This window comes from Rattus norvegicus, chromosome 2, assembly GCF_021556685.1.
Source record: "Rattus norvegicus strain SHRSP/BbbUtx chromosome 2, alternate assembly SHRSP_T2T, whole genome shotgun sequence".
NCBI classification, from domain to species: domain Eukaryota; kingdom Metazoa; phylum Chordata; class Mammalia; order Rodentia; family Muridae; genus Rattus; species Rattus norvegicus.
The window spans coordinates 110504201-110576289 of record NC_141535.1 but is presented as its reverse complement, the minus strand read 5'-3'; the positions used below and the strand labels follow the sequence as shown (position 1 = coordinate 110576289).

The 72089-nt window shown below is 39.4% G+C and overlaps 1 pseudogene; it reads right to left on the bottom strand.

Annotated features, from left to right (window-relative positions):
• Window positions 1-21456: 21456 nt before the first annotated feature.
• Cul2-ps1 (cullin 2, pseudogene 1) lies at window positions 21457-67296 on the bottom strand (annotated as a pseudogene).
• Between the last annotated feature and the right edge of the window lie 4793 nt (window positions 67297-72089).

Genomic DNA, 72089 nt, shown 5'->3' with positions numbered 1-72089 from the left:
TGCTAAGAGGAAAACTCATAGCGCTCAGTGCCTGCAGAAAGAAACAGGAAAGAGCATATGTCAGCAGCTTGACAGCACACCTAAAAGCTCTAGAACAAAAAGAAGCAAATACAACCAGGAGGAGTAGAAGGCAGGAAATAATCAAACTCAGAGCTGAAATCAACCAAGTAGAAACAAAAAGGACCATAGAAAGAATCAACAGAACCAAAAGTTGGTTCTTTGAGAAAATCAACAAGATAGATAAACCCTTAGCCAGACTAATGAGAGGACACAGAGAGTATGTCCAAATTAACAAAATCAGAAATGAAAAGGGAGACATAACTACAGATTCAGAGGAAATTCAAAAAATCATCAGATCTTACTACAAAAACCTATATTCAACAAAACTTGAAAATCTGAAGGAAATGGACAATTTCCTAGACAGATACCAGGTATCGAAGTTAAATCAGGAACAGATAAACCAGTTAAACAACCCCATAACTCCTAAGGAAATAGAAGCAGTCATTAAAGGTCTCCCAATCAAAAAGAGCCCAGGTCCAGACGGGTTTAGTGCAGAATTCTATCAAACCTTCATAGAAGACCTCATACCAATATTATCCAAACTATTCCACAAAATTGAAACAGATGGAGCCCTACCGAATTCCTTCTACGAAGCCACAATTACTCTTATACCTAAACCACACAAAGACACAACAAAGAAAGAGAACTTCAAACCAATTTCCCTTATGAATATCGACGCAAAAATACTCAATAAAATTCTGGCAAATCGAATTCAAGAGCACATCAAAACAATCATCCACCATGACCAAGTAGGCTTCATCCCAGGCATGCAGGGATGGTTTAATATACGGAAAACCATCAACGTGATCCATTATATAAACAAACTGAAAGAACAGAACCACATGATCATTTCATTAGATGCTGAGAAAGCATTTGACAAAATTCAACACCCCTTCATGATAAAAGTCCTGGAAAGAATAGGAATTCGAGGCCCATACCTAAACATAGTAAAAGCCATATAGAGCAAACCAGTTGCTAACATTAAACTAAATGGAGAGAAACTTGAAGCAATCCCACTAAAATCAGGGACTAGACAAGGCTGCCCACTCTCTCCCTACTTATTCAATATAGTTCTTGAAGTTCTAGCCAGAGCAATCAGACAACAAAAGGAGATCAAGGGGATACAGATCGGAAAAGAAGAGGTCAAAATATCACTATTTGCAGATGACATGATAGTATATTTAAGTGATCCCAAAAGTTCCACCAGAGAACTACTAAAGCTGATAAACAACTTCAGCAAAGTGGCTGGGTATAAAATTAACTCAAATAAATCAGTTGCCTTCCTCTATAAAAAAGAGAAACAAGCCGAGAAAGAAATTAGGGAAACGACACCCTTCATAATAGACCCAAATAATATAAAGTACCTCGGTGTGACTTTAACCAAGCAAGTAAAAGATCTGTACAATAAGAACTTCAAGACACTGAGGAAAGAAATTGAAGAAGACCTCAGAAGATGGAAAGATCTCCCATGCTCATGGATTGGCAGGATTAATATAGTAAAAATGGCCATTTTACCAAAAGCAATCTACAGATTCAATGCAAACCCCATCAAAATACCAATCCAATTCTTCAAAGAGTTAGACAGAACAATTTGCAAATTCATCTGGAATAACAAAAAACGCAGGATAGCTAAAGCTATCCTCAACAATAAAAGGACTTCAGGGGGAATCACTATCCCTGAACTCAAGCAGTATTACAGAGCAATAGTGATAAAAACTGCATGGTATTGGTACAGAGACAGACAGATAGACCAATGGAATAGAATTGAAGACCCAGAAATGAACCCACACACCTATGGTCACTTGATTTTTGACAAAGGAGCCAAAACCATCCAATGGAAAAAAGATAGCATTTTCAGCAAATGGTGCTGGTTCTACTGGAGGTCAACATGTAGAAGAATGCAGATCGATTCATGCTTATCACCCTGTACAAAGCTTAAGTCCAAGTGGATCAAGGACCTCCACATCAAACCAGACACACTCAAACTAATAGAAGAAAAACTAGGGAAGCATCTGGAACACATCGCACTGGAAAAAATTTCCTGAACAAAACACCAATGGCTTATGCTCTAAGATCAAGAATCGACAAATGGGATCTCATAAAACTGCAAAGCTTCTGTAAGGCAAAGGACACTGTGGTTAGGACAAAACGGCAACCAACAGATTGGGAAAAGATCTTTACCAATCCTACAACAGATAGAGGCCTTATATCCAAAATATACAAAGAACTCAAGAAGTTAGACTGCAGGGAAACAAATAACCCTATTAAAAAATGGGGTTCAGAGCTAAACAAGAATTCACAGCTGAGGAATGCCGAATGGCTGAGAAACACCTAAAGAAATGTTCAACATCTTTAGTCATAAGGGAAATGCAAATCAAAACAACCCTGAGATTTCACCTCACACCAGTGAGAATGGCTAAGATCAAAAACTCACGTGACAGCAGATTCTGGCGAGGATGTGGAGAAAGAGGAACACTCCTCCATTGTTGGTGGTATTGCAGACTGGTACAACCATTCTGGAAATCAGTCTGGAGGTTCCTCAGAAAATTGGACATTGAACTGCCTGAGGATCCAGCTATACCTCTCTTGGGCATATACCCAAAAGATTCCTCAACATATAAAAGAGACACGTGCTCTACTATGTTCATCGCAGCCTTATTTATAATAGCCAGAAACTGGAAAGAACCCAGATGCCCTTCAACAGAGGAATGGATACAGAAAATGTGGTACATCTACACAATGGAATATTACTCAGCTATCAAAAACAACGAGTTTATGAAATTCATAGGCAAATGGTTGGAACTGGAAAATATCATCCTGAGTGAGCTAACCCAATCACAGAAAGACATCCATGGTATGCACTCATTGATAAGTGGCTATTAGCCCAAATGCTTGAATTACCCTAGATCCCTAGAACAAATCAAACTCAAGACGGATGATCAAAATGTGAATGCTTCACTCCTTCTTTAAATGAGGAAAAAGAATACCCTTGGCAGGGAAGGGAGAGGCAAAGATTAAAACAGAGACTGAAGGAACACCCATTCAGAGCCTGCCCCACATGTGGCCCATACATATACAGCCACCCAAGTAGACAAGATGGATGAAGCAAAGAAGTGCAGACCAACAGGAGCCGGATGTAGATCGCTCCTGAGAGACACAGCCAGAATACAGCAAATACAGAGGCGAATGCCAGCAGCAAACCACTGAACTGAGAATAGGACCCCCGTTGAAGGAATCAGAGAAAGAACTGGAAGAGCTTGAAGGGGCTCGAGACCACAAAAGTACAACAATGTCAAGCAACCAGAGCTTCCGGGACTAAGCCACTACCTAAAGACTATACATGGACTGACCCTGGACTCTGACCCCATAGGTAGCAATGAATATCCTAGTAAGAGCACCAGTGGAAGGGGAAGTCCTGGGTCCTGCTAAGACTGAACCCCCAGTGAACTAGACTATGGGGGGAGGGCGGCAATGCAGGAGGGGTGGGAGGGGAACACCCATAAGGAAGGGGAGGGGGGGGATGTTTGCCCGGAAACCGGGAAAGGGAATAACACTTGAAATGTATATAAGAAATACTCAAGTTAATAAAAAAAAAAGAAATTTTCAACATCCTTAGTCATCAGGGAAATGCAAATCAAAACAACCTTGAGAACCCACCTCACACCAGTCAGAATGGCTAAGATCAAAAACTCAGGTGACAAGAGATGCTGGTGAAGATGTGGAAAAAGTGGAACACCCCTGCATTGTTGGTGGGATTGGATGCTGGTTCAACTACTCTGGAAATCAGTCTGCTGCTTCCTCAAAAAATTCAGACATAGTAGTACCTGAGGACCCAGGTATACCACTCCTGGACATATATACATAGGATGCTCCAACATACAAAAATAACGCATGCTCCACTATGTTCATAGCAGCCTTATTCATAATAGCCAGAAGCTGGAAATAATCCACATGTCCCTCAACAGAGTAATGGATACAGAAATTGTGGCACATTTACATAATGAATACTATTCAGCCATTAAAAGCAATGACTTCATGAAATTCACAGGCAAATGGTTGGAACTAGAAAATATCCCGAGTGAGGTAACCCAATTACTAAAAGTACACTGGTATGTACTCACTGAGAAGTGGTAAAATCCAAAAGCCTAGATTACCCAAGATACAATACACAGTCTACATGATGCTCAAGAAGAAGGTCGACAAAAGTTTGGATGTTTCAGTCCTTCTTAGAAGGCAGAACAAAAATATTCATAGGAGGAAATACAGAGACAAAGTTTGGAGCAGAGACTGAAGGAAAGACCACCCAAAGAGTGTTCCACCTGGGAATCCAGACCATATACATACCACCACCAATCCCAGACAATAATGCTGATGCCAAGAAATGCATGCTGACAGGAGCCTGATATAGCTGTCTCCTGAGAGGATCAGCCAAAGCATGACAAATACAGAGGCAGAGGCTTGCAGCCAATCATTGAACTAAGAACAGGGTCCCCATTGGAGGAGTTAGAGAATAGATTGATAGGGCTCAAGGGGTTTGTGACTGCTTAAGAACAACAGCACCAATCATCCAGAACCCCCAGAACTTCCAGGGACTAAACCACCATCCAAAGAGCACACATGGATGGACCCATGGCTCCAGCTGTTTATGTAGCAGAGGATGGCCTTGTTGGGCTTCAATGGGAGGAAAAGCTCTTGGTCCTGCTAATGCTTGATCCCCCAGTGTAGGGGAATGACATGGAAGGGAGGTAGGAAGGGGTGGGTTGTTGGTTGGGAGAACACCCTCATAGAAGTAGGGGAAGGGGGAATGGGATAGGGGGTTAATGGAAAGGAAACCGGAAAAGGAGATAACATTTGAAATGTAAATAAAAAATATCCAATAAAACTTTGCAAAAAGAAAATTCCATTCTCTCCAATGGAAATTTTACTGGGTGTATTAACCATATGTTAAAGCAGCCCCCATCCCAGGTATTACTTGGTCAACATGAGAAACAATCAAGAGATTTTTATATAAGACCCAGGGCTCCAACTGCATACGTATCAGAGAATAGCCTTGTTGGGGGCACCATTGGAAGGGGAAACCCTTGGTCTTGCCTAGATTGGACCCCCAGTGCAGGGGAATATGGGGGGGCAATAAGGGGGATGTATAGGGGAAATACCCGTATGGGGGAAGGGGAGGGGAGGGAATGGAGGCTTATGGACAGAAAACTGGGAAGGGGAATAATCTTTGAAATGTAAGTCAAGAAATATATAATAAAAAATTAAAAAAAGAGCACATCTTGCTATTGTAGAACATCAAGGTTTGTTTTCTAGTACCCTCATACTGTTTCACAATTATCAGTAACTGAAGTTCAATGGAATCTGATTCCCTCTTCTGATATCCGTGGGCACCATGCACATATATACCTTTAGGCAAACACTTGTACACATAAAAATAAAATAAACCTCAAAATTGTATATAGCCATGTAATAGTATCACATTAAGTTTAAAAATATTTGTACCATTCTGTAAGATTTGATATGTATGTATGTATTTGGATATATATATATATATGTATATATATGTATATATATCTCCAAAGAAACTACCATTCTAATATTAGTAATTAGTTGATTATTTTTAAATCCATATAGGATGCAGTCATGCAATGTGCTGATTTTGAAATATGCCTTGTTGCTTTCTTTTTAATTTCTTGGATACTGGGGCTTTAACCTAGGGCTTCATGGTTCTGTTACAGATGCTACAGACAGGCCTAGAATTTGGCCTTTTTTATTCACTATAATATCTGTGAAATTCTTTGTTACTACAGTGTGATTCATGTGTTCCCTATTATTAATTTTGATTCTTCATTATGTAAAAGTACATTATACAAATAAATTACCATTTACTCATCAGGTTTGGGTAGATGCATATGTGTCCATGTTATATGTATGTGTGCACTGAGTCCGCATGTAGAGATCAGAGGTTGGCATGAGATATTTTCTATCACCCTTTATGTGCATTTCGAGATGCAAACTCTAAGCAAATATAATGGATTAAAAAAAAACAAGCCAGATACACCGAATCTAACAGAAGAATAAGGAATAAGTGGGAAGTCGTCTTGAACACATAGGCAAAGGAGACAAATTCTTGAACAGAATCAACAATTACTAACATACTTCTTGGAACTAAAAGTGTCTTTAAGGCAAAGGATATTGTCAATAGGACAAAACAGCAGCCTATATTGGGAAAGATCTTCACTAACCCTACATCTGATAGAGGGCTAATACCCAAAATACATAAAGGATTTTAGATGATAGATTCCAAAAAAGCAAATAACCAAATTAAAGGGGGGATACAAAGCTAAATAGAGAATTCTCAACAGGGGATTCTTGAATGGCCAAAAAGCACTTAAAGAAATGTTCAACATTCTTAACCATCAGGGAAATGTAAATCAAAAGGACCATGAGATTCCACCTTACATCAATCAGAATGGCTAAGATAAAAACTCAAGTGACAGCACATGCTGGTGAGGATGCAGAGACAGGGGAACTGTCCTCCATTGCTGGTGAGACTGTAAACATGTACAACCACTCTGGAAATCAATCTTGCTGTTCCTCAGAAAATTGGAAATAGTTCTACCTGAAGGCCCAGTTATATTTCTCCTGGACATATACCCAAAAGGTGGTCCAACATATAACAAGGACACATGCTCCACTATGTTCATAGCAGCATTACTCATACTATCCAGAAACTGGAATCAGTGAATGGATGGAACTAGAAATATCATCCTGTGAGTGGTAACCCAGGCCCAAAGGACATTCATGGTATGTACAATCTGATACGTGGTTATTAGCCAAAGAGTACAGAATGCCCATGATACAACCCACACATCCTAAGAAGTAAAACAATGTGAAAGGCCCAAGTGAAGATGCTTAAATCCTACTTAGAAGGGGAACCAAATAATCGTGGGAGAGAGAAGGAGGGAGCTATATGGGTAGGAGAGGGGAGAGTGAAGGGAAAAAGGGGACAGGATCAGGTGTGGAGGCAGACAGGAAAGCGGCCCAGAGGGCCAGAGGAATTAACGGAAATATGCAGCTGGCATGCAGGGCTGTTGGGAGAGACTTACAGAAAGTCCCAGACAACGCGGATAGGGAAGGCTCCCAGGACTCAATGTGAGTGACCTTAGCTAAAATGCCCAACAGCGGGACTACAGAAACTGAAGAGACCACTTCCAGTGCTAAGACAGGACCCCAGTAGAGGGGTGGGCACATCAACCCACCTACACAACTTTTGACCCAAAATTGCTCCTGCCTAAAAAATAATACAGAGACAAAAAACAGAGCAGAGACTGAACGAATGGCTCACAAGTGACTGGCTCAACTTTGGGTCCTTACCATGTGCAGGCACCAATCTCTGACACTATTCGTGATGCTATGTTTTGCTTGCAGACAGGAGGCTAGCATGGCTGTCCTATGAGAGAGTCTACCAGCAGCTGACTGAGACAGAGGCAGGCATTTAAAGCTAAACATTGGACTGAGGTTGGGATCCCCTAGGGAAGAGGTAGGAGGATTGAAGGAGCTGAAGGTGATGGTAACCCCATAGGAAGACCAACAATACCAACTAACCTGGACCCCTGGGGAGCATACGTGAGCTGGTTCAAGGCATCAGGCATATACATAGTAGAGGGCTGCCTTGTCTGGCATCCGTGTGAGAGGATGTGAGTAATAATGTGAAGATGTGATGGCCCAGGGTTGGGGGGTACCCCATGTGGGGGCACCCTCTCAGAGGTGAAGGAAAGAAGGAATGGAGGTAGAACTCTGTGAATGGGGACAAGGAGGGGGCAACATTTGGTATATAAATAAGTAAAATAATCTTAAAAAAAGAATGAAACCGTATTTCTCCCAATGAAAAGTTTGGGAAGCAATTTAATTTTTAGTGAAGATTTAATTTTTATTTCTGAATGGAGCTTTTCTAAGCCACGCTCGCACTCTCACTCTACATTGCTAATTGTTATGTTTACACAGTGTGCACATCAGATCACTAGACCATCTCATTTAGTAAGTACAGCATACATTTGGAACTTTGTTTTTCATGATAGATTTCAGTGATTCTAATTCACTGCTTACCAAATACTTAACGAAGTATAGCCATTGTTTTTATCTTTTCTTTGCTTTATCTATCTAAATGTTTGAGGACAAAAACTATAAGATCACTAATAATTTATTTGATATGTTTTGGGTGGCTTCCAATAGCAAACAAATTGAATGAATAAAATTGATAGTAAATGACATAGTGCAAATTGAAATGAATGGGTAGTGCCATATTAGCATTGGAGAGAGCAAAGCATTTCATAATTTGCCCTTTAGCAGAAAGTAAACTGACTGACATCTGCAAATCACAATTTAGTAATCATTTTCATGTGATGAAAACACCGAGATATAGTTCCTTGAGGTAAATGCGTGAATTTTAACAGATTAAATCACTAAGCTTCATGCATCTTAATGGTCAGAATTTTGTGGGTGCTTTTTGTTCTTTTCTTATTGTCTTCACATTTCCTAAACATATATTAATTATTGTTCATTTTAGGCATTGAAAAAGAAAATAGTTTTACTCAGGAAAAAGTTTTTAATAAGGGAACATTTTTACTACAGTTTTTTTAAAATTAACTTAAAAAAGATAGACCCGTTTTGTTTGTTTGCTTTTTCCCTTTTGCAATTAGGATTGAATGTCGCCAAGGCTATCCCTAATTCCTCATATTGCAAAGGATAGCCTTGAACTCGTGATCTTTCCTGCCTGTGTCTTGAACATACTAACATTACAAGTATATAGTACTACAACAGACTAAATTCAACATTAGTTATTAAAATATAATGACTGTTCAGGTTAATAGGTTCACATATGTTGCTTTGATAGGTTGTGCCCAGCTTAAATCAGGTCACACAGCTACCAACAGAGGTGGGGTTTGAGCCGACACTGCTTCAAATTCTTGCTAAGCCCTATATCTTACTTGTTAGACACTAGATCCTTTTTTGTTTCCATTTTTATTTGTTACTTTAAACTTTTACTTGTTTCTTTTTTAATTTTCAGTGTATGTTTGTATGTGTGGTGTATATATTCCTATGTGTGTGTATTTTGTATGGGGAGGGATAGTATGTGCCTGTATGTGTATGTGTGTCATGGGTATGTATGTGCTAAGTATATATTCATATGTATTTGTGTCCTGTATGGGTGGGTATGTGAATGTGTGTGTAGGCATGTATATGGTGTGTGTGTGAGTGTGTGTGTGTATTCATGTGTGTGTGAGTGTGTGTGTGAGTGTGTATGTGTGTATTCATGTGTGTGTAGGAGCCCAAGGAGGTCAGAAGAGTGGGGAAAAACCCTTGTACCAGAAGTAGATATGAGCTGTTTGACCTAGATGCGAAGAACTGAACTCCAGTCCTTGGGGAGAGTAGCAGGTGTTCTTCACCACTGAGCTCATCTACACTGACACCTATATTGAAAATGATTCTAGAAATGGAATTGATGCATTTATTTGAGCTGGATTTTAGCATAGCCATATTCTATATTGGGCTTTTATATGTTTTAGTTCACTTATTAATTTGACTGTTAGGCTTATAAAATCAAGCTATATTTTTGTGCTGTTCTAATTAAGCATTTATAGTCACATTTTGATCTCTTCCCAATATCTCTACATAAGAATTATATTCTGAGATCTAATGGTTAGCTCAATCTTCAGTATTTAAAACGGAATTGTTTTCCCAGTGTTCTCCATGAAGCCCGGATTCCAGCTCCCTTGGCTTTTCCTCTTACTGTCTCTCACCAGCCTCTCCCATCAGTGGTCTTTTAAAAACTATCATCTCTCTTGACGATAGCTTAAATTAATGATGCTCTCCATTGTACAGGATCTCATAACCTCACAACCCAGTGCCATATTTTTGTTAAGTGCATTTTTATTGGCCTGTTGCTGGGATCAGACGCTTTTGTCATCTGACATGATGTAGTTAAACATTTTTATTCATTAGTTAATGCTGGGAAGCAATTTGATAAGCTGCTCATTTTCTCTATTAAGCAAAATTAAAGCCTTCCACATTTTTAATGTATAAAATTAGTTACATCTAACAAAATTCAGATGGAATCCTTATATTAAAGAAAGAAAAGTTTAAAGGGTGGTGACTGAAACAGAAAATTGATGTATAAAATTAGTTACATGTAACAAAATCTACATTGACCCCTCCTATTAAAATAAGAAAAGTTTAAAACTGGTGCCTGAAATAGAAATTGCTCCTCTTTATGTTTTTTTTTAAATTATTCTTATTACTTTATTTTCTTTACAGTTTGATCATTAACCTCCTCCCAATCCACCTTCCTACAGTTCCTTATCCCATTCCTCCCACCAGGGCTCCCCACTCCCTGGGGCTTCAAGTCTCTCAAGGGTTAGGTGTCTGTCTCTTCTCCCATTGAGGCCAGACCAGGCAGTACATGTGAGGGGGCTTCAGACCAGCTGGTGTATGCTGCCTGGTTGGTGGCTCAGTGTGTGAGAGAACTCAGGGGTCCAGGTTAGTCGAAACTGCTAGTCTTCCTATGAGGTCGCCTTTCTCTTCAGCTTCTTCCAGTCTTTCCCTAATTCAACCACAGGGGTCCCTGATTTCAGTCCATTGGTTGGGTATAAGTATCAGCATTTGTCTCAGTCAGCTGCTTGTTGGGCCTCTCAGAGGACAGCCATGCTAGGCTCCTGTCTGTAAGCACACCATAGCATTAGTAATAGTGTCAGGCCTTGGAACCTTCCCTTAAGTTGGGTCCCAAGTTGGGCCAATCACTGGACTTCCTTTCCCTCAGTCTCTTCTCCATTTTTGTCCCTGCAGTTCTTTTAGACAGGAACAATTCTGGGTTAGAGTTTTTGACTGTGGGATAGCAATCCTATCCCTCCACTTGATGCCCTGTCTTTCTGTTGGAGTTAGACTTTATGAATTCCCTCTCCCCACTGTGAAGCATTTCATCTAAGGTTACCTCCCAGGTCTCTGGTACTTTCTACAGCCCACCCCTCATCTCCCACCCCTTGCATATTTCCATTCATTCTGCTGGCCCTCCAGGCTTCTTCCCCCCCCCCCCCCCCCCATACTTGATTAGTTTCCCTTTCCCCCCTCCCATTTCTTACCCAGGTTCCTCCCTCCCTTTGCCTCCTGTTTTTTTTTTTTTTTTTTTTTTGGTTTTTTTTTTTCGGAGCTGGGGACCGAACCCAGGGCCTTGCGCTTCCTAGGCAAGCGCTCTACCACTGAGCTAAATCCCCAACCCCTTTGCCTCCTGTTATTGCTTTCTTCTCCCTCCCAAGTGGGACTGAAGCATCCTCACTGGGACCCTTCTGTGTCTTAACCTTCTTGAGATCTGTGGATTGTATCCTAGGTATTTTTAACTTTATTTTGTCTAATATCCACTTATTAGTGAATACATACTATGCATGTCCTTTTGGGTTTGAGTTACTTTACTCAGGATGATATTTTCTAGTTCTATTCATTTGCCTGCAAAACTCATGTCTTCATTTTTAATAGCTGAATAATATTCTATTGTGTAAATTAACCACATTTTCTGTATTCATTCTAGTGTCTTAACTCTAAAAAGAAAGAGAAGAGATAAAAGAAGAAAGAAGAGAGAAAGTAGAGATAAGATAGAGAGTGAGAGAAAGGGCAAGGGAAAGGGAAAGAGAGAGATGTATACTGATTCGTCTTTGAAAAAATGTAATGTCCATGGCACTTCTCTCTGCGTATATCCAAACATCATTTACCAGCTTTCTTGTTACCATGGAAACATGTTAAATAAGATGAACAATGTGGTTTGAGGCTATCTGCACACATACAAAGAAATTCGGATGTCATTAATTATTTTAGCAGGACAACATGAACAACTTGGTTTTCTCCTTTCTCCCTTGACCCTCAATGTATGATAGAGGAATAAAAATACTAAACTGTATACAGCCACTAAGAGATACAAAAGAGTTTTTATAATATAATTGCAAAAAAGTCAGGAAAACAATATCATTTATAATAGGTTTTAAAACTTCCCATGAACGGAACCAAAGATATTAAAGACTCTGCAATAAAAACTGTAAAAGAGTAGGGGCCGAATTTAAAGACACTAGAAGAGGAAGATCATTCCATTTCTTTACTCATAGAATTGACAAAATGCACCTCCTTTTTAAACAAGAGATCTGCATATTCAGTGTAATCTCCATCAAAACACTAATGGCATTACTCTCACAAATAAAAAAGGCAATTCTAAAATTCTATGGAAACACAAAGTCACTAAACAGATAAAATAATCCTGTGTAAAACAGAAAGCAATTCTGGAAACATCTGCATCAAAATGTCAAACTGGGATGCAGAGCTATGACAAGGGAACAAAGTCAGACATATAGACAATGAGCAGAGTACTGAAACTAGAGATAAGTGTATACACCTACACATTCCTCAGGTTTGAAATGATGCTGAAACACATATTATTACAGAGAAAAGCCTCTTTAATGATCATGCTGGGAAAACTGGGTAGATACATGAAGAATAATTAAACTAGATCAATATATCTTAACCAGTATAAAAAAAGTACTGGAAATAATTCTATTCAATGAAAGAAACTTCAATATAAGACAGAAGAAAGCTGGGAGTCTTTGAGGAAAATATTTCAAGACATAGGCATTGGTAACAACTTTTTTCTAGGCTTCCAGTACCTCAAGAAATAATAAAAAATTGAAAATTGAAGTTGCATAAAGTAAATCTCTCCCCCACAGTAAAGGAATCAACTAAAAGTGATGTTCCAGTAGACTCCTACAGAAGGGGAGCAGAACTGTCAACTGTCCATCTGACAGTGGTTGATAACCTGAAGACATGAATAACTAAAGACATAAGCAACAAAATAACAAAACTATACTTAATAAATGGGCAAATGAAGTGTGCAGAGAGCTTTAAATGAAGAAATACAAATGGCCAATAGGTCCCTGAAACAGCATTCAATATTAGATATAATTGAGATGTAAATCAAAACTATGTCAAGATTTGTCAATATCAATGCAGTAGGCCACCATCTGGTAACAATCAATTGACACAGGTTAGGGGAGAGAGCAAAGGAACACTATATTTTGTTGGTGAGAATATAAATTAGCTCTGCTACAGGAAACAGGGTGGAGCTTCCTCAAAAAGAAAAGAAAGGTAAAGAAAAGAAAAAGAAAACGGAAAAGAAAAAGAGCTCTACAATTCCACCTACAACTTCTGAGTGTACACTCAAAAAAAAATCAATGTCACCTTATCACATAGATATTTGCATTTCTTATTGCTGCACTGTCCAGAAGAACAAAGATTTATAATCAGCGTATGTGACTTTCAGTGGAAAAATGGGTAAATAGACTTTGGTACATTCAAATAATGAATTTATTTTTGGTTAAAAAGAATATAAAGTGTACCACTTGAGAAGAAAGAGAGACCACTACATCTGGTGAAATATGGGAGCTTCAAAGACAAATATCATAGGTCTTCTCATAGTTTTGATTTAGGGGGAAACTATACAGAAATAAAACTGTTAATGACATGGAAGGGGAACGGGGAAGGGAGAAAGAGTGCTAACAGAGGGGCAACACAAGGGGGAAAAGTTTGCTATAGACATGAATTTCCATTCATGCCACAATGAATCTCATTACTTTGGATAGCCAATATATGCTAATAAAGTAAGATATTCCAAGTAAAATATTTATAATAAAGTCTGACAGTATCAATAAAGGCTTCTTAGAATATCAGCTATTATTCATGCGTATTTCTTTGTGTAGTTCAATTTATGATTTTTGTGGGCTATATATTAATTCTATGATACAGGAATCATAAAAATAAAGATTACATAGAAAGAAACCAAGAGAACTTTTAGGATATGTTACATTGATGCTTAAGATGGTGTATCCACAATGTCATCCCTTCTCAAAAGCTGAGGTTATGAAATGTGTTAGCTACAGTTATATGTTAATAAAGCATGAGAAATCACGAGTGTGCTTGGAATCTGCTTAGACATAGTACTTTGGCTTGGGGATGATTCATGAAAATTTCAGGGTTGTAGGATGTCTGCAAGCATGGCACAAGAAATAGAGGGAAGATGAATGGAAGTGGCCTAAGGCATTCTTCTTATCCTTCAGCACGAACAACGTCATTTTATTCTATTTCATGTAGTAGGATTCTGAAAGGAAAAAATGAAGTCTTGAAGCAACTAGAGGGGATTGAATAGAACATGGCATACTGTTGGAGTTTGTTAAGCTTGCCTTGATGGCTGGAGCAATGAGAAATATCTGTGTTAAGGAGACACCTTTCTTCAAGAGACGCTCCCTGCCAAATTTATGAGTGTGATTGATAGGATGCTTTGTTTATCACATAGCTTACCATGATGACCCACACATCCATTAATGATAATAGGAAATTTGTAAATTTGCAGTGGTTCTCATCGGTTTTCTGAGCAGACACACAAAAATCACTGTTGGTCACTATTCATGGTCTTAGTAATTTGAGATTCAAGAGAGAGAGGCACATTTCACAATATCCCTGCTTCAAAGGCCCTGCAGAACATGCTTTCTCCCACATGAGGAGATTCTCCTCATGTGCCTCCCTGAAAACTTCCTCAGGAGTTTCAGAATCCTGTTCTAATTCCGAGATTATTAGCTAAGCAACTTTATATTTTTCTTCCATTTTTATTAAATTGGGTATTTCTTATTTACATTTCAAATGTTATTCCCTTTCCCTATTTCCTGTCCATCAGTGCCCTAGCCCCTTCTCCCCCCTTCTATATGGGTATTCCCCTACCCATCCACCTCCCATTATCTCTCCCCCATCCAACAATCCCCTACAGCTAAGCAACTTTAAATCAAGGAAACTCTAGATTAGTTTACCTTCTTATAAAATGGTTGAAAATCGTGCTGGAGAAATGGATAAACATTTAAGAGCCCATTCTCCTTTTGAAGTTGACCATAGTTGGATTCTTAGCACCCATATTGAGCAGCCCACGACAGACTATAATTTAGGGGATCTGACAGACTCTTCTGCATGCATGCACACAAAAATATACATAATAAAAAGTAAAATTATAAAATTTTAAATGCTCAGAACTTTGTGGAATATGTATGTACACAGACACACATTCTCTCTGTCTCTCTTTGTCTCTCTCTCTCTCTCACACACACACACACACACACACACACACACACACACAAACACGCACGCAAGCACGCGCGCACACGCATCATTCTTGCTCAAATCAGTATATACATATAGGCTCGTGAATTTGAATGTTGGGTGACACTACTTGAAAGGATTAGTAAGTGTGGCCTTGAGTTTTTCAGCAGTATAGGTCAAAAAGGCACTCTCTTCCTGCTGCACATGAGTCCAGGTATGGAACTCTTAGCAACTTTTCCAGCACCATGTATACATGTGTACTACCATGCTTCCTGCCATGACAATGGACTATGAAAATGTAATCAAACCCAATTAAAGGTTTCCCATTATAAGGGTTGCCTTGGTCAAAATGTTTCTTTACATCAGTAGAACACCAACTCAGGAAGAATTGGGTACTACTGAGCAGGGCATTGCTATCAGTGGCTTGACCATGCTGATTTTGGGAGGATGTGGACTTTGAATTAGAAAAGCAGTCGAACACTTTAAATGGTGATGGACCAACCATACTAGTAGGGGCATTGAAGACAGTGGTGCTGAGGACAATGTGGATTATGATAGTTTGGCTCAAGTTGTTTCAGAGTAGAAGAGTATTAATAAGAAGCTTAGAGACTGCTCTTGGGATATTTTGGAAATATTTTTCTTCCAGCTCCTGTCTAAAAACATCTTTCAGAGATGAAATAGATTAGTTTTGGATTAATGAAGTAGACAGAGAAGATTTCAAGATTTGTTGCTGTTGTATGGTTACTTACTATTGGATACTTTTAGGCATATCTATAAAGAAAAGAAGCAAGCTGAGCAAATTAAAATATTAAATGTACAGTTTGAGCAGACAAGGCACACTGGGAATTGTAATGGAGCAAAGTTGAGTGTCAAGGAGATATAAAGTTTAAAGAAAAGGGTTATCCTAACTGGGATAAAGAAAGTTGTAACCTCAGACCCTGTCCAGGTGAGCTTGCAACTCATGAAGGGGAATTAAAAAGAAGCTTAAGCAGTAGAGCAAATTGTAGAAAACAGAAAGCTGATGAAATGTATGTGAACAAGGGGCCATGGACATGAACAGCCTCAGCAAGCAGAAGAACTTGGTAGCTTTGGTCACATGTCTCTGGCTTTACACTTTATACAAGAAAGAGGTTGGAGAATTTTCCTCTGTAGCTAAGGAAAGCTGCTGAGGCTTGGCATGTGTCAGGAGTGTCCCTGCATGGAGGCCCAGAGAGACCCTTGCAGGAAGCTGTGGAAGTTAAGCCTGAATCTTGTTGGAGACTCCAAGATGCTGGAGATGCCAGAGTTGTGGGATACCCATCAAGGAGAACCAGCTCAAGAGAAAGAAGTATGTTGCAGTCAATAAAGCTGAAGAGAATTGGAGATCTAAAGAGAGCTTTGGCATCAGACAGAGATAGAGAATTTGGAGCTTGTCCAGCTGGTTCTCAGTCTTACTTTGGTCCCATATTTCCTCACTATGCTCCCTTTTCTCCCTTTTCCAAATAATAATGTATATTTTGTGCCATTTTATGTTGGAAGTATTTGATCTACTTGCTAATTTTGATGTTACATCGGTGTTACAGGTAAGAGATTGTTGACTCTAAGAGGAGACTTGGAACTTTGGACTTCTAAACCACACTGAGTCTCATAGACTCATGAGAACTTTTGAAGTTGGACTAAATGCATTTGTGTTACGATATGGTTACAAGCTTATGGGGGCCAGGGAGTGAAATGTGGTTGTTTGAATGAGAATGCCTCCTCAACAAGGTCATAAATTTGAATCCTTGGTCACCAGGAAGTAGTGCTATTTGAAAGGATTAGAGAGTGTTGAGCTTACTGGAGGAAGTGTGTCACTGGAGGTGGGCTTTGAAGTTTTCAGGAGCCCAAGCCAAGACAAGCAGCCCTCTCTTCTCCTGCTGCATTTGAATCTGGAAGTAGAAATCTCAGCAACTTTTCCAGTACCATGTCTGCCTATGTGCTATCATGCCCTCGATCAGGACAATAGACTATGCTTCTGACACTATAAACAAGCCTCAATTAAATGCCTTCTTTCAATAAGAGTTGCATAGTATCTCTTAACAGTAATAGAATACTAAGATTATATGTATGTATGTATATGTACATATATAATATATACATATATATCATGTTAAGTTAAAAATAGAAGGAAAGATATAAATCTTTGGAAATCAATGTCCCTTTCCCCCAATTTCTTTGTAAAACCATGTGTTTATTTACCCAACGAGTATGAAGAAGAAAAAGTGGACTTGTCGAGGTTGTGATTTTGAACTCTGTGATTTCAGCCTGAACCAATGCTAAGTTTCCTGTCTTCTTAACTGTGTTTAACAGCATATGCTTAAAATGGTATCAGCACTATACAACCATCTTGTTTGTATATGTAATGACTTGTGTTTATTTGATTTAACCACTCTATTTACTTGTAACTCATCTATAACTGGCCTACAAATTTTCAAATAACTTTTTTTTATCTAAGTCCTTGTTTTAGAATTCTAACTAAAGTTGAAATTAGCTCCTCAACATTCCTCCTTGTTGCTAATAATAATGTTTCTCCTTATAATAGAAACAAAGGAATATAATTGGAGCTAATTTTGTCTACACTAAAATAGCTTCAGTCTACTGTTTTTCAGAAGATTCTCATATACCATCCTACAAGAAAACTAGAATGTTGTATGGGAAGTTTTTGTTTACCAATGTCTGTCATATATTCATCAAATACTAAATATTTGGTACTGGAATGCAAGACTGACTGAATTCTTAACTAGATTGAACTTTTTAAACTATGTACTGAAATCAGCATTATATACATTATTAAAAGAGTACTAGGTTTAAATAAAGTATTTCTGTTTTACTTCACTTAAAGTATTTCCATTTTAATTCTTACTAAGGTTCTACAATCCTTTATTTTTCTAAACACATATACACATATACCCCTTGTACGATCATCATTTAAGATTATTTATAAAATTTACTTAATTAAATGGGCCAGAAAATATTAACTGGTATTTGATCTAAGTTAACATAATATGTTTGGTTTTATAAAAGAAATTAATATAGTCAAAATAGCAAATCAGTTGCAAGCATAGAAAAACTAGCATGCTTAAGTTATGATCTCAAATTTGAAAAGTATTTAGAAAGAAAGATGGAAAAGCTGTTAGTTATACTTTGATAGTGTTTTAATTTGTGGACTAAGATTCTCTTTTTATTTAGAATAGAAAACAGCGTACTTTTTACTACATTGGCTATATGTGTAAGTTCAACACTAAACACAGCCTCCTGTGGTCACTGAGCAGTACATTCAGTTGACCCAAACCTTTCAGGATATCAATAAAACTGTTATTCTTAGAAGGTCAAAACCTGGGACGTGCCAAAGTCCAGTGCCCTTGATTTAGTCAACTCCAAGAGATGTCTACTTGCAATTTGGCTGTCCCTATAAGAGAGTCCGCAACTAGATTCCTATTGCTTTCCAGCCACCAACATGGTTCCCTGATCTTTTAATCTATACATGAGTACCTCTTAAAATAACTTAGCCTGTGTATTTCTTTATTCTTAGCAAACAAATTCGTCTATAACAACCATTAACCAGAGAGCCATTTTTGTACCCATCTCCAGTTGGCTTCCTACCCTTATTCACCCTGTCAAGTTTACAAGATATCCTTCTCAAATACCTTTATCATGTTTTTGACAATGTCTTCATCTGGAGCTAATGAAGGGCTTTGTAAAAATCCTATTGTTAATATGTTTCCAGCTCCAGCATTTATAGCTCTTCTAATTAAATGCGCATGTAGGTGTACAAAGCAAAATGCAAACTTATCCTATCAGAAAATATTGTGGTTCCTCCTGCCTAGTCCGTCCTATTTGTGGTCAGAACAAATTCTGATGTAGCCATATAACAAAATATTAATATTTAGGCAATACCAAATATGTTGGCATTGTGTAACAGTGTTAAAGCCAAAGATAATTAAAATCATATCGTTGTATAAACAGTTGGGAGATTCTGTATTAAATACTGAACTAGTTCCACAGAATAATATAAATCTAAATAGTTATACAAATAGCATTGTGTCTATAGTGTTGAATAGTCAGTACAGACTTGCTGCCATTTTTATTAAGTAAGCAGTTGTGAATCATCTCACGGATGTAACTTGTTTATAAAATATGAGTTCAATCTTACAAAAGATAAAATGAAGATTGGAATTGCCTTAAAAGTGGAGTGAGCGCTTACTGTGTACAAAGACTTGTGTTCTAGTCCCAGCAATGCAGAATATCAAAGGGAAAAAGTGATGAGCAAGGCATCTGAAGAGATGGCTCAGCATTTGAGAGAACATGCTGTTCTTATGGAGGGCAAGTTAGTTCTCAGCACATATGTACATTGGGGCAGCTTCCTATAAAGCCAGCTCCTGAGGAGGTGATTTCCTCTACTGGTCTCCACCTGAAAAGAATGTTTACTTTGCTGTGTTCGTATGCTGTGCGATCAAGATGGTTGATAGAGTTGTCCAGCTTTATTTTTTTCTATCTTATTGATTTTAATATCATATTAATTAATCTTGTAACTTACACTATGAGCATCATCTGTTTATTATTTTTCTTTTTCTATTTCTCTCTGAAAATGTTCTTAGTCAATGTCTTCTGAATCTGAGGCTCTGATGAAGCACATTTACGCTCTGGATGGTAAATCCTTCTTGATAAATGCCATTCTTTATTGCTGTCAATGAGGCTATGGTCTCCTGCTAGTTTGCTTTAAGATGCAGCTTGATGTTATTATAGCCACTTCAGACATTTTTGGTGAGTGTTAGCTGGGACACATTTTCTCATCTTTTTCATTTGAGCTTACTTTTATTGTATTGAAGGTCAGTATCATATAGGCAACATATATTGAGGAAATTACATACATTTAATCTGAAAATCTCTTTGTGTGTGTGTGTGTGTGTGTGTGTGTGTGTGTGTGTGTGTGTGTGTTTAAGCTATTTGCTGTTAAGTATCTGCCCTTACTTACTGGGGACCAAGCTCACCTAATAGGGCCTCTAGAAATGAACCTAGGCTAGTTGGGTGTTCCATATTAAAACATAAGCTGTGGCAATTTTATTGAGAGCAATTAGACTTTTTTCTTATATCTTATCAGAAACAGAATATAGTGGCAATTGTCAGGAGTGATACATTCGTAGTTGACATGATACAATGATGTTTGCCAACTTTACAGGGTACACAAGGTTAAGGTCTAAGAACAATAGTCCTGTCAAGCTTCCATGCTTTCTTGATTAACCAAGGATCATAAGAGAAACACAAAGTAGCAAGGATGCTTCACTGCCTGAGAGAACTGCAAGACACATTATCACCCAGGAGCCATGGAGTCTAATCTAAAACTACCTATGACACATGCTTCTCAAAGCAGCCAGACCAGGTCAACACCATGGTTCTCTGAAATTTGTCTGAAGTATAAATATTGATTTAGTGATGCCGGAGTTCAGCAGCCACTCTTCTTCGTTTCTAGATCCAGCGCTTTTTATGACTTTACTAAATATGTCTATGGTATGCTACTTGGTTTGTATCTCATTGCTCCATGTGGGGTTCCTCCTAAGCAGATGATGCATTGTAAACCTTCCACTGTGGTGGTGAAAACCGTTTTGTGTTAAAGGTGATAGTTTCACATTTTTGAAGAAGTTGAATAGTGTCCACAAATCTCAACCAAACCTTTCACTGTACATTTTTTGTTCTTTTTCTCTTTCTTCTACTTCTTAAACTATGAGAACTTCTGTCCCTATGACAATCTTTTTGTTTCTTTGACAAGCAGCAACATCATGCTTTTTATTTTCACATAGATATAATTATTAGGTTATCAGCCACAATACAATATTTAAGTTTTATTTTATGTTCTTTAAGATACAATGCATGTGCACACACACACACACACACACACACACACAAACTGTAAATGCATGGGGGGGTGGGGAATCGTGGCGCCGAAACAAATTCCACATTTCAGCAATTCTTCTGTCATTTTTTTAAATACAGTTTTAAGAAACGTTGTAATGGCATGAGCTTGAAATACCCATAGGGATTTTCTCTGATGCTCATGACATGGCACTGGTGATGTGGTAAACAATGGAAAAGTAGGGGCTGCTGGACTACTGAAGTATGGAGACATGGGCATGCTTTCTCCCACAGGAGCTCACCAAATGGGGATGGCAATGACCTGTGTGTGGTGTGAACCTGCATAGGGAGAAGGTGTCAAGTGATGTAAACTGTACACACATTTCTGTATTCATCTGTAGATGCTTGGCAGTGCTCAGTGTACTGCTCGTCTCTCAGAACTTCTTGCAGTTCTTAATCATGCTTTTACTGGGATTGAAATTGGCTCTTTCCTGTATTATTGAATGAGGGCATTCGGAAGAAGTACCTTGAGTGCTTTCACAATGCAAAGAATAGCAGTTTAAAAATATAGTTCCTGGTCCTCATCTATAGCACATCTAGTCTGTTCCAGTTCTGTGGTGTATCCTTCTGCATTGATGTAGTAATTTTAAATTATGTTCTCTTACTGCTGAAGCTTACATTTAATGGTAGGGAAGGCTCTGCATCAGTATCTTCCTTGTCTGAATCATGGTTAATCACTTCCACATCAAGTAATGATTTGATTGTTTTGGTCAGCCTTTTCATTCATCTGGGAGCTGCCTCGAAGTTCTTTATAGCTGACAGGTTTACTGTTGCTGAAGGCAAGAAGAACTGCATCTGGTAGGTCGTAACCATAGATACATACAGTTTTCCCAAATACTTCATTTTAACTTCACCTGCCAGGAGATAACGTAACTATGTCAGTTTCCTTCCCCTGAAATGCTGGCTGGAAAACAAATCAAACATCTGTACACCTTTTCCCAACTCTTGGGGGATTGCAAATGTGAATGAAGGTGCCTAAGTGAGAAGCTGTGCACCAGCCAGAGGGACGTATATCGGGAAATGAATCCTCAAATCTATCACTGTGTCTTGGTTTCTGATGAAACGATTGAACTTATTGTTGAGATCAGCACTGACTCTCATGCCTGTGCATATCTGATGTAGCTTGCTGGTAGATTCAAAACCACGGGCTTTGCTTCATCTATTGATCATGGCTTCTTAAGAAACTGTCTTTGTCACTGGTGTATTTGAGAACAGCCACAAAGCTGCTGAGATTGTCTTCCACCTCATTCTTTGGTCCTCCCCTTTGCTAACCTCTTGGGCATGTTATCATTGTACTTAGCAAGCACTTCAGATGCTTTGCAAACAAACTTGGGCTCTCTGTGATTTACAACAGATGTAAGGGCCTTATCAAAAGCACTCAGAAAATGCTGATCACCATTCAGAACAGTGTTGATAAATCGAAGAAATTTACCATGTACTGTCAAAACAGATTCCACAAACAGTTATGTTTGCATTTGTTTCTGAGTATGGTTAATGGTGTCTCTAAGGCCCTCATCCTGGATGTGATTCTGTGGTTTTTGATTCATATGAGGTAAACCAGTTGATATGGCACAGAGTAATGCATACACATTTGACATGCTACACCTCTCTAGCCAAATGACATGTGGTCCTCTGACTGTGAGAATTATCAGTGGTCTGCTAACATCCATGTGGCAGTCTGAGTGGGAGAATTGTCAGAGGTCTGCTACCATCCATTGCTGACACTCGTGGCTCATTTAATATATGACTGTGGTTGCAAATATTTTCAATGTTCTATTTTTTCATTTATTTATCTACCTAGAACCATTTCCACACAATGAGTAATTTGACTCTTATAATAAATCTGCAGCTTTTTGCTGGTAGTATTCTCCTGTTCCAGTCTGAAAGGGAGACACAAAGATTTCCTGGTAAAAATTAATGGAGCACTACTCAGTTATTAAAAATAATGACTTCATGAAATTCTTAGTCAAATGGATAGAACTAGAAAATATCATCCAGAGTGAGGTAACTCAGTTGCAAAAGAACACACATGGTATGTAATCACTGATAAGTGGATATTAGCCCAAAAGCTCAGAATAGCGAAGATACAATTTACAGACCACATGAAGCTCAAGAAAAAAGACCAAAGTGTGGATGCTTCAGTACTTCTTAGAAGGCAGAACAAAATAATCACAAGAAGAAATATGGAGACAGACTGTGGAGCAAAGACTGAAGGAAAGGCCATCCAGAGACTGCCACACAGGGGAACCATCACACATGGAGTCACCAAACCCAGTCACTATTGGGGATGTCAAGAGGTGCATGCTGACATAAGCCTGTATAGCTGTCTCCTGAAAGGCTCTGCCAGAGTGTGACAAATTCAGGAGGTGGATGTTCACAGCCAACCATTGAACTGAGAACAGGATCCCCAGTGAAGGAATTAGAGAAAGGGCCGAGGTAGTTGAAGGAATTTGCAACCCTATAGGAAGAACGACAATATCAACCAACCAGACACCCCAGAGCTCCCAGGGACCAAACCGAAGAGTACACATGGAGTGACCCATGGCTCCAGTCACATATGTAGCAGAGAATGGCCTTGTCATGCATCAGTGGGGGAAGAGGCCCTTGGTCCTGTGAAGGCTTGATGCCCCAGTGTAGGGGAATGAAAGGGCAGGAAGGCAGGAGGGAGTAGGTGGGTGGGGAGCAATCTCATGGAGGCAGGGGTTGGGGGATGGTATAGGGGATTTCAGAAGTGGAAACTGGGAAGGGGGATAATATTTGAAACATAGATGAAGAAAATATTCAATAAAAAATGAAAAAAGTTTAAGAGAATTTTTTTTCTTATACTGTTCAACATGAACAAAAGGAGTTAATAATTGCACAGATTACTTTTGGTTTGGGTCTTCTCAATATGATCCTTTTTAATTTCTTGGTGCGGACAAGATGAGGATGAGGATGCTTTGAAGGGATTCAATGATTAACTTTCTCCATATTACCTATGCTAGCTCTCCTGTTTTCATAAGGCATTCATTCATATCTATTCTACTATAGCCATAGAGATCAGCTTCCTTCAATTCATTCTTTTAAATAAACTGGGTAATGGTGTGTGTGTGTGTGTGTGTGTGTGTGTGTGTGTGTGTGTGTGTGTGTATGTATGTATGTATGTATGTATGTATGTATGTATGTATGTATGAGCAGTACACAGAGTTGGTGCCCTTGCTGTCTTCTTCCCAATACCTATGATACGTAACAAGCACTTGTTATTCAGAATCCAGAACTCTTTTGTACATTCTGAATGTGATTTTCCAAAAAGTTTGTTACTACATAAAGTTTTTCTCTAAGTAGCTCTGCATAAGCCACATATACATCATAGATATTGGAGACATGGTCTTTCCATGTTTCTCTCTCTACATATTCCAACATAACCACAGCTTTGATTGTAGGGAAGGACAAAGCTATCAGCTCAGAGGGTGGCCAGTGGCTGCCACCTCTCCTTCCAGCTCACAGCACTCCTTGTGATGATCTTACAGGAGCTCCAATGTATATGTGGTCCATTTTCATTTGAAACAGTACAATAGAGCTGTGACAAACTGTAATCCATATATATGATTGCAAATACTTTGGAAATAGGATTGTGTTTTCTCCAAGTTTGTGAATTTCCCTGAGGACAGTATTTTCTGTTCTTTGTTAGGTAGTTTTTCCATTTTTTTTTAGGTTGAATAAAAAGAACTATTTTATTCTTTGGGTGGTGTATGTATCCCTTGGCTTTTGTGTTTCTCACTGCTTTACACCAATACTTACACAGTCTTTATAAAAGCCACTTCTTTCAGACTTCATAGGGTACATTCTCTGCAGAAACACCTTTCCATGTGAGCAATATGTGCAAAGTTTCTAGCATCAATGAGGTGCAGGAGTTCTGGAGTTAATAAGGATCTTGTTTATAGTGATTGTATATCTCACAGCAAATATTAATGTTAATAGATTGATGGGATACTTTAATATACCTTGTGGCTATTATAGGTTTCCTACAGTCTTTCATGGAGGTGGCTATTATGATTTTGCTGCTGTTTCTTCCTCCACTCCAGTAGTTGTGCTGTGGAGAATCCTTTAGAAATTGAGCCTACCTGGTGGGGCTGCTGTGGTTATAAAGCAGAGGCTAACACATGGGCATCAATGGAAGAACTACGGTTTGGGATCTAATAAGCGATAGCATTCCTGCGTGAAGCACAGGCACGTCTGCCATCAAACTTTTAACAATATGCAAGCCCTAGCTATTCATAAGCAGCCATGGATGAGAGAACAAACATGCAGATGTTTACGGGATGAAAGGTATCTGGGCATCTTGTATCTGGGCAGGTTCTTGCTATTGATATGGCTGAACTGATGACAGAGTAGATGTGACCAGTGATGACTTGATGTCAGAGATGGGAATATATAACTTGCTATAGGAATGACCCTAGTTCTTGAGGCATAGGTGGGTCTGGCAGCGCCAGGGTACACTGGGGTGAGGAAGAATTCTTGGGACAGGCTTGTATTTGAAATTTAGCTTCTTTGTTGAAGAAGCTCAACAACAGCCACTTCTCAGGTAGTAAGGGATGTGGAACCCCATCCCATTTCACTGGGATTCTCTAGTACATGTGGGCATTTGTAGCCTTAGTCCTCAAAGAAGTCACTGCTTCTGGGAACCACAGTAGTTCCTGGCAGTATTTCTGATACCAATGGTCTCCATTTTGCTTCTTTGTTTCAATGAGCCCTGCTATCTCAGCTGTGCATTTTTTTTTCTGCAAAGATACTGCCTATTGTACTACTTCCTCTCTCAGCTGTAGATTCGTTAATGGGCTATTTAGCCCATTATAGCCTCTCATATGCACACATATGCACACATAGTCAGAAAGAGAAAAGAGACAAGGAGAATATAACAGCATGAAGGCTGATATTTCTTATTACATTCATACCGGGAAGTAGTTTCTCAAAAGCATGAAAAGATAAATACTGGAACTTAAGGTGTTTTTTTTTTAAGGTGTAAGGTAAGTGTTACAAAAACAGCACAAAAATAATTGCTAATCTAAGTAGTTACAGCAGTTCAAAATGCATGCACATGTACATGTTATAACTATGTTTTGCTGTCTCAGGTCAAATCCTTACAGTGATGTCATGAGAGAAAGATGAAGCCTCAGTGACAAAGGGGGAAAACACGTCACAGCAACGAACAGACTGAAATGCAGAAAAATCTTTCCTTTCAAGTGAACTATTAAAATATTTGTCAGGTGAGTCAAACAAAAATTTTGAAACTGTTCAGCATCTGTAGGACTTCTCTTTCTTCATTCTTTGCATGCCAGAGGTCAGGGTCAGCAGTCCAGCTGCAATGTAATACAACTGGGTGCTTGAAGATTACTCTTAAGCCATGCAACGTGTGTTCAATCTAACATAAAGATGTTTTGCTCATTCTGGGAAGAATGTCATAAATGATGCAAATGGATCAATGAACATATTCCTCCTGGCATAAATAAATGCTCAAATGACTTAGTGAAGTGAGGAACTGGCAAGAAAAGGGAAGAATGTGTTATCTTTTTAAAACAACAGCACATCCAGAGGTCAGAGAGAAAGACCTTTTCCTCTGCTACCTATTCCCCATATTGAACATTCAAAGGCAGTCCCCAGAAGAATTACAAATTGGCATCTTTTCTCTTATTTGTTCCTAGAGTTTGTAAACATGCATAATCATGCTTCTATTTATTAAATGGAGATAGAACTGAAATTGCCTAGAACAAAGCAGGAAGTGGGAGTCTCAGGGGTGATAAAACAGAGCACAGAGGAACAAAGATGGTGGCACTTACTGAAAACCCAATGTTGACAATGTATGGAGATTTTAAGTATGATACGATTTTGAAAAGATTTAATTTTTAAAGTAAAAATCAGCACATCATCTCATTATCCTTGCTTTTATCCTCAATACATGGTAAATCTATAAATACCCACATATCAAAGCATTATTTTCTTATAAATTCCTTTTTTCTTTAAATTTCATTTACTGATTTATTATCAGGAATGTTTTCTTTGCCCAATCATATAACTGGGGCCACTTAAAATTTTCCTCAGGAGTAAAAGAGCCACAAGTAGAAAATACCTTGGAAACACCTCTATAAATCCATGGTTTCATTTGAATTTATAACAGGGAAGGCCAAGATACAGCTGGTCTGTATTGCCAGTGTCTATACTATTCTTCAAAAAAACCCTTTCTGTTGATAATAAATGAATAAGGAGCAATGTGAGCATCTGTCAGTGCTCCCTGTTGGCACTGGGGCATCATTATGGGGGTTGGGCAAAAAGCTGAAATGTGGGCCAAGCCTGAGAAGAGCTGGCTGTTTCTCTGCTGTCCAGGTCATGAGAACATCTGGGGATGGGAAGGTACAGGGCCAGTTGAAGCAGTCGGTGAGGCTGGACCAGAACACTGCTTTGGAACTGTCCTGTATGCAGGTTCTATGGAAATATCTGGACTTAGCAGGATGCTAGAACGTGTGTGTGTGTGTGTGTGTGTGTGTGTGTGTGTGTGTGTGTGTGTGTGTGTGAGAGAGAGAGAGAGAGAGAGAGAGGGAGAGAGAAAGAGAGAGAGAGAGAGAGAGTGTGTGTGTGTGTGTGTGTGTGTGTGTGTGTATTAAAGGCAGAAGATAAAGTTAAGGAATTTAGGGAGATGCTCTTTTTTTCCTTGGGTATATATTTAAAACATTTAGACCTATGGTCTTGGTAGTTGCTGGAGGGATGGGGGACCCAGGACCAGGGAAAGAGGAATAAATTCAACCCTCAGGACAAGGAAGGTAGGATAGGGAAAAAACCTATTGATTGACAGTACTTCTCTGGAGTCCATTTTTTTTTCCTGTGGGAGGCAGATTTGAGTGGATTCCCTGAAGCTTACAAGAATCTTCTAAAGCATACAGCAATAGCATATTGAGGGGAAGAAATGTGAAACATTTTCTTTCCTCCCATGTATCTTAACTCACTTTTCTATCAACATTTTTTTTTAAATGCCTTGGCTAACTCAAAGGCTGGGCAGTTCTAATCCTCCTGCATTTTCCTCCTGCAATCCTGGCTTAATGCCCTCTAATTCTTTTTTTTTTTATACATAATCAACAATGGAATTTATTTCTTAGATGAAAAATCTGCCAATGAAACACACTACAAAATATTCAGGAATGTCAGACAGAAACTTCCAAAACAATATCCACAAAAATAGGGCTGGAGAGATGGCTCGGTGTATAATAAAGTACTTGCCCTATAAGCTTGAGGGTCTAAGTTCAAACCCCCAGATCTGTATAAGGCTGGACACAGTGGTACACATCTGTAATCACTCCTGGAGGGAGATAAAGGTAGGAGGAGAACCCCTGGAGGACCAGGGGCAGTTAGACTTTGATATGCAATGGGAAAGGACAGAGTTTGCCTTAAACTAGGTAGAGAGCGAGGAGTGACATACACGTTTGTCCTATGATCTCCACATACTCTCTGTGCTATACACTACACACACAAACACTCACACACATATATTTCTATCATCTATCTATCTATCTATCTATCTATCTATCTATCTATCTATACAGACACAGACACAGACACACAGACACACACACACAAACACACACACACACACACGCACACACACACACACACTTCATACACATAGAAAGGTAAAAAGAATCTCTACCAAAACAAAGAAAAGAAAAGCCAAGTGTCTGATCAAAGATTGAACACTTCCTCTCCGTGCTCAAGACCAAGGCAGAGTTGCTTTCTCACGTGCTTTTACCATTCCATCAGCCCAGCACTTCAAACCATTTAAGACAAAGGTAGGAAATAAAGGATGTAGAGGACAAAAAATAGGAAATAAAACTATATCTAAAAACAGTTCTAGAAAATATAAAGTATAGTATATAAGATAAATACAGAAAAGCCAATTCACTACCTATATATAAGGAATGGGAAAGTGAACACAAAATTGAAATCATAATGATCTGGCAAAATGATCTGGTAGAAATACAGAGACATCTTAGCCAAGGATGCTAGAATAGTTAGGCTTGTGAAGACAAAAACAGAGAGAAGAGACCAGAAGAAAGAGAAAGAAATAATGGAAGAAAGAAACATAGAGGAAAAAAGATAAATATGGTTCAACTGGAGGGCAACATGTAGAAGAATGCAGATCGATCCATGCTTATCACCCTGTACAAAGCTTAAGTCCAAGTGGATCAAGGACCTCCACATCAAACCAGACACACTTAAACTAATAGAAGAAAAACTAGGGAAGCATCTGGAACACATGGGCACTGGAAAAAATTTCCTGAACAAAACACCAATGGCTTACGCTCTAAGATCAAGAATCGACAAATGGGATCTCATAAAACTGCAAAGCTTCTGTAAGGCAAAGGACACTGTGGTTAGGACAAAACGGCAACCAACAGATTGGGAAAAGATCTTTACCAATCCTACAACAGATAGAGGCCTTATATCCAAAATATACAAAGAACTCAAGAAGTTAGACCGCAGGGAAACAAATAACCCTATTAAAAAATGGGGTTCAGAGCTAAACAAAGAATTCACAGCTGAGGAATGCCGAATGGCTGAGAAACACCTAAAGAAATGTTCAACATCTTTAGTCATAAGGGAAATGCAAATCAAAACAACCCTGAGATTTCACCTCACACCAGTGAGAATGGCTAAGATCAAAAACTCAGGTGACAGCAGATGCTGGCGAGGATGTGGAGAAAGAGGAACACTCCTCCATTGTTGGTGGGATTGCAGACTGGTACAACCATTCTGGAAATCAGTCTGGAGGTTCCTCAGAAAATTGGACATTGAACTGCCTGAGGATCCAGCTATACCTCTCTTGGGCATATACCCAAAAGATTCCTCAACATACAAAAGAGACACGTGCTCCACTATGTTCATCGCAGCCTTATTTATAATAGCCAGAAACTGGAAAGAACCCAGATGCCCTTCAACAGAGGAATGGATACAGAAAATGTGGTACATCTACACAATGGAATATTACTCAGCTATCAAAAACAACGAGTTTATGAAATTCGTAGGCAAATGGTTGGAACTGGAAAATATCATCCTGAGTGAGCTAACCCATTCACAGAAAGACATACATGGTATGCACTCATTGATAAGTGGCTATTAGCCCAAATGCTTGAATTACCCTAGATCCCTAGAACAAACGAAACTCAAGACGGATGATCAAAATGTGAACGCTTCACTCCTTCTTTAAATGAGGAAAAAGAATACCCTTGGCAGGGAAGGGAGAGGCAAAGATTAAAACAGAGACTGAAGGAACACCCATTCAGAGCCTGCCCCACATATGACCCATACATATACAGCCACCCAATTAGAGAAGATGGACGAAGCAAAGAAGTGCAGGCCTACAGGAACCGGATGTAGATCGCTCCTGAGAGACACAGCCAGAATACAGCAAATACAGAGGCGAATGCCAGCAGCAAACCACTGAACTGAGAATAGGCCCCCGTTGAAGGAATCAGAGAAAGAACTGGAAGAGCTTGAAGGGGCTCGAGACCCCAAAAGTACAACAATGTCAAGCAACCAGAGCTTCCAGGGACTAAGTCACTACCTAAAGACTATACATGGACTGACCCTGGACTCTGACCCCATAGGTAGCAATGAATATCCTAGTAAGAGCACCAGTGGAAGGGGAAGACCTGGGTCCTGCTAAGACTGAACCCCCAGTGAACTAGACTATGGGGGGAGGGCGGCAATGGGGGGAGGGTTGGGAGGGGAACACCCATAAGGAAAGGGAGGGGGGAGGGGGATGTTTGCCCGGAAACCGGGAAAGGGAATAACACTTGAAATGTATATAAGAAATACTCAAGTTAATAAAAAAAAAAAAGCACTAACAAGGGGCAGGATGATCTTCCATTCCTCAGATATGAAACTGATCCAGGACATGACATTTCATAGCCTCAATTAAACATTTCAGGGTTCAGTAATTCTTAAAATATCCTGTCAGGCACAAACACTAGACAGATCTTATAGAGATCTTAGGATCTGTGCCTCAGTCATGGACTTACATGAAGGTGCTCAATGGCAGTTCTATCTGCAGTCTTTTCACTAACTCTTGACCACAGCAGAGGGAAGGTTCTCTGGCTACAGTGGAAGGCAGAACTGATATATGGGTATATCACAGTTGTACAGAAGATAGCTTGAAGACATGTCTATTTAGTAAGACGACTACAGTAGTAGCTTCCTGGCCAGGGTGCAGTCCATTTTAAACGCCCTCTAATTCTATATTTTATCTTTGTTGCTCTGGATCCTTCTGGGTGGCTCCCTGATCTTTGCTGCCCAAGGGGCTATATTTCTTCTCACCTCATCTCAGAAGGATGATTTTCCTTCTGCAGCTCTAAATCTGATCAGTCTCCCTCCAAATTATGGCAATTTTCCTTCCTTTCTTCCAGTTTCTAGCCCACCCAAATCCAAAGGGCTTGCCTTAGTCTGCCTGCCCAGCCATTGGCCATTGGCTCTTTGTTGGTTGATCAAAAACCAATAGGGCACATGGATTTGCAGCGTTTAGACGTGCAGGTTCCTAATTTTGGAGGCTAGAATAATTCAAAGCGTTAGAACCAATCCAGAACAGGGACCAGGGAAGTTGCCATGGAAAGGGAGAAAGAGGGAGAGAGAAAAGGACTATATATCCAGAGAGAGCAAGAGAAGAGAGAAGTAAAGATAGAGAGAGAGAGGGAAAGAAAAAGTTCAGGGTTGCAGGCAGGGTATGCCAGGTAAGGACTGAGGGGATGCTGGAGAACCTGGAGACCAGATCTGTGCTGGTATGTAAAATATGCACTTTAGCTCCTTGTCCTGGTGTCTGAAACTAAACACTTAACAGGTTCTAAAGGGTTGTGAATGTGTGTGCATATATGTTTGGAATGTGTATGTGTCTGTATGTGTGTACATGTGTATGAGTGTTTATTCCTTATCTGCTGCAATCTGTTCAGCCTTCTGAAAAGTTTTCAACATCCTGAAAAATTTAAACTATAATCATAATAGATTTTATTTTAGTTTTTGTTCATAAATTACAGTATCACCTTTTTTTGAAAAGTCTGTTTCTATTGTATAATTATTCTCTCCTCATGTATTTTTCTGCTTTTGAATGCTTGACTAATGTGAAGAATACTTTGCTGCATGCTGCATAATCTTAGAGTATTTTTAACACATTTAAAACACAAAACACAAAACACATTGTTGTATGTTTCGTTTTGCTCTGTGGTCAGGATTACCCTTTCTAATCAAGACTCCCTTTGACTTTACTAACCTCCTACTTTAGCCTCCCAAATATTGTTATAACAGATACGAGGCATCATGCTGGGTCAATATTCTTGGATTTACACATATATATTCCCGTTTTTACTTTCAGACTCTATAGGAATGTAGTAGAATTCTCTACTAATTAACTGAATAATAAAGATCATAAGAGGCCAATCACTAGGCGACCAGGAGGCAAGTCTTCTGAGTCCTAGAGAAGAGAGAGAGAGAGAGAGAGAGAGAGAGAGAGAGAGAGAGAGAGAGAGAGAGAGAGAGGAGAGAGAGGGAGAGAGAGAAAGAGGAGAGAGAGAGAGGAGAGAGAGAGAGAGAGAGAGAGAGAGAGAGAGAGAGAGAGAGAGAGAGAGAGAGGAGAAGAAGGAATACAGGAGGTGGTCACTTCCTTTTGGACAGCTAGGGGAGCAAATGCAGGCAAAATGTAGGCCAGGGACTGTTAGATCTAATGGTGAAATTCACCAGAATCCACCACCAGAAGATTTCTAACAGAATAGTTAATGAGTTTAGGAGGATAGATCCCGCATTCAGAGATTGTGTTACCTGTTGATTCTAAACTAAGATTGGTGTTTTCCATTTCAGGCAACTCAACTGAGCTCCAAGGGAAAGGTAACTGAGGCAGAAAGTGTGTTGGCTAGAGTGCACCTCAGCTAGCCTCTAGCTGCTGACTTTGGGAGTGCTGGGCTATTTGGCAGCATCTAGCCACAGGGGATGGATGACCAAGAAAACAGCAGTTCAGTGGCAAGCAACCCTTGAGCAGTTATGTGGAACATCACAAGGGGATAGCCATGGTGGCGGGGAGGCCTGTGGCCAGAGAGTACCTGGCAATAGCACAGATTGTATTCATAATTGTTACATGCAACATAAGAAGGATGGTAAATAATTAGGATATAATTCTGCCCTTGTTTTTAAGCACTGTTGGTAAGACCAGAAGACCCCTTATTTAATATTTGTTTTATTTAACTCTTGTAACTGTGAATGCTTTATTAAGGGAATCATGAGTAATGAGGCATCGCTCTGTATGGGATCACAGTCTGGTACTCATATCCATTAGCCCCGATGACTGCCCTTTTCTATAAGCCCACCCACATCCACTCCACAAACCAAGGTCATTTGCTTACAAGTTCCTCCCACCATCTTCACCTCAGCAGATCCCAGAACCCTGTTCTGTGGGTCAGAAACTACTAAAGGCTGGAAAGTTAAGGTTTTTGTTTGTTTTCACACAAATTATCACTTTTCTTATGCTGAATCCCATTATATAATTTTCTAATGCATTGTATTTTCTTCAAGAAAAATTAGACTCATTATATATCTTCATCTTAACCAAAATTACAATTTCCTCTTTTTGTATGAATTTAAACTAAAGCTATTGGATGAAGAAAATGGTTAATGCCAGCATCGGTGGTCGAATTTTGGGAATATATATATATATATATATATATATATATATATATATATATATTCATGTGCAATAAATTAGATGCTGTTCCCTGAAACTGTCTCCAGAGCAATTCATCTCAGCACCTTTTACTGACCAGTAGGCACTGATTGCTGTTTTGTAGAGGGAAAACTGCAGTAACAATGGCCCCGACTGTTTTCACTGTTGGAATCCAGAAAAAAAAGGAGGAGAAAGAGGAGGAGGAGGAGGAGGAGGAGGAGGAGGAGGAGGAGGAGGAGGAGGAGGAGGAGGAGGAGGAGGAGAAAGGAGGAAGAAGGAAGAAGGAAGAAGGAAGGAGGAAGGAGAAACTGAAGAGGAAATCATTCTCTAAAGAACTAAAAGGTTCAGTGTGAGGGGTAGTTCTCATGTTCCTTTCAGCAGCTGCGCAAACTCTTTTCCTCAGCAACGCTTGCTTCTTTCCCTTGACATGCCTCTTCCTCTGAATGTTACATCTACTTCTAGACCTTCTCTGACAGGGGTAGAGAATGAAAGAAAGCATTGACTCTAAACCTTTCATTTAGTTACAGTCACTGATATATTTTTATGCATAAGATCTAAAAAATTTTTAAAAAGGTAGCTTGACATTTCAAAATGTACCATGTATGCAGAGTAAGATTGTGTGCTACTCAGATCTTCCTTAAGGAGAACGGATATGTCTCAAGGACTCTTTTGTATTTTTCAGCTGTAGGGCTTATACCTGTTTTCTAACAATGGATTACATTAAAAAGGACAATAAAAAAGTATGAATTCAGCTCTGACTGACCTTGTTATGTAGAGAGGGAATGAAGTCATCCCCTATCGTATGAATATCAGGCACATCTTCATTATCTGCTTATTGTTCCAAAATACTTTTTATTTATCTAGTGGGAGGAATTTGTGGTATGTGTGTAGGCATCAAGGATAGGTTTGACTGACAGGGTAGAAGATGAATTTCAGTACAAAAGAAGAAAGAGACACTTTTCATAATCTGTGATGAGGGAGAAGGAGAAAGCATTTTAATTGTGTTTATAGTACTTTCCATTATCATTGTCTGCAGATAATGTCAAAACAAATAGCTTAGATTGTTGCAGATCTCCATGCCAACAAACAGCCTTACAAAGGTCCCATAATGATCCCAACAGATTCTGTGTCTCCTGAGATGGCCTAGAGCAGTGGCTCTCAATCTCTTGGAGTTGAGTGACCCTTTCACAGGGGTTGTCTAAGACCATCTGCATATCAGATATTTACATAACCATAGTGAAATTACAGCTATGAAGTAGCAACGAAAAATAATTTTATGGTTGGGAGTTACCACAACACGAAGAATTATACTAAGATGAATGAGGAGATGACAAGAATTTGGAATAAATTTGGAATGATGGAAGGTGGTATAGGGTGAAGGTCTGGGAGTAGCTAGAAGGGGTACATGGTTGTTATAATTCAAAATACATTGTGTTCATGTATAACATTGTCAAACGATAAGTAAAAGCGCATAACACCTACATTATAAGTGAAAGTATTTAAAGATAGTTACATTTAATTCATCACTTTTCCATACGGAAACAGAGACTTAGAGATGTTTAAAGTTCTCCGAGCTGCTTAGTGCTGAGTATATTGTCAGCAGTATGGGTTTATTTCCATGTCCTCATCTTAATGCTCAAAGATAACCTGTTGGTCCAGTGTGCAGGAAAGGGCTGTGAAACTTACTGCTTTTTGTAACAGTACGTTAGATCAGCTTTTAATATTTTATGTGTTCTACTGCTTCATCAATATTGTAGATAAACTAACATGTTCTTCCAAGAAGCTGTATCAATATTGCTTTATACTTGCAATTTTGAGGCGGTCATATGGGCCGCGTGCTCTATATTTCTGACGTTTTGCATTTTTGTTTTAAAAAAGAAATGAAATATAATTTTCATGAAAAAAGCACTGGTTGACAGGAAATTATTAGTTAGCCTGGAAATGTAATAGCATGCATTATGAATAATATGCAAAGTTGGAGGATAAACGCTCTCATATTTCAGTTGATCGAACCAGTGATCACTAAGTAATGTCAACAAGAGATTTCAGAGCTCATTACCTTACAAACTTGGTTAACCAAAATAAGACTTGTTGACAAAGCATGATGATGCATGGGGGCTAAGAGGCCTTTTATTCATCTAACCCCCCCCTCTGTGTGTGTGTGTGTGTGTGTGTGTGTGTGTGTGCGCACGTGTGCATACACATCTGCCTGTGGATCCACATCTATATGTGATCTAATTTGTGGAGGCCAGGTATTTTTACATTGAGTATCTTCCTTTCCTTAATCACTTTCCACCCTATTTTCTGAGTCAGTGTCTCTCATTGAACCTGGAGTTTACACACTTATCTCAATAGGCTGTCTGGCAAACTCCAGGGATCTGTCTACCTCAGTACCCTCAGCAATGGTATTATAGATTGTGATGTCATGTCATTTATCATGTAGGTGCTGAGAATTCAAAGTCAGGTCCTCACAGCTGCATGGCAAACCCTTGTGGTCTGAGCCATCACCTCAGGCCTCTCCCTTTAAGAGAGCAGCGCTCTGCAGTCTACACAAATGAAAACCCATCCGGAATCTTCAGAGACACATGATCATCATCACCATATCTCCAGCTTCTAAAGCTGCTTCTTAACACAACCGAACACCTGGATAATTTCCACAACCAAGATCAACTGCCATCGTTATGTAGCATGTCTGTGTGCAACTTCCTGAAGTACCCTGTGGACCAGGAAAAGGAAAGGCTTGTGCTTCTGATTAGCCCACAGTAAACCCTTTTAGAGGAAAGTACACCTCATTTTTTCCATATATCTGTGGGCTGTTTCTGTCCTTCCACCACACAGTAGTTACTCCTGTATCTGTCCTCGGTTCTTTTCATAATTTGTCCATATTTCTTCACTTTTATCCTCTCAGATAAATCCATTTTTATCTTACTCCAAACAAAGAAGCATCATCTTTTACCTGAAGTTTCTCAGATGCCCTTGAGACCTTAAGTTAGTACTATCAATGGCATCTTACTGAGCCAACCAAAGAAGAGAATTTCTATAAATTCTGGAGTGTATTTAAAGTTATTAAACTGTTTGCCACATCTTTACTTTTCAAGTAAATCCGAGGAGGACACAGAAGGCCCAAGTATTACCCCAGAAAAGTCTGAAACCACTAAGATGTAATTCTGGAGGAGATTCTGTGACTCAAAATCAAGGGGGCAAGAAAAAGAAGAGTTCGCAAGTCTCCGTTTGCTTCCCTGGGAGTCATTCAAATTACAGTTTTGTTGAACTTCTTGTACTTTGGAATCTTCATTAATAATAAGGATAGTGGAACTTTACTTAAGGAAAGTGTTGTTGAAGTTCTTCTCACATCTCAAGAGTTTAAGCTCCTTTGGGCGGGTAGGTATGGAGGTAGCACTCGTTCGGCTTTGTAGATACCCAGGGGGCTGTTCATTTCAGGAATGGAAATTCACTCTCAGTTCTTTTGCATTTAGCTCTTTAAAGTTAGTTATTTTCCATCTATCACCACCTCTGGTGCCTCCATGGTGACTTTCATCACATAATGAATTATCCTAAATCAGTTTCCTTGCTGAAACCAAAGAGATCTTTAAGTCACTCACATTTGTTCACCTGTATTAATGCATCTCGGTGCCTTCTCATGGCCTGTTAGTGTGATGTCAAACTTTTTCATGGGACTTGTAGAGCCTTGCTCACTATGACTCTGATACTCTCTTCCTCTTGCTCTCTCCACACTTCTAAGTGCTCAAGTCGTTCAAAATGACTCTACAGTTACACCAATCCTTTTCTTTGTTTTTCTGGCCCATTTCACAGGTCTCCTCCTAGAAATAGTTCACCTGTCATTTTCCCCTATGCCAATATGAAGTTGGTTGATTGCCCTCTATTAATCATTGTATTGTAAATCCCCTTTCTTTGGAAGCATGGGTCAGGCGTCCCTACCATGAGAAGTTATACTACACAGAATGTACCAGTGTATGGCTGCCTTTTCACTCACTGCTTCCAAGCAGACCTAGAGTTTGGTGATGGCAATGCTTAAACATTTGATGGAGCTGACTCAGTAGCAAGTGACACTAGCAGGCAAGCTCTAGTTTATTGCTGTTTTTGTCCATCCCATAGTGAGGGTGTGGTACAGAGAGAACATGTTAAGAACAAGGATTAAGATGTGGAGAGAAAGGAGGAATGCCTTAGTGATATAGAACGTGCGCGGTCTTCAAAGACACAAAGTAATTTACTGCTGTCTCCATTCCAGAAATGCATTTGAGGATCTGGAGAGATGGTTCAGTGGATAAGAGATGATACAGCTCTTGTTGAGGATTGTAGTTCTATTTCCCCTGCACCCCACTGCAGACTGATTTTAGCTCTAGCTCCAGGGGCACCCAATGCCCTCTTCTTGCCTCTCTGGGCATGGCATTCATGTGCATGAGCCCCTTCTCGACGTATGTACATAATTAAAAATTAAAATAAACTATTTTCAAAAAAGAAATGCATTCAAGACTCTGAGCCAAACAAATGGAACAGTGACAATGTGTGGATTATAAAACTTGGCCCCTTCCAACAAACCAGGATTCGCTTCCAACATATTCGAAATATCTTTACTTTTTTATTATAGGGGAAAAGTTTTTTGCCTGTTTGTACACACACACACACACACACACACACACACACACACACACACACACACACACATTCCAAATGTCAGTTCCTCTCATTGATTAAGAGTAATAAGAAAATCACTTGATCTACATTGCCAGGTAACAGAGGCTTCTAGAAGTATTAATCATCTTTCTGAGACAATTTCAAAAAAAGGTTGCCTTGTCTCTGCCAAGAGAATGATAACTTTGGCAGACTACAAAACAAAGTAGAAGGAAACCATAACTTGGAGAGAAGGCACCCTGGTAATTTGGAGTCTCTTCTCTTTTGTATCCCAAAATATTTTATACATCAACTGAGAGCCTGTACGCAGAGGAGAATAGACAAAGCTTCCCTTCCTGTTGGCAGCACATCTACCGCTGTTAGAAGGAAAGTGTAGTCTAGGTGGTTTTCAAAGGAGGAAAACATTTTTTTTGTTGCTTTTTAATATGTTTTCAAAGCTGTTATTTGAATAGCTGGCATTGTCTAGGTTTGTTACACAGCCAACCATGTGCTGTCTCGTGTATTTTCCCTTAACAACTATAGCTTCTTTCCCGACTGAATTCAAATAAAGACATTTATGCAAAGGTTGCCACTTTTCCAGTTTTTCTTCCAACATGGCAAATTTCTGCATGTTTAGCTGTTGTCTAAACCATCTACTTGCAGGTAGGGTGATGAAATGAAATATATCCTTATTGGTAATTGATAACTCCATTCTGAAAATGCATTGGCCTCGGTGCTTTTTGAAAAATCGTGCATCAACATTCTCATGTACATAACCCCTTTATGACATGTTTTAATAGCTATTAGACCATAAATTATGAAGGTACTTTTTGTTAATTTTCTTTATGATGGTTATAAATTTACTTACATGAGTGATGTCAGGGGAAAACAATAACTCAAGGGTTTTATAATGCGATTACTGAAAAGTGTATGCTTTTGTTTACTGGCTGCTTATGGAAAGCCAATGTGCCTAACTTTTGATTTTATATTTCTTCTGATAAGCATTCAAACCATAGATATCAACACAGGGAAGTAGTAACTGTAAAGCTAGGTGGAGGGAATGTTTGCAGATGAAACAAAATGGACTTTCATGAGAATCATGTTAATATGTTGGTTATTGTGTACATAGATAAAATGTTGGTTGCCCATAGTCTTATCGCATATAATCAACAAATATAAAAAAGTTAGAATATGTGAGTTCAATGTTTGTCGAAATTTTCATGTATCACTCAAAACAAATGATCTGTATAGACTCAGGTTATTGTCAGTTCTAACTTTTTTTAAACCTTTTTTTTCTTTTATTGGCTTTGTCTATTTATATTGTTACCCCCTTTTCCAGTTTCACCTCTAGAAACTCTCAATCCCATCCCCCTCCCAATGCTTCTATGAGGGTGATCCCTTACCTACCCACCCACTCCCTCCAACCTCCCTGCCCTGACATTCCTCTCTCTATACTGGGGCATCCAGCCTTGAGAGTACCAAGGGCCTCTCTTTCCATGATTCCTATCTATGTTAATTGAGAGTTTTGGTGGATATAGTAACCTATATTGTATTCTCTTAGGATCTGTATGACATCTGTCTAGGATCTTCTGGCTTTCATAGTCTCTGGTGAGGAGTCTGGTGTAATTATGATAGGTCTGCCTTTATATGTCACTTGACCTTTTTCCCTTACTGCTTTTAATATTCTTTCTTTGTTTTGTTTATTTGGTGTTTTGACTAATATGTGACAGGAAGAAATTCTTTTCTGGTCCAATCTATTTGGAATTCTGTAGGTTTCTTGTATGTTTATGGGCATTTCTTTCTTTAGGTTAGAGAAGTTTTCTTCTACAATTTTGTTGAAGAAATTTACTGGCCCTTTAAGTTGGGAGTCTTCACTCTCTTCTATACCTATTATCCTTAGGCTTGATCTTCTCATTGTGTCTTGGATTTCCTGGATGTTTTAGGTTAGGAGCTTTTTGCATTTTCTTTGACTGTTGTGTCAATGTTTTCTATGGTATCATATGCCCTGGAGATTCTCTCTTCTATCTTTTGTATTATGTTGGTGATTCTTGTGTTTATGACTCCTCATCTGTTTCCAAGGTTTTCTATCTCCAGGGTTATCTCTCTATGTGATTTCTTTATTCTTTCTATTTCCATTTTTAGATCCTGGATGATTTTGTTCAATTCCTTCACCTGTTTGGTTGTGTTTTCCTGTAACTCTTAAGGGGATTTTTGTGTTTCCTGTTTAAGGGCTCCCACTTGTTTACCTGTGTTGTCCTGTATTTCTTTTTTTTTATTTATTTATTTTTTTTTATTAACTTGAGTATTTCTTATATACATTTCAAGTGTTATTCCCTTTCCCGGTTTCCGGGCAAAATCCCCCTCCCCCCTCCCCTTCCTTATGGGTGTTCCCCTCCCAACCCTCCCCCCATTGCCGCCCTCCCCCCATAGTCTAGTTCACTGGGGGTTCAGTCTTAGCAGGACCCAGGGCTTCCCCTTCCACTGGTGCTCTTACTAGGATATTCATTGCTACCTATGGGGTCAGAGTCCAGGGTCAGTCCATATATAGTCTTTAGGTAGTGGCTTAGTCCCTGGAAGCTCTGGTTGCTTGACATTGTTGTACTTTTGGGGTCTCGAGCCCCTTCAAGCTCTTCCAGTTCTTTCTCTGATTCCTTCAACGGGGGACCTATTCTCAGCTCAGTGGTTTGCTGCTGGCATTCGCCTCTGTATTTGCTGTATTCTGGCTGTGTCTCTCAGGAGTGATCTACATCCGGCTCCTGTCGGTCTGCACTTCTTTGCTTCATCCATCTTGTCCAATTGGGTGCCTGTATATGTATGGGCCACCTGTGGGGCAGGCTCTGAATGGGTGTTCCTTCAGTCTCTGTTTTAATCTTTGCCTCTCCCTTCCCAGCCAAGGGTATTCTTTTTCCTCATTTAAAGAAGGAGTGAAGCATTCACATTTTGATCATCTGTCTTGAGTTTCGTTTGTTCTAGGGATCTAGGGTAATTCAAGCATTTGGGCTAATAGCCACTTATCAATGAGTGCATACCATGTATGTAATTCTGTGATTGGGTTAGCTCACTCAGGATGATATTTTCCAGTTCCAACCATTTGCCTACGAATTTCATAGACTCGTTGTTTTTGATAGCTGAGTAATATTCCATTGTGTAGATGTACCACATTTTCTGTATCCATTCCTCTGTTGAAGGGCATCTCGGTTCTTTCCATTTTCTGGCTATTATAAATAAGGCTGCGATGAACATAGTGGAGCACGTGTCTCTTTTATATGTTGAGGCATCTTTTGGGTATATGCCCAAGAGAGGTATAGCTGGATCCTCAGGCAGTTCAATGTCCAATTTTCTGAGGAACCTCCAGACTGATTTCCAGAATGGTTTTACCAGTCTGCAATCCCACCAACAATGGAGGAGTGTTCCTCTTTCTCCACATCCTCGCCAGCATCTGCTGTCACCTGAGTTTTTGATCTTAGCCATTCTCACTGGTGTGAGGTGAAATCTCAGGGTTGTTTTGATTTGCATTTCCCTTATGACTAAAGATGTTGAACATTTCTTTAGGTGTTTCTCAGCCATTCGGCATTCCTCAGCTGTGAATTCTTTGTTTAGCTCTGAACCCCATTTTTTAATAGGGTTATTTGTTTCCCTGCGGTCTAACTTCTTGAGTTCTTTGTATATTTTGGATATAAGGCCTCTATCTGTTGTAGGATTGGTAAAGATCTTTTCCCAATCTGTTGGTTGCCGTTTTGTCCTAACCACCGTGTCCTTTGCCTTACAGAAGCTTTGCAGTTTTATGAGATCCCATTTGTCGATTCTTGATCTTAGAGCATAAGCCATTGGTGTTTTGTTCAGGAAATTTTTTCCAGTGCCCATGTGTTCCAGATGCTTCCCTAGTTTTTCTTCTATTCATTTGAGTGTGTCTGGTTTGATGTGGAGGTCCTTGATCCACTTGGACTTAAGCTTTGTACAGGGTGATAAGCATGGATCGATGTGCATTCTTCTACATGTTGCCCTCCAGTTGAACCAGCACCATTTGCTGAAAATGCTATCTTTTTTCCATTGGATGGTTTTGGCTCCTTTGTCAAAAATCAAGTGCCCTTACGTGTGTGGGTTCATTTCTGGGTCTTCAATTCTATTCCATTGGTCTATCTGTCTGTCTCTGTACCAATACTATGCAGTTTTTATCACTATTGCTCTGTAATACTGCTTGAGTTCAGGGATAGTGATTCCCCCTGAAGTCCTTTTATTGTTGAGGATAGCTTTAGCTATCCTGGGTTTTTTGTTATACCAGATGAATTTGCAAATTGTTCTGTCTAACTCTTTGAAGAATTGGATTGGTATTTTGATGGGGATTGCATTGAATCTGTAGATTGCTTTTGGTAAAATGGCCATTTTTACTATATTAATCCTGCCAATCCATGAGCATGGGAGATCTTTCCATCTTCTGAGGTCTTCTTCAATTTCTTTCCTCAGTGTCTTGAAGTTCTTATTGTACAGATCTTTTACTTGCTTGGTTAAAGTCACACCGAGGTACTTTATATTATTTGGGTCTATTATGAAGGGTGTCGTTTCCCTAATTTCTTTCTCGGCTTGTTTCTCTTTTGTATAGAGGAAGGCAACTGATTTATTTGAGTTAATTTTATACCCAGCCACTTTGCTGAAGTTGTTTATCAGCTTTAGTAGTTCTCTGGTGGAACTTTTGGGATCACTTAAATATACTATCATGTCATCTGCAAATAGTGATATTTTGACTTCTTCTTTTCCGATCTGTATCCCCTTGATCTCCTTTTGTTGTCTGATTGCTCTGGCTAGAATTTCAAGAACTATATTGAATAAGTAGGGAGAGAGTGGGCAGCCTTGTCTAGTCCCTGATTTTAGTGGGATTGCTTCGAGTTTCTCTCCATTTAGTTTAATGTTAGCAACTGGTTTGCTGTATATGGCTTTTACTATGTTTAGGTATGGGCCTTGAATTCCTATTCTTTCCAGGACTTTTATCATGAAGGGGTGTTGAATTTTGTCAAATGCTTTCTCAGCATCTAATGAAATGATCATGTGGTTTTGTTCTTTCAGTTTGTTTATATGATGGATCACGTTGATGGTTGTCCGTATATTAAACCATCCCTGCATGCCTGGGATGAAGCCTACTTGATCATGGTGGATGATTGTTTTGATGTGCTCTTGAATTCGGTTTGCCAGAATGTTATTGAGTATTTTTGCGTCGATATTCATAAGGGAAATTGGTCTGAAGTTCTCTTTCTTTGTTGTGTCTTTGTGTGGTTTAGGTATAAGAGTAATTGTGGCTTCGTACAAGGAATTCGGTAGTGCTCCATCTGTTTCAATTTTGTGGAATAGTTTGGATAATATTGGTATGAGGTCTTCTATGAAGGTTTGATAGAATTCTGCACTAAACCCGTCTGGACCTGGGCTCTTTTTGGTTGGAAGACCTTTAATGACTGCTTCTATTTCCTTAGGAGTTATGGGGTTGTTTAACTGGTTTATCTGTTCCTGATTTAACTTCGATACCTGGTATCTGTCTAGGAAATTGTCCATTTCCTGAAGATTTTCAAATTTTGTTGAATATAGGTTTTTATAGTAAGATCTGATGATTTTTTGAATTTCCTCTGAATCTGTAGTTATGTCTCCCTTTTCATTTCTAATTTTGTTAATTTGGACGCACTCTCTGTGTCCTCTCGTTAGTCTGGCTAACGGTTTATCTATCTTGTTGATTTTCTCAAAGAACCAACTTTTGGTTCTGTTGATTCTTTCTATGGTCCTTTTTGTTTCTACTTGGTTGATTTCAGCTCTGAGTTTGATTATTTCCTGCCTTCTACTCCTCCTGGGTGTATTTGCTTCTTTTTTTTCTAGAGCTTTTAGGTGTGCTGTCAAGCTGCTGACATATGCTCTTTCCTGTTTCTTTCTGCAGGCACTCAGCGCTATGACTTTTCCTCTTAGCACAGCTTTCATTGTGTCCCATAAGTTTGGGTATGTTGTATCTTCATTTTCATTAAATTCTAAAAAGTTTTTAATTTCTTTCTTTATTTCTTCCTTGACCAGGTTATCATTGAGTAGAGCATTGTTCAATTTCCACGTATATGTGGGCATTCTTCCCTTATTGTTATTGAAGACCAGTTTTAGGCCGTGGTGGTCCGATAGCATGCATGGGATTATCTCTATCTTTCTGTACCTGTTGAGGCCCGTTTTTTGACCAATTATATGGTCAATTTTGGAGAAAGTACCATGAGGAGCTGAGAAGAAGGTATATCCTTTTGCTTTAGGATAGAATGTTCTATAAATATCCGTTAAGTCCATTTGGCTCATGACTTCTCTTAGTCTGTCGACATCACTGTTTAATTTCTGTTTCCATGATCTGTCCATTGATGAGAGTGGGGTGTTGAAGTCTCCCACTATTATTGTGTGAGGTGCAATGTGTGTTTTGAGCTTTAGTAAGGTTTCTTTTACGTATGTAGGTGCCCTTGTATTTGGGGCATAGATATTTAGGATTGAGAGTTCATCTTGGTGGATTTTTCCTTTGATGAATATGAAGTGTCCTTCCTTATCTTTTTTGATGACTTTTAGTTGGAAATTGATTTTATTTGATATTAGAATGGCTACTCCAGCTTGCTTCTTCTGACCATTTGCTTGGAACGTTGTTTTCCAGCCTTTCACTCTGAGGTAGTGTCTGTCTTTGTCTCTGAGGTGTGTTTCCTGTAGGCAGCAGAATGCAGGGTCCTCATTGCGTATCCAGTTTGTTAATCTATGTCTTTTTATTGGGGAGTTGAGGCCATTGATATTGAGAGATATTAAGGAATAGTGATTATTGCTTCCCTTTATATTCATATTTGGATGTGAGGTTATGTTTGTGTGCTTTCATTCTCTTTGTTTTGTTGCCAAGACGATTAGTTTCTTGCTTCTTCTAGGGTATAGCTTGCCTCCTTATGTTGGGCTTTACCATTTATTATCCTTTGTAGTGCTGGATTTGTAGAAAGATATTGTGTAAATTTGGTTTTGTCATGGAATATCTTGGTATCTCCATCAATGTTAATTGAGAGTTTTGCTGGTACAGTAACCTGGGCTGGCATTTGTGTTCTCTTAGGGTCTGTATGACATCAGTCCAGGATCTTCTGGCCTTCATAGTTTCTGGCGAGAAGTCTGGTGTGATTCTGATAGGTCTGCCTTTATATGTTACTTGACCTTTTTCCCTTACTGCTTTTAATATTCTTTCTTTATTTTGTGCGTTTGGTGTTTTGACAATTATGTGACGGGAGGTGTTTCTTTTCTGGTCCAATCTATTTGGAGTTCTGTAGGCTTCTTGTATGTCTATGGGTATCTCTTTTTTTAGGTTAGGGAAGTTTTCTTCTATGATTTTGTTGAAGATATTTACTGGTCCTTTGAGCTGGGAGTCTTCACTCTCTTCTATACCTATTATCCTTAGGTTTGGTCTTCTCATTGAGTCCTGGATTTCCTGTATGTTTTGGACCAGTAGCTTTTTCCGCTTTACATTATCTTTGACAGTTGAGTCAATGATTTCTATGGAATCTTCTGCTCCTGAGATTCTCTCTTCCATCTCTTGAATTCTGTTGGTGAGGCTTGTATCTACAGCTCCTTGTCTCTTCTTTTGGTTTTCTATATCCAGGGTTGTTTCCATGTGTCCTTTCTTGATTGCTTCTATTTCCATTTTTAATTCCTTCAACTGTTTGATTGTGTTTTCCTGGAATTCTTTCAGGGATTTTTGCGATTCCTCTCTGTAGGCTTTTACTTGTTTATTAATGTTTTCCTGTGCTTCCCTAAGTGTGTTCATGTCTTTCTTGAAGTCCTCCAGCATCATGATCAAATATGATTTTGTAACTAGATCTTGCTTTTCTGGTGTGTTTGGATATTCCATGTTTGTTTTGGTGGGATAATTGGGCTCCGGTGATGGCATGTAGTCTTGGTTTCTGTTGCTTGGGTTCCTGCGCTTGCCTCTCGCCATCAGATTATCTCTAGTGTTACTTTGTTCTGCTATTTCTGACAGTGGCTAGACTGTCCTATAAGCCTGTGTGACAGGAGTGCTGTAGACCTGTTTTCCTCTCTTTCAGTCAGTTATGGGGACAGAGTGTTCTGCTTTCGGGCGTGTAGTTTTTCCTCTCTACAGGTCTTCAGCTGTTCCTGTGGGCCTGTGTCTTGAGTTCACCAGGCAGCTTTCTTGCAGCAGAAAATTTGGGCTTACCTGTGGTCCCGAGGCTCAGGTTCGCTCGTGGGGTGCTGCCCACGGGCTCTCTGCAGCGGCAGCAACCAGGAAGACCTGTGCCGCCCCTTCCGGGACCTTCAATGCACCAGGGTTCCAGATGGTCTTTGGCTTTTTCCTCTGGCGTCCGAGATGTGTGTGCAGGGAGCAGTCACTTCTGGTTTCCCAGGCTTGTCTGCCTCTCTGAAGGTTTAGCTCTCCCTCCTACGGGATATGGGTGCAGAGAACTGTTTATCCGGTCTGTTTCTTTCAGGTTCCGGCGGTGTCTCAGGCACAGGGGTCCTGCCGCTCCTGGGCCCTTCCCCACGGGAGCCCAGAGGCCTTATACAGTTTCCTCTTGGGCCAGGGATGTGGGCAGGGGTGAGCAGAGTTGGTGGTCTCTTCCGCTCTGCAGCCTCAGGAGTGCCCACCTGACCAGGCGGTTGGGTCTCTCTCTCACCGGGTCTGGGAGCAGAGAGCTGCTGCGGGCCGGGATCCGCGGGTGTGTGACTTCCGGTAAACACAGAACGTGCCCGGTCCCAGAGAAATTCTGCTTTCCTGTGTCCCAAGCTCACCAGGCAGCTTTCTTGCAGCAGAAAATTTGGTCTTACCTGTGGTCCCGAGGCTCAGGTTCGCTCGTGGGGTGCTCCCCACGGGCTCTCTGCAGCGGCAGCAACCAGGAAGACCTGTGCCGCCCCTTCCGGGAGCTTCAGTGCACCAGGGTTCCAGATGGTCTTTGGCTTTTTCCTCTGGCATCCGAGATGTGTGTGCAGGGAGCAGTCACTTCTGGTTTCCCAGGCTTGTCTGCCTCTCTGAAGGTTTAGCTCTCCCTCCCACGGGATTTGGGTGCAGAGAACTGTTTATCCGGTCTGTTTCTTTCAGGTTCCGGCGGTGTCTCAGGGACAGGGGTCCTGCCGCTCCTGGGCCCTCCCCCACGGGAGCCCAGAGGCCTTATACAGTTTCCTCTTGGGCCAGGGATGTGGGCAGGGGTGAGCAGAGTTGGTGGTCTCTTCCGCTCTGCAGCCTCAGGAGTGCCCACCTGACCAGGCGGTTGGGTCTCTCTCTCACCGGGTCTGGGAGCAGAGAGCTGCTGCGGGCCTGTGTTGTCCTATATTTCTTTAAGGGAGTTATTTATGTCATTCTTAAAGTCCTTTTTATCATCATGAGATGTGATTTTAAATCCAAATCTTGCTTTTCCATTGTGGTTGTTTTAGGATATCCAGAATTTGCTGTGGAAGAACTGGGCTCTGATGATGTTAAGTAGTCTTGGTTTCTATTGCTTAGGTTCTCGTTCTTGCCTCACCATCTGATTATCTCTCATGTTAGTTGGTCTTGTTCTCTCTGACTGGAGCTTGTTCTGCCTGTGGGCCTGTGAGCCTCTGAGCCTGTGATCTTAGGAGTGAGAGCATTCCTAGCAAACCAGCTCTCTGTGGGCAGGTTTTTGGTCCTAGAGCTGTGGGACAGTCCTAGCTCTGGGTGCAGATGGAGGCAGGAAGGGTCCTGTCCTAGGGCTCCTGCACCCTGAGAGCGCCCAGTGGGTCTCTCCTTGGATAGTCAGTGGAGAAAAAGTGGGGTCCTGCCTGTGGGCTTCGGAGGGAGAGCTCTTCTGGCAGACAGCTTGTTTTCCCTTCTAAGACAGACTGAAGCATCTGCATTTTGATCTTCCTTCTTTTTGAGCTTCATGTGGTCTGTGGATTATATCTTTAGTGTTCTGAACTTTTGGGCTAATATCTACTTATCAGTGAGTGCATACGATATGTATTCTTTTGTGATTGGGTTACCTCACTCAGGATGATATTTTCTAGTTCCATGCAATGGTCTAAGAATTTCCTGAAGTCATTGTTTTTAATAGCTGAGTAGTATTTCATTGTGTAAATGTACACAATTTCTGTATCCATTTCTCTGCTGAAGGGCATCTGGGTTCTTTCCAGCTTCTGACTATTATAAATGAGGCTGCTATGAACATAGTGGAGCATGTGTCCTTGCTATATTTCGGAGCAATTTTGTGTATATGCCCAGCAATGGTATAGCTGGGTCCTCAGGTAGTACTATGTCCACTCTTCTAAGGACCTCCAGATTGATTTCCAGAGTAGTTGTAACAGCTTGCAGTCCTACCAACAATGGAGGAGTGTTCCTTTTCCTCCACATTATGGCCAGCATCTGCTATCACCTGAGTCTTTGATCTTAGCCATTCTGACTAGTGCCAGGTGAAATTTCTGAGTTGTTATGATTTGCATTTCCCTGATTATTAATGATGTTGAATATTTGTTTAGGTACTACTTGGCCATTTGATATTCCTCAGCTGAGAATTCTTTATTTAGCTCAATAGCCCATTTTTAATAGCATTATTTGATTCTCTGGAGTCTAACTTCTTGAGTTCTTTGTATATATTGGATATTAGCCCTCTCTCAGATGTAGCAGTAGTAAAGATCTTTTCCTAACCTGTTGGTTTTGCCCTATTGACAGTGTCCTACGCCTTACAGAAGCTTTGCAATTTTCTAAGGTCCCATTTGCCGATTCTTTATCTTAGAGCATAAGCCATTGGTGTTCTGTTCAGGAAAATTTCCCCTATGCCCATGTGTTTGAGGCTCTTACCCACTCTCTCTTCTGTTAGTTTCAGTGTATCTGGCTTTATGTGGAGGTCTTTGGTCCACTTGGACTTGAGCTTTGTACAAGGAGATAAGGAAGGATGAAGGGATTTGCAATCCTATAAGAATAACAATACCAACCGATCAGAGATCCCAGAGAATAAACCACCATTCACCTGACTCTACCAGGGCTCTATCAGCATATTTAGCAGAGGATCACCATGTTGAGCACCAGTGGGAGGAGAAGGCCCTTGGTTCTGCCAATGCTGGAACTCCCAGTGCAGGGGAATGTCAGAGTGGGGAGGCTAGAAGGAGTAGGTGGATGGGTGGGGGAACACCCTCATAGAAAAAAGGGGGAGGGGGATGGGATAGGGGGGTTTATGGACAGAAAACCGGGAAAGGGGATAACATTTGAAATGTAAATTTTAAAAATCCAATAAAAATGTTTAAAAAGTTGGAATATGGGCAATAACTTAGAAAAATGTCAAATTTCTGACTTTGGTATTTGTGATGATAGAAGACATTCTATTCATAGAAAGTGAGCAATGATGCACTAGAGGTACAAGAAGCTTTGAGGGTATATACATGATTTAAAGTAATTATAGTGTGTGCACAATTGACCCTTAAAATCTGTGGGTTCCACATATGTGGATTCAGCCAATTACAAATCAAGAACAAATATTGAATGTTACATCTGTTTAAAAAAAGAGAATGAATCAATTTGCATTTTCTACATGCCGACCACTAATTGAACCAGCACCATTTGTTGAAAATGCTGTCTTTTATCCACTGGATTGTTTTAGCTCCTTTGTCAAAGATCAAGTAACCATAGGTGTATGGGTCCACTTCTTGGTCTTCAATTTTAGTCCATTGATCTCCCTGTCCGTCTCTGTATCAATACCATACAGTTTTTAATCACTATTCCTCTGTAATACAGCTGGAGCAGGTTTTTTATAGAGAGTTACAGAAAAGGTGGGATCAATTACTGGTTTAGTCAAGAAGGAAAAGATATCGTTCCATTATCCGGAAGCTATGTTTATATGATGGTTAATTTTAATGTCACTGTGCCACAAATTACAGGCATCTGAGTAGGAAACCTCAACAGAAAGAAGCATTGTCATGATTGCCTTAATTAATGTGGAAAGACCCACCTCACATGTAAGCAAGGCACCACCTTCTCGAAGCAGCTCAGTAGAACAGACATGGCAGAAGATTATCTTTATGTTGTTAGCCTGACCTTCCCTTCTTACCCCATTGCTGATAGTGGATCTATTCACTGATATCAGATCCAGAATTTCCAGGCTTCCATTGTTGACTGAGCACCACAGGCTTTTCAGGAAACCCCTAGGTTTTTGTGACAGATTTGGACTGCTGAGGCACACTGCCTGAATGGACTATGTGCCTATCATGTTCTTGGCATCACTATTGTGATGCAGATTGTTAATGAGGCACTTAGTGTCAAGGACTGAGAATGTGTAGATAAGAGCAAATATAAATAATATATACACACTCTTTTCTCTAAGGAACCCTGACTGGTGTGATTGGCTTAGATCATACCAATCAACATTTCGTAACCCCCATTTACTTCTCTAATCATATTGATTTTTAGGTAAGACATTTCATGAGAAACAAGATCAGAGTCTGCACTGGGAGCACACACAGTCTTGTAGGGGAGTACCAACCTATAATCTTCAGAAACCTGACTTCAAAACGAGAGTAGACAGGAAGTAAGATTGGTTGGTGGATTCCTGATGAGCCTCATATTGGTAAGTTACCAAGTGAATGTGATAAACAGACGAGAAGGAAAACAACATTGAGTCTTACAAGCACTTCATGAAGATTGAGGTTACTCCACTCTTGGCTGTTGCTGCTGCTCAACACCTGGCCAGCTCATTAGATTAAGGGAAATAAAATGTTGGCAGCATCCAGTTTTACAAAATGGAGTGTAAAAGCAGAGATCTCTTTATACATGTATCATGGAAGTCCTTATTCAGCCATTTACTCCAAGAATTCAGTTAACTTGTTAGTAACTTGTTCTCATCAGTGGCATAACCAATAATGTTAATATTATGTTTTTTTGAGTTTCATATTAAACACTGCTCAAAGCTTTAAATTTGACTCTATATTCAATGCTTCTAAAGATAATGTAATGAGTTGAATATGATTATCAGTGTTTCATATATATAAAACAAAACAAAAACTACAACAGTGTATTTTGCTAATATAACCCCATATGCACTGTAAGGCATTGGTGAATGTAGGTATAGAAGTAGAAATCCATGATTAGCTGACTTGTCAATGGACTTTGGGACTTTTTGTATTTTAACAATTGCATACATGGGTATACCGAGTTTTGGTCATTTTCAACCCCCATTACTGTCTCTCATTTTGCTTTCCACCAAAACCCTTCCTCTTCGCTGAAAACTCCCTCTTCCAGTGAAGTCTGGTTTTCTGTCTCACTGAGTTTGGTTACGTTTCCTGTCATGAACATGAGCGGGTGGTTATTTACAGGAACATGGAGAACTTTTCAGTGGCTACACCACTGGGGAAACTGACAGCCCATCCCACAGAAGCATCTAGCCATTGTCGTAAGTCCATCACTGAGGGATGAGATGTCATGGCTCCTCCCCTACTCAAGCTGAAGTGATATTGGTGTTGACTTGTGTATGTAAACACAGTTCTGAAGAGGTTCTGGGCTCAATGACCATGTCATATCTAGAGGACACCATTTTACAGCTTTCCTCTCCAACCTATGCTTTGATCATGTTTTTACATCTTTTTGCAGAAAGTCTCCTGAACTTGGGGCATTGGTGATATAGATTGGAAGATACACTTTTAATCACTGAATTTAATAAAGGCAGAAACAGTAAAGCTTACTGTGCTTACAATTAACAGTTAACATTGAGTAAGCCCAGACTCACCTGTTGATAATTTTTATACAAACATTTACACATTTGCTTAAAATTATAGATCTTTTGAGATTTTTGCCTGAGATTTTTTTTGTCTTGTGGAATTTGAAAGGTGCAATATTTCTTTGTCTAAAAATTCTTTTTGGGTCTGTGTCAGAGAAGATGAAATAGAATAGAAATATATTGCTGGAGACAAAGAAGATTGGCAATAATAGTTAAGAGGTGGGCATCAAATATTTGGTTGGTGGTTAGATTAGATTGTATTTTATATAAATATGCTTAGCAATAACCAGTCATTTCTGTTTATCTCAGAAATATTTGTATGATGTTGTTTTAGAGTAATAAACTTGAATGTATTGCAAAGTTTATGCTCCCTTTACTCTTCTCATGCTTGCCTCCCGTGCAGTTTCTTAGACATTTCTCAGACATCTCATGCATCTTCTTGGCATGTAGTCACTTGTAGCCTTGGGTTTTAGCCTTGACATCAGTGTGATCACTTTTGCATTTGCATTTCTCCTAGGCTCTTCCTGGACCTCAACACCTATTTCTACATCTTCATCTGCGACTGAAATTTGACTATCATACCTAAATTAGTTTCTTATGAGTTCTATAACATATTGCCACAATGATAGTTGCTTTAAATAGCACACATCTATTATCTTATACTTTCAGAAATAAGATATCTATGATGAGTTGCTAAAATAGAAGTTCTGGAAGACTTATCAGTCTAGGGAAGAGTGTGCTGTCTTTACCTGCTTCTGGAGCCCACTAATATTTCTTGGTCCAAGGTCAACCAATTCAACATTTTACTTCTATCTGCCTCTCTGTGGAATGATTCTCCAAACACCCTCTTTTTCATAAAAAGACTCTTCCATTGGAACCACCTGGAGAACACAGAATAATTTCTCCTTCATGAAGTTATTAGCTGAATTGCATCTAAAATGCTTTGTATACATGTAAAGTAATATAGACACAAGTTCTGGGGATGAGAGTGTGGGCATAGACTGGATGATATCATGTATCTCCAAAACCATGTACAACATTTGAAGCCTAGCATGGGTAAAGGCTTTGAAATTATATAGCACTACTACTATCAGTTGAGCACACCAGATCACAGACTAGCTTGGCCTTACTCATTCAAGATCTTATTTCCTTGTTTCAATGTTTGAAATAAATTAACTAAATATAAAAATCAATTTAATTCTGTGGTAATGCCATTTCTATCTCAGTGTTTTTTTTATTCACCAATGACAACCACTTTAGAGTACACTGAGGCCCTGTGGCTGTTTTCTTCATCTTATATCTCTATTATAGGTGCTTTGACTGTTCCAGGGATGATGGGAAATGAAAATCACATAACATCTGGATCAAGGCATCTGGTCTTGCTTTCACGACTTAGGCATAGCTTTCTATTATTAGCTCATAAGAGTTCATGTAATGGAAACTTGATTTTCAGTGCAACAGAACAGAGAGTTGTGAGCTGGTTAGGTCATGAGAGCTCTCGCAAGGATAGATTATTGCAGTCATCACAAGGGTGGATTTATTATTGCAAGCATGGGTTTTCTAAAAATGGGGTTTAGCTTCTTCCCATTCTTTCTCTCTTGTTTCCTTGTGAGAGCATAGCATGACGAACCACAGCAGACACTCTTAGATTTCTCTGGCTCCAAATGGTGAACTGAAGGCCAGTTCTTTCTAATTAGTTAGGGTCAGGTATTCTGGTATAGTAGTACAAAATGAACTAAGAAGGGACTTGAATAAAAACTTCATCTATTTTTAAACATGATACCTCAACAGTCATTTGTTCCTCCCTGTCCAGGCTCTTGGATGGATGCTGCCTCTCTGACATTTTTGGATCTACTCAGTTCTTGACCATAGGTAGCTTCAGTTCTTGACCAGATGGTGTGCAAAGGAAGATTAATGGACTCACTTTCTGCGGTGATAATGCTCCCGAATTCTGCAAGAGGAGGAAAACCAGAAGATTTTGAAAGTACAAGTTACCAGAATCCTAAAAACTGTGGTGAGGAACAGCATGCAAGTTATGAATTCTCTCCTGCCTTGAGGAAAGGCCTTTATCTGAATGAACAACGTAAGAAAATAGTACATATCAGTTCTTAATCTTATAACATTTGCTTCAGGTAAATCTTATAAAATGTCCTTTCATTAATTTCTATTTTCAATAAATTATAAGAGAAAATCAGTGACATAGAAAAACCATTTTCGTTATTATAGAAACAAGTAAAATGAGTTTTTTTTAAAAAAGAGGCTGCAAGAAGTATATTTTTATTTATGTCTTTCTAATTATGAAAATGAAATGATAGACATCTGTTCCTACTTTAAAAATTAAGATAAAACAGCCTCATGGAGTGTTTGTGGTCTATTGTGCTAATGAGCTCTTCATTCTCTGAATACTATAAATCTGCAAATCTTGAAACTGTCTAGATTCAGCACAACAACCTCAAGATTCATCTAATCATGTTTAATTAGCATAGTGTGAATTAGACATTACCCTACACTAGCACTCGTGCTACAGATACATTGACACAAAACTTCCCTGCAAGGAGCTTATGCTCCAGTAAAACATTCAAGTGTTATTCCAATGCATGCGTAGTAGTTCTGACCATCAGTGACACTACCACATGTAAGTTTGGCTCCTGTCCCAAAGAAGCTCAGACTCTAATATGGAGGTCAACTAAACAGAGACATGTGATGCCATGTACATGTGTAGGGAATAGGAGAGAATCAGTTGGAGGTGAGTGAGCAGGCAGGTAGCACTGTGTGATTGAATGGCATGGTTCAGTGCTCAGTCTAGAGAGTATCTGCCAATCATGTAAGTCTAGAAACTGACCAAGCTCAATGCAGCAGCAGCTGATGATCAATCCTCAGCCAGAAATAACAGCTAAGTTCTGGGCACACATGGACAAATCATAGAGGGCCACATTCCTTTTTCCTGTCGTTTTTCTTTCTCAGGGTCAAAAATTATTTCATAGCTACATATAGAATGCATTGTGGTCCTGTACTTACTCAGACATGGGAAATATTACTCTTGGCTTACTAGGAGCCAAAGGAGGCTTCTGCTGTTAATACAGTGGCCAGAAAATTAAAAAGCCAGAATTTGTGTCAGCCGAGTCTGCAGCTGACACATGTAACTTCTTTGGTGTGTGCTTAAAGAAATGTCAGAGGAAGCTGATAAAAGAAAAACATTGTTTTTTTCAAATATATGTTATTATTACTGACAGAACTACCAGCTGCTGTCTTAGGGAGACACTTAAACATAGTAAATATTCAGCAACAGACTTTACTCCTACAGAACTTGTTTCTTACCTGTGTAGATTGGCATTGGGAAAAAAGCAGAAATGTAATGGTGTGAATTAAGTGGAAATTAAGTGGAAACAATACAAAATGTTGCTGTATGTTAGTATATATCTCATTCTTATTATTCTAACTTAGAGAGTGGCAGCATACCCCCCATATGATGGGAACTAAAACGTGATGACAAAAGTAGCCTGAATTATTTTTCGTCTCAGCATTTGTCCCAACAATGGCAGTGCTATACATCTCTGAAAATGATTCTGATTCCAAGAAGAAGCCTTCCATGTCTTTGTTTATGCAAACTTTTGTCTTAATTGCAAAGTTAAATGTTGTTTCCCGTTGTAGCTATTAGCGTTAATCTCTGTGTACAATTTGCTTATGGCAATAAAGCTTGGCTGTCTGGAGACCAGGCCTCCCCAAAACACAGGCTTCCATCCAGATCTGAAGACAAGCAGACAAAGTAAGCACATACAACCTAATCATCCCTGCTTCCCTCTCACCACACAGGCTTGTTTCCTGTAGCCCTTTGATATAATAAACAAAGCAAGATGGCTAGGTGAAGGGCTCCAGGCATTTACAAGTTACAGGTGGAGGTGTTTATGTGACAGGTTCTCTCACAGGTAGAAAGGATAAACTCTAGATGAAATGAGATTTTTGTGGGTGTATGAGGAAAGGTAGCAAGAATTCAATAACAGCAAACCAAGAACCAAAATGAAGAAAACCAGAAAGAGGAAACAGAAAGCTAAGGCCTTTTATTTCTCTTCCTGTGTTAGAGGAATGAAGGAAAACAAAGGGTAGATGTGGATCAGGGAGTCTTAATTAAAGATACTGTAATAAGGCCAGCTATTGAAGAATGTCTGTAATAGAAAAAGATCTAAAATAATGGAGATGAATGAATTGTTTAAGAAAGCAATCCATGGTTCCCAATGTTAAAGTGATCAGAGACCAATAGCAAACCCAAGAATTGTTGACCCAATGCAGGAGACAATCACATGATCAGTAACTTCTGCTTCAGGCCACTGCTCTGTTAGCTGTGAAGGGCTGCAGGCTTGTCCTAATTTGTCAACTTCCATTTGACTCTACTTGACCTCTAATTATTGGTATTGAGTCCTTGCTTAATCCTTATACTACAACCTTGTGTAAATTCTTGACTCTTATTATCCTCTTCCATTACTGTAAGTACCTGACAAAACTAACTTCTGCTTAAATCTGACTCTGATGACTCCTCAAATCTTTTATGTAGTTACTAAGTGAGGTCTGACAATATTGTCAGAACAGCATGGTAGGCTTGGTAAGATATAGTTTTACCAAGCTGTGCTAAGACGGGCAATGAGGAAAATCCTAACTCACACAGAGGCCAAGAATAATCATCAAAGGACTTCACGTAAGTGAGGACCATGTCTCTGGTGTCAAGCTTAGCAATGACATAATAGTATGCTCTTACCAAATACTCTATGCAAAAAGAGATGTAACCTCAATTCCCTAGAAAACCTAAAGAGCTAACATGCTATTGTTGTATTCTTGAAACACATGCAAAACAAAGACAAGTAGAAAACTTGTATAAACATTTAAAACAGTATCTGTAAAAAGATGTTGACAAGGAGACCCTCATCAGATATGTCACAGAAGAAGTGTAAAGTAGCCTCTCAGCTGATAGAACTGGTTCTATTCCAACCCTCACAGGTTCCTTAGATTCTATAAGCTATCTGTTGAAAAATAACATCAACCACAACTGGTTAACAATCAGATCAATCTCATGGAGTCATTGAAGGATCAAATAGCATACTACCCTGGAATATTTGCTTCACAAATAACTTCATTCATACTAGCTATTATTAATAATCAAGATAATATTTATATTGCCAATACAGATATCCCTTTTTCTGAGGAATCATTTGGAAGTTTCAGTTTAAGAGAATTTGAGTCAGTATAGGATCAGGTGGAGTACATGTGTTTCTTCCTCTAAAGCTTTACAGGTAATGCTGTTGATCAATCAAGGCAGTTGTGATAGCCTTTCTGGGTACAGCTATTGAGGTCAAGATCATAATTTTGTCAAGACTAAATTTATTTTATAATAACTGTTTTCTGGGAGAACATTAAAAGGTCTATCCTGAACTCACTGAGAAGGCAAAAAATTTCTATGAGAAAATGTTGTTCACAGCATATGAGCTTTTGAAAATATTCTTTAGGTATTAAACAACTCAGAAGGCATAGCTTTGTTTTCCTAAAATCTCTACAACTCATGACTCTAATTCATGGCATTTGCCTGTTCTTTGCATAGTCATTTTGGCCTATATTATGCCAAAAGCTTATGGAAATAGCAAAGCTTCGATCAACCGAGGTTGGAAACAGAGATGTTACAGTCATATAATATGGAGTGGTGTGTGTGTGTGTGTGTGTGTGTGTGTGTTATGTGTTTGTGTATGTGTGTGCCTATGTGTTTGTGTATGTGTGTGTGTATGTGTGTGCCTATGTGTTTGTGTATACACATCCATACACACACATGCACATGCAAACAGTGTACTTTGAGCCTTTGTGAGACTGGACTTAGCTTAGAAGCTCCATTAAACTTTTATTGGTTAGAAATGGACCAAACTGCTGTGTTACAGCCAGAAAGTTTAACAAGCTGCCTTCTTCCAGTGAGGAAGAGTTACTGGGGCGTAGAAAGAGTCAGAAGTCACTGACTAAAGCAAATGCAGAGCAGAAAGGTCACTCACAGCCAGTAAGTGGCTGAGCCCCGCATGTTTTAGAGCTTTTAGAAGGAGGGAGAACCTAAAATCCCCGAGGACAGACCTGGTTCGGCTGCACATAGCAGAAATGCCTCTGATAAGCCCCCAGGGGATGTGAACCTAAGGGAGCTCTACTCAGGAAGTCTGAGAAATCTCTTTAGTGATGAGAATAAGGTATAGTCATCATGGATGAATTCCTCAGATTTAAAAATAAATAAACACCTAAAGAGTAAGCCGATCCCAGCTCCTTTGGTAGGAGCAATGTGAAATGTGGAAGGGTCAGCAGATGGCAGCACTAGATGATGCAGAGAGGATGAGAAGCCAAAGGACGAGAGAGCCTGTTTTCTCTCAGCTTCTTGGTGAAGGCTTCCCAGAGGAATGTACACACAAAAGTGTTATTGTTCATTTTTTTTGAAATAACAGTCTAATGTAACTCTGGTTAAGCTAGGGCTCACTATGCACCCAAGCATGAACTTGAACTTCCGGTCCTCTTGACAGTTTTCCAGGGCGGGGATTAGAGGCAAGTTCCACTCCACACCGTTTCCTGATCAGCTGAGTATGCAGACCTCTGTGCCTAGGAAGCAAGCACTCAGTCAGCTGAGCTGTATCACACTCTGCTGGAACTTACTGTGCAGCATGGGTTGGGTTGCATCATAGAGATCTGCCAACCACAGCCTCTTACAGGGAATGACAGGTGTTGTCACACATTAGGTAGCTTGGGGTTTTATTAGGTTTTATAGTAGGATATAAAGTCATGGCTTTATTTTGGTGTTTTCCTATAGATGTGTCATTAGACTTTGTTCTAATTTGCTCGCCTCCCCCAAATTACTTGCTTATTTTCGTATACATCCCTAGATTGAAAACTCTGAACATGTCCTATGATTTCAATAACCTAGACATTGTTGTTCTATAAGAACCCTTTGTTTCTTCATGTCTTTCTTTCAAAAATTTCATGTATTAGGTGGTATGCTGGATTGTATTTCTAGAGGTTGGAGGACAACTCAATGCAATTATGTTTCTCGTCTCGCTCTGGGGATTATGGGAATCAAGTTCAGATCTTCGGGCTTGTTGGCAGCTGCCCGTCCTCTCCGAGCCTTCTCTCCAGTCCATATGCTTCTCTACAGATGATTCCCTTTACCCAGCTTCTTCCTTATTGCACGTCCTATGGTTTGTGCAGGCACTGAGCCATTTTATAGTGCTGACTATAGATGTTTCTTTATTTGAAAAGAAAAAGTAGAACTTGAATATCTTTGGATGAAAAATGCTATAAAAAACTATAAGTTTGTCAGTAGTTTTAAGAAAATATTATCATCCTGGCACTTTAAATTATGGTAAATACTATTAAGAATTTTAATGGTTTATTCACCACAATGAGTGTTTTCCTCTTATGGGTTATAATATAGAGGAGGACAATTTTATAAAAATGTTCAAATAAAGGGAAAGTGACCAGAAGGATCATGGAGATAGGGTTTCAGGGAGGGAGTTGGGGGTAGGGGAACTTCATTCAAGTAACAAGGTGGATTTCTCTGGAAGCAGCAACTGGGAGCTCAGATAGCTCCGTCTGTCTGCATAGTAAAGAACTTCAGTGACAAAGACCCCTGACTGGAGTGGAAAGTCCTTCAGGGCTGCCGAGCCATAACTTTATTTTGGTTGATATAAAAATCAAAGAAGACATGGAACAGGAATGTTTAGGTCATCTGTGGCAAGCATTATCAAAGGCTAGTAATTGGTAGGACATGGGATGACAGAAATAATAATATGAAAAAGAAAGAAACTGGCCAAGTGAAGACATTAAAACATTGTGTATGATAGACATACATCCATGTATCTCATGTGTATGTATAAGATAACTTTCTTATCTGGTGACACAGAAGGAAAGAGGTGAGGACAGCTACGCCGAGTCTGTGAGATTGCTATCTTACTCAGGGTAGAAGATGCATGTAGCATATTTTTTAATTATGTTCTTGATTAGCTTGTGTTTGGATGTATTTTCAAAGCAGCACCCTTTAGCATGTAATCTTAACTGCTTAACACTGGGCAAGCTATTGAGCTAAAACAACCTTCACTTAAAGATCTTTGCAGTAGTTTTCAACATCAAACTCTTACCTAGTGTTTCGCATAGCCGTTAAATAATCTATCAGTTCACACATTGTCGCCCATTTAATAATGACACGAAACTATCAGTTTCAGCAAGAGAAGGCCCCAGATGTTTTAATTTATTTCTCATGTGTTAAAACACTACTGTGAGGTGGCCATTATGTTGGAGGGATGCCCAGAGTGAAATCTGGGGTGAGTTTGGAGAAAAATATGTCTGTTGTTATACCAACGATAGGATGCCACATCTTTGGAGAATGATCAGGACTGTGATAGTTCAGAGTTACTTCAAACATTCTGATGCTAGCATTTTAAATAATTAAGAATATTTTGTTTTCCTACTCATGAAAGAGCATATATACTTAGAAAGTACAGTGGTCGATGAGCTCTATGGACATTAAATCATTGACAATAAAATTATTAATAATTCAAAAGGAACATCAATGAAAGTAGGGCAAAAGGGAAGTAGAGAATTTTCCAAACTATAAATCAATGTCATGTGGAAAATAGTAATATTTTTGTTTGATATTGAATTTAAGTTATGTAATGGAAGAAGCCATTTTATACATTAAGAAGTCTTAATAAAAAAAGGTGCATAGAATCTGATAACACAGAGAGAAATCTAAGGGTTCCTTTAGGCTTAGACCTGGGAATTTCTTAAGTATAAGGAAGGAGTTGCTCTACCCATGTTGCAGATTCATTTTCAGCTGCACTGGGGGAGGGTAGAACGCCCTTCTGGCAGATAACAATTTTCATTCCATAAGACTGAGAGTTTGAACAAGGGGACCCCAATTGAGGAGTTAGAGAAAAGGCTGCAGGAGTTGAAGGGGTTTGCAACCCCATAGGAAGAACAACAATATCAATCAAACAGACCCCCTCAGAGCTCCTGGGGACTACACCACCAACCAATAAATATACATGGAGGAACCCATGGCTCCAGTCATGAATCAATTGATGAAAGAAGTTTCATCAATTGATTTTCTCAATCAGAATTTGAATGTATGTTTTGGAAATAATTTTACAGCCTTTTCTGATTATTTTATATTCTCCCTCTTTCTTTCCCACTGTCCCTGCCCCCACCCCCACCCCTGGCGTCTGTCTGTCATCACATCACATCATTATCTCTCTGCTATGGGTGGTGATATTCCATGTCTTTTATTTCAGAAACAGTAAGGCACATGGGCATGTTCACAGTGTCTTGCAGCATCTTACTATCTCATAGAAGATCGATGTCTACACCATTTTAGATGTCCTAGATTATGTGGCATTGGGGTCTCATTCTGGTCCTTGGATATGTGTGGAGTGCTTTCACGCTCAAAACCCCTCATCCTCTTCTTGGAAGTTAACTTTTCTTGGTACAGTATGTTTCTGTTCTATTGCGAAGAGTCTTCCAAAGATGTTAATCCAGTAGAATATGCACATTCATGTTAATAGTATATGCAAGAGATTATTGAAAAACTGAGTCATACAATTATGAAGCCAAAGTTCCCAAGATTTGCCATTATCTTATCTAGCACAGTTACATTTCAGAACTTAGATGGAGGTGCTGAAAAAGCAGGAGAAAGAATGGTCTGAGTTCCAGGTCAAGCCTAGATCTGAAAGCAAGAGGCCAGTGTTCCATCACAAAGATGGTTGAAAGGTCAGAGTTCTGATGCTCCACATGTTTGTGAAGTTAATATCACCAGAAAACTGGACCAGACAATGCTTGCTCACACTGTGGGGGTTGAGGGAGTGTGTGTCAAACTTCTGTACTTAGTCTGCAGATTCAAAACCTGACCTCAAACTTAAACGCTATCACAGACATATCCTGAATGATGTTCAATCAAATATCAGAGCACTTTCTTACTCAGCTGAATTGACACATACAATGAATAATGACCCTTGGGCTGCCTCATCTCACTTGAAAAGAGTTTTCACCTATCATCACTGGTATGGAGAAAATGTGTTGCTACTGTGCCTGAGATCCAGACCAACTATCTTTTCAAAGTTTCATTTAGGGATACAATATAGATCACTACTCATAACAAATAGTTATTAATATATAGAATTTTACTGAAAATTCATGAGTGGATGCATTATTTGTAGTTATATAGCCTATATATTCAGAATAGTAGCTATTCCTCATAGTTTTTTCAAATTATTCACCATTAATATAACCCGTGAAAACTTAGCTTCCTTATTTGTAAGGGGGCATAGTACATAGTAGCCTTACTGTATCTATTTCATCATTGGAGGCCTAATAAATAAAATGCCTTACTACTCTGAAAGCTCTTAATGAATATTATTTATTGTTGGTATTTTGTTATTGCTATGTGTTTCAATAAATAATAAATGGAAAAATAAATGGAATAGATACTTGTGTTTGCGCTTATTTTTTATTTCTGGAAAAAAAGATTATACTTAGGCCCAAGGAACCATCCTTTTTATGTAGTTTGGCCCGTATTCACCAACTCTTCTGGTCACCATCATTTTACACTTAGGGTCTTTATCACTAGTCTTGGACACCCAAAGTCATGATATGATAAACTACACACACACACACACACACACAAACACACACACACACACACCACACACACACCACACACACACATACAAGACTCACTCACTCACGCACTCCATACCACACACACACATACACACACACACACATACACACACAACATACACACACACACACACACACACACACTCAAAGAGAGGGAGAGAGAGAGATACAGAGACAGAGAGACAGAGACAGAGAGAGAGAGAACTTTAAGAAATTTAAATGTGCTTTCTTAGTTGCTTTACTTTCTGTTTCAGGAAAAATACCTAATGAAGGGAAGGTTTATCTTAATGTATTGCACAGGGGGTACAGTCCATCCTGACATTGAGGTCATGGCTGCTGGTGACTGAAGAGCTGGTCCCATTGCATCACAGTGAGTAAGAGTGACCTTTGGTGCTCAGCTGGCTTTTTCCTCTGTGCTCAGCCCAGGGACCCTGCCCACCAGTAGTGCTGTTTTCGGTGTTTATTTTTTTTTCACTTCCACTGATATAATCTAGAAGCTTCCTCATAGACATTCTCAGAAGATTGTTACCATGATGGTTTGAAATCCCAGCAAGTTAACAATGAAGATTATTTGTTACAGTGCTTATCCACCAGGGTATATTTTGCTGCAGATTTAATAACTGATAAGCACTCAGGCATACACGCAAATTCATATATAACTTCTCTGTTCAGCATTGATCAATCACCCTTGACATCTTCAGTGTGAATTGCACAGTATGTGTACACATGAACATGGCTCCTGTAGCTGATTCACTTCCAGATATACTCAATTTTCACTTGTTCTCCTTCTGCTCATTCATTTAAAACATATTCTGAAACATTCACCTCTGTTAAATAACCCAGGTACCATGTGAGCTAATGAAGTCACTGCAAAACAACAAACAATTTTCACATGTGGTAGATGAGAAATTCACACATAAGATTATCCTGAGTGAGATACTCAGGCCTGCAGCAAGATAATGGTAAAAGTATCAGAAGAAATCCGAGGTCATTTAGAACAGAGGCAGAAGGAACACCCATTCAGAGCCTGCCCCACATGTGGCCCATACATATACAGCCACCCAATTAAACAAGATGGATGAAGCAAAGAAGTGCAGACCGACAGGAGCCGGATGTAGATCGCTCCTGAGAGACACAGCCAGAATACAGCAAATACAGAGGTGAATGCCAGCAGCAAACCACTGAACTGAGAATAGGACCCCCGTTGAAGGAATCAGAGAAAGAACTGGAAGAGCTTGAAGGGGCTCGAGACCCCATAGGTACAACAATGCCAAGCAACCAGAGCTTCCAGGGACTAAGCCACTACCCAAAGACTATACATGGACTGACCCTGGACTCCAACTGCATAGGTAGCAATGAACAGCCTAGTAAGAGCACCAGTGGAAGGGGAAGCCCTTGGTCCTGCCAAGACTGAACCCCCAGTGAACGTGATTGTTGTGGGGAGGGTGGTAATGGGGGGAGGATAGGGAGGGGAACACCCATATAGAAGTGGAGGGGGGAGGGGTTAGGAGGATATTGGCCCAGAAACCGGGAAGGGGAATAGCAATCGAAATGTAAATAAGAAATACTCAAGTTAATAAAGATGGAAAAATATGAAAATTAAAAAAAAAAAAAGAAATCCGAGGTCAGAGCACAGCTCTGATCTTACCGAAGAATGGATGCTGCTTTGTGGAGAGTAGAAGACATGTTCAGAAACAGAATGCTGCAGGAAGAAACACAGGAGCATGGCTATAATAAGAAGACAAGGTTAGTGGGGTAAATGGATCTTTCGTTCTGGTCCAGTAGAAATGAGTATCCTTTAGTCTGACCTACACTCTGGCATGCCGCATCTAATTGGGAGTATATCCAGATAGAAAGGGCCATTTTTGAATTTCATTTAATTTTGTGTATGGTATTTTCCCGCACATATGTCGTGTGTGTGTGTGTGTGTGTGTGTGTGTGTGTGTCTGTGTGTGTGTGTGTGTGTCTGTGTGTGTGTGTGTGTGTCTGTGTGTGTGTGTGTGTTCTGTTTTTCCTGAACATATGTCTATGTACCACATCTGTTCCTGGTATCAGCAGAGAGCAGAAGTCGGTTCTGGATCCCTAAGAACTGGAGTTACAGACAGTTGTCAACCACCATCCGGGTGCTGGGAATAAAACACTGGACCTCTGAAAGAACAGGCAGTGATCGTGCCTGCTGAGCCTTCTCTCCGGGATCATTTTTGAATTTTTCAATACATTACAGGAAAAAAAGCGATTGCTTAGTCCTCTCTGACAATGACACGTGACCCCCAAATAATGAAGCAACTCTGTGTATGCGTTACTTATCAGAGTTACTGTCTTGTTACTGTCAGTTTCTATGGAGCAAATGTTTCTGCCCATACACATTTCTTGGGGTATTCCTGTACCACAAGAATAAATACTTAAAATCTCACAGTGAACAAAAATGTCAGTGATCTAAGCTGGCCTAATGATCTAAGGGCTCTTAACTAGGGATGTTGTCCACAAGAGCATGGGCTTGGAGTGAGGTCTAAAAGGCTCCTTTTCATAATTATATCCCAAACATCAAGTTATTCTGGCACATTGTGACAGTTCTGGGGTAAACATGAACTGTTACTTCATGCTGGCAACTTGGCTTGGGCATTTAACAAGTATAATTATTATTTTAGCTATCAAATAGAATTCTTATTTCTCTGAAACAGAGAAAACTAGAAAGAAGAGCTAGAGCAATTATCTCCAACTTGAATCCTGAGATGCTTAAATCATCTCTTGTTTCCTTTGCATTAAATATTTATATTGATCTCTTAATACTGTAAGGGACACTTAACACCTCTATTTATATATAAACGACTGGAAGAACACTTTTATACTTTCAACTGAAGTAGATTATTAAGGAATAGGCACTTGATATTGTATGAGGAAGTAGTTTGTTACTTTAATGTATTCCATAAATTATAATTGAGAATACTTAAAATACAGTTACTCATTAAAAACAAGGAAATCCACCCTGAACTTAGCCTTCACCCTTGTAAATTTAAGCCTGTCATGTAATGGAAAGTAGTTTCCTACCGTACCTTTTTGCCCTTTAGTTTCTAACTCTCTTTAATTTTTTTCCTAAGAGAATTAAGGTTAAATTCCCCCTCATTGTGTGAGTCTCCTTGTCCTTCTCCCTTCTGGACCCACGTCTTAGATTTACTTGCTGCTTTCTCGCTGATTTGAATATATCCTACTGTGTACTTCCTTCAACACACTCAGTTCAGTTCTACATTAAAAACCCTACCTTGTGCTACCACCTTAGTAAAAAGCCCAGCCTGTCTTTGTTTTGGACCAATGATCTAAGCCAAGCTTCATTTAGTTTTTGACCCCAGCTTTATCTGCTATCCATTAACCCATACTTTGAAAGCCAATGGTCACCAGGTTTCAACCAGCTGAAGCAAGCCTTTCAACAGGAAGGCTTGTCTTCGTCATCGCATTCTCATCCTTGCATTCCTTTACACTGTATATGTCATACATAGTTATATGTGATGATGTTATCTTGTTTAAATATTTTTATTAGTGTATATTAATTGACCACAATAATGGATTCCCTCTGACATTTCCATGCACATGTGTAATGTATTTGGTCCTATTCAGTGCCCTCTACTTTCTCTTGCTGTCTTTCGCCCCCCCCCCCCGCAACTCCTGCTGCTTCTTCCTTTTTCCAATGACTCCTCCTTGCACTTCATGACTGCTCTTCAGGGAAATGACTCGATCAGTTGCATTGGGTTATTGTATTTTTTCAACCTTCCGATTCAAGCGTCTTTGATAGCATGACTCAGCCTTGACTCTCCTGGATATCTATAGAACAGCTTAGGAATTTTCCTTAATGAACACTCACCTGATATGTGCAGAACATTTATTTTTAGAGTTTCTTATCACCAAATAATATTGGCAAGGATGTACAAATCAAGAGACTCACTGAAAGGACACCATAATTTGTGTATTTTCAGCATCCCTTAATATCTTTTTCCCCTAGATCAAATGGACTGGGAGAAAAATGGGGTGCGGCCACCACATAACTCTCATGCAGCCTAGAAAATCACTTCTCTCTTCTTTCACTGACCACACTGACACACATGGGAATTGCCTATGTTGGTTCTAAGTTGTAGGACAAACTTGAGGGTCCATTTGCCTGATATAAATGCCTATTATATGATCTGGCCTTGACACATGGAATTAGCCACATTCTTAGACACAGAAAGGAGTGAGTAAGGAAAGCAAGAGCATTTAGAACTTTTTTCCTACAGGGATTGAGGCAATCTTCCCTGGGAATATGTGCTGAAGGGTGCTGTGGAGTTGCTGACCGGTGTCCACATCCACAATAGGAAGCGTCAGCTGAGGCAAGGTAAGGAGCACAGAGATGACTGTAGTGATGCCTCGGGGTACAGTCATGGCAAGAGCTCTGTGAACCTTGAACCTCCCAGGTCAATCACCTGAGAAGATGACTTGCTTTGGAGGTGTGCTCCTTTTACTTCACTGCGGTTGAGACTTGACATTCTGTCAACTGCACGAGAAGGAGATGGGTGCTATTTGAGCAGTCTGCATGTTGTGTGAAAGGGAAATACAATTACTGGGCATTTTGAGAAAGGCATTAATTTCTTTTTATGGCTATCATCAGTACAGAATCCACACGTCCCCACAGTTCTTTTGTTTATTATTGCAGTAATTTCATAATTAGCTTCCTTGATTTGGTTTTTCCTCTCCTATTGTTTGCTATCCACTGTACAAATGTAATCATACAACTTGAGTTTCCGAAGGATTAGGGCCGAATGTCATTGTTTAATGTGCAAGTCTCCTCATTACCTGGCTCTTTTTACATGTTCATTTTTTTGACATTTCTCTCCACACCTCCTCATGCTTCAGCTAAACTGCTTGTCATTAAGAATACATCTAACTCTTTAGTGAGGCAATGTCTTCATGTGTATCACTCTTCTGCACAGAATACTCTTCTCTGGGAAGATATTTTCACTGCCCATCTTGTAGTCCAGGTATGGTCCTCCTTCAAAGTCTGCCAGCCTTGAAGTGGGAAGAGGACACGTACTACAGGTCTTGTAGTCTTGCAGTAGCTGCAATACTAACTCCATAGAGGAACTCAAAAGGTTGGTGATTAAGAACTCACTTACTAAATTACATTTTCCCAGAAACCTACTGGGTCCTGTATGTAGAATTGAGATGCAACTGATATGATAGAATGAATGCACACTTTTAGGACTTAGATATGAGTGACATGATCAAACAGGATCTAAGTATTTGCCAGTGCGCCCCACCACACACATTTAGTCAAACACAATCTCTCTCTCTCTCTCTCTCTCTCTCTCTCTCTCTCTCTCTCTCCTCTCTCCATATATATGTATATATACATATATATATATATATATAATTATATAAACACAATTTTGGGTTTTATAAATGCTTCTATAAGCCTCACATTTTACATAATTACCAAGAAGAGAATTTTAGAAAGGAATGGAAAAAGCAACACTTAGGTATGTGATTTAAATAGCAAAACTCTGGGAAATGGGAAGAAAATGTGGAATTTAAGTCTTGTATAATAAAGTATCATTGGCTTTTTAAGTGGCAAAGTATCTTTGAGAATATCATCTCATTTTTTCTAAGTACATTTAGAGCTAATATATGCTCATTCTAAACATTATCTCAGAAAAGTGAGGCACATGTCCTGTAATTACAGTATTAATGCATTTAAAGTGAGATATGCATTTAAGAATGACGCTTCAAGAATATTTGAACAGATTCATATGTTTTTATGCTCAATTGTTACCTAAGATAGATAGAGACAATCTGCAGTACTGTGTCCCTAAAATTGATATTCACCTCATTTACCTGTAGTCCTCTCCCTCCCTCCTTCCCTCCTCCCCTCAATCACACTGTACAGAAGACCACTGTAAGACATAGCTGTTAGCACTTAGAAGCTAACAAATCAGTGTAAGAGTAATCTTATGATTTAACTGAATTTGGCTTCTGATGTCAGAAAGGAACAAACAAACAAAATCAGGTCATAGTAGTAAGTGGGTCTAAGTTAAAACACAAACCTCCAGAGACAAAGTGAGAAGACAGCCCATTTGTGGTAGTGAAGTCAACAGTGTCTTGGTTTAAATATGATAGCTGAACAGAGAACCAGAGGAGTGAGGGTATGTCTTACAGTTATTATGGGAAGAATGCATGCCCACATATAAGAAGTATGGAAAGAATAAAGTTAATGGCCAGACAATATCTGGTGTATTAAAACTATACTTAGAGAAACAGAAGCTCTAGAAGTTGGGCTGGAGGCATGCCAAGTGGGAGAATGTTCACTTGGTATGCATGAGACCCTAGTTGAAGCAACAGCACTGGGAAATCATTACAGATTTAATGATCATGCATAAGATTGACTGGAAGTACATCATGGATCTAAGAGAAAACATAAATCATCTGTGCCAGAGGAATATTTCTCTTGTGGTATTTTTGTAGGTAACATAGGTGGGTGAGGAGAGGAGCTGGGGTAATGCAAGAAATAATTAGGATTATTCTAGGGAACCGATGAGCTTAGAACAAGTAGAATTTGGAAGAGCTATGGTGGAAAGAAAGCTAAATAAAGATGTGCTGGGTTGAAAACACATTGGGTTTTGGATCCTAGGAAATGTAAGTTGGAGGATGATTTGACTTGGTTAGGGCCAGATACAGGGTGGATGGATATAGATATGCTGTATATAGAGATTACATGGGCAGAAGAATTATGTTTGTGTGCCAACCACCTGGACTGTGGCCAAATGGATACTATACACTACTGAGCTGGTAATTCTAGAAATTTTCCTCTGCCTTACTAGCATTCCTAATATCTATACCCTTTGCCACCTAGCAAGACGCTGCCAGGAAGCTGGTCAGGTGGTTCTCTTTTTAATGTCACAATTTAACAGATTACTCACCTCTATCTTTTACTTCTTTCAAGTAGAAATATGAGCTGTCATTGCCCTATAAACTCTTTCTCAGTATATTATTTATATTTAACCCATTTTAAGTAAAATGCATATAATTTATGATGAACACTGCAATAAAATTTCATCTCAGGGTAACACTTTATTAATACTCTTTCTTCATAAGCTCTTTGGAAAGGGGAAAATACTAATTTCTTGCTGTGAGTCTTCAAGATTTTCCAAAGAATGAGTAAGACCTATTGCTTTTGCTTTACTGTAGGAGAACATGTTATTTAACTTTCTTTGTATATGTAATTATTGGGGAAGGCTTGAAATCTTCCCACTTCATGACATTCTAGATTGAAAACACACCTTGTCCACAGATTAGTAAATTGAGGCATCTCAAATTTACACTTAAGCCTTTCTTTTCTCCATATTTTAACAATTCATTTCTGGGAAAGATGTTATCACAGATATCTGACAATATGAACACACACACACACACACACGCACACCTATAAAGATGATATGTTTACTTTAGAGACATCCACCTTCACTCCACCACAAATAAGTAAGTATGTAAGTAAATACATCATACCCAAAACTTATGGGACACAATGAAAGCAGTGCTAAGAGGAAAATTCATAGCACTAAATACACTGGTAACGAAACTAGAGAGATCTTACACTAGCTACTTAACAGCACACTTGAGAGCTCTATAACAAAAAGAAGCAAACTCATCCAAGAGGAGCAGGAAATAGTCAAACTCAGGGCTGAAATCAACCAAATAGAAACAAAGGGAACAATATAAAGAATTAGCAAAGCCAGAAGCTGGTTCTTTGACAGAATCAACAAAAGAGACCCCTACCCAAACTAACTAAAGGTCTCAGAGTCAGTATCCAAATTAACAACATCAGAAATTAAAAGAGAGACATAACAACAGAAATGGGGGAAATTTAAAAAATCACCAGATCCTATTACAAAAGTCTATATTCAACAAAACTGAAAAATCTAGATGAAATAGATGGTTTTCTAGACAGGCACCACATACCAAAGTTAAATCAAGAACAGATAAACTTTCTAGGCAAGCGCTCTACCACTGAGCTAAATCCCCAACCCCCAGATAAACTTTCTAAACAGGTCCATATCCCATAAGGAAATAGAAGTCATTAAAACCCTACCAACCAAAAAAAAAAAAAAAAAAAAAAGCCCAGGGGCAGATGGATTTAGGTCAGGTCAGAATTCTACCAGACCTTCTTAGAAGACCTGATACCAATATTCCTCAAACTATTCCATAAAATAGAAACAGAAGGAACACTACCTAATTCACTCATGAAGCCACAATTACTCTGATACCTAAATCACGCAAGGACCCTAGCAAAAAGGAGAACTTCAGACCAATCTGGCTAATGAATATCAATGCAAAAAAAAAAACACTCAATAAAATTCTTGCAAACCAAATCCAAGAACACATCAAAACTATCATTCACCATGATCAAGTAGGTTTCATCCCAGGGATGCAAGATTGGTTCAATATATAAAAATCCATTAACATAATCCACCATATAAGCAAAAGCAAATAAAAAATTACATGGTCATCTCGTTAGATGCAGAAAAAGCATTTGACAAAATACAACACACCTTCATGTTAAAAGTATTGGAGAGATCAAGAATTCAAGGCCCATACCTAAATATAATAAAAGCAATTTACTGCACCAACAGCCAATATCAAATTAAATGGAGAGATACTTAAAGCAATTCCACTAAAATCTAGGGAAAGACAAGAATGCCCACTATCCCCATATCTATTCAATATAGTACTCGAAGTGCTAGCTAGAACATTACGACAACAAAAAGAGATCAAGGGGATACAAATTGGCAAAGAAGAATTAAAGGTATCACTATTTGCAGATGATATGATAGTATACATAAGTGACCCCAAAAATTCTACCAGAGAATTTCTGCAGCTGATAAACAACTTCAGCAAAGTGGCTGGATATAAAATTAACTCAAATAAATCAGTAGCCTTCCTTTATACAAATGATAAACAGTCTGAGAAAGAAATTAGGGAAACAAGTCCCTTCACAATAGCCACAGACAATATAAAATAACTTGGGGTAACTCTCACCAAATAAATGAAAGATCCTTATGATAAGAACTTCGAGTCTTTCAAGAAATAAATCGAAGAAGATCTCAGAAAATGGAGAGATGTCCCATGCTCATGGATTGACAGAATTAACATAGTAAAAATGACCACCCCACCAAAGGCAATCT